Source organism: Leiobunum rupestre, chromosome 2, assembly GCF_980474605.1.
Source record: "Leiobunum rupestre chromosome 2, qqLeiRupe1.1.hap1, whole genome shotgun sequence".
Classification (NCBI taxonomy): Eukaryota; Metazoa; Arthropoda; class Arachnida; order Opiliones; family Sclerosomatidae; genus Leiobunum; species Leiobunum rupestre.
Genome location: NC_143385.1, coordinates 34,699,507 through 34,771,595, shown reverse-complemented (window position 1 = coordinate 34,771,595; position 72,089 = coordinate 34,699,507). Strand labels below are relative to the sequence as shown.

The 72,089-nt window shown below is 37.1% G+C and overlaps 2 protein-coding genes and 1 pseudogene across 3 annotated transcripts; all 3 read right to left on the bottom strand.

The window, feature by feature from the left end:
- Nucleotides 1-10,617: 10,617 nt before the first annotated feature.
- On the bottom strand, nt 10,618-11,921 carry LOC149957425 (uncharacterized protein F54H12.2-like). Its single transcript, XM_090167025.1, has 2 exons — nt 10,964-11,921; nt 10,618-10,856 (listed from the first exon to the last, which is right to left on the bottom strand). Exons 1-2 carry the CDS (start codon nt 11,919-11,921, stop codon nt 10,618-10,620), a joined length of 1,197 nt encoding a protein of 398 aa, XP_090023151.1.
- Nucleotides 11,922-22,719: 10,798 nt separating this feature from the next.
- Nucleotides 22,720-41,636, bottom strand: LOC149957424 (arylsulfatase B-like). Of its 2 annotated transcripts, none has more exons than XM_090164805.1 (11): nt 41,558-41,636; nt 39,672-39,797; nt 33,116-33,224; nt 33,006-33,056; nt 31,994-32,106; nt 28,581-28,744; nt 28,356-28,491; nt 26,633-26,759; nt 25,557-25,850; nt 23,797-24,233; nt 22,720-23,002 (listed from the first exon to the last, which is right to left on the bottom strand). In XM_090164805.1, the coding sequence occupies exons 2-11, from the start codon at nt 39,783-39,785 to the stop codon at nt 22,853-22,855; spliced, it is 1,695 nt and encodes a 564-aa protein (XP_090020931.1). In that variant the 5' UTR covers nt 39,786-39,797; nt 41,558-41,636; the 3' UTR covers nt 22,720-22,852. The 2 variants fall into 2 exon arrangements, with proteins under 2 accessions (XP_090020931.1, XP_090020930.1); XM_090164804.1 differs by lacking the exon at nt 41,558-41,636 and adding an exon at nt 40,962-40,986.
- A 24,079-nt stretch (nt 41,637-65,715) lies between these two features.
- LOC149957423 (uncharacterized) lies at nt 65,716-66,997 on the bottom strand (annotated as a pseudogene).
- Between the last annotated feature and the right edge of the window lie 5,092 nt (nt 66,998-72,089).

Below are 72,089 nucleotides of genomic sequence, written 5' to 3'. Positions count from 1 at the left end.
CAAATAATATTTTATTATATAATTCTGATCAGGAATTTGAGAAAAGTTCGAGTTCGGAAGTTATAGCGTCGTGGCTGTACGGGAACGGTTGGTGGCGGTGGCAACTGTAAGATAATGGCTAACGGCGTCAGAACTCGTTGTAGAAGCGGCTTATTAGACTCGAAGTCGGAGTCATTCTCCCTCATAAATAATATTTTATTATATAAAGCTGATCAGGAATTTGAGTAAAGTTCGAGTTCGAAAGTTGTAGCGTCGTGGCTGGACGGGAACGGTTGGCGGCTGTACGGGATTGGCTTACGGCGTCAGAACTCGTTGTAGAAGCGGCTTATTAGACTCGAAGTCGGAGTCATTCTCCCTCCCAATAAATATTTTATTATTTAAATCTGATCAGGAGTTTGAAAAAAGTTCGAGTTCGAAAGTTATAGCGTCGTGGCTGGACGGGAACGGTTGGCGGCGGTGGCGGCTGTACGGGAATGGCTTACGGCGGCTTATTAGACTCGGACTCGTTCTTCCTCCCAAAAAATATTTTATTATTTAAATCTAATCAGGAGTTTGAAAAAAGTTCGAGTTTGAAAGTTATAGCGTCGTGGCTGGACGGGAACGGTTGGCGGCGGTGGCGGCTGTACGGGAATGGCTTACGGCGTCAGAACTCGTTGTAGAAGCGGCTTATTAGACTCGAAGTCGGAGTCATTCTCCCTCATAAATAATATTTTATTATATAAATCTGATCAGGAATTTGAGAAAAGTTCGAGTACGAAAGTTATAACGTCGTGGCTGGACGGAAACGGTTGGCGGCTGTACGGGAATGGCTTACGGCGTCAGAACTCGTTGTAGAAGCGGCTTATTAGACTCGAAGTCGGACTCGTTCTTCCTCCCAAATAATATTTTATTATATAAATCTGATCAGGAGTTTGAAAGTTATAGCGTCGTGGCTGGACGGGAACGGTGGCGGTTGTACGGCGTCAGAACTCGTTGTAGAAGCGTCTTATTAGACTCTAAGTCGGAAGGTATAGCGTCGTGGCTGGACGGTGGCGGCTGTACGGGAATGGCTTACGGCGTCAGAACTCGTTGTAGAAGCGGCTTATTAGACTCGAAGTCGGACTCGTTCTTCCTCCCAAATAATATTTTATTATATAAATCTGATCAGGAATTTGAGAAAAGTTCGAGTACGAAAGGTATAGCGTCGTATCTAGACGGGAACGGTTGGCGGCCGTGGCGGCTGTACGGGAATGGCTTACGGCGTCAGAACTCGTTGTAGAAGCGGCTTATTAGACTCAAAGTCGGACTCGTTCTTCCTCCCAAAATTATTTTATTATATAAATCTGATCAGGAATTTGAGAAAAGTTCGAGTACGAAAGGTATAGCGTCGTGGCTAGACGGGAACGGGTGGCGGCTGTACGGGAATGGCTTACGGCGTCAGAACTCGTTGTAGAAGCGGCTTATTAGACTCGAAGTCGGACTCATATAAATCTGATCAGGAGTTCGAAAGTTATAGCGTCGTGGCTGGACGGGAACGGTTGGCGGCGGCTGTACGGAAATGGCTTACGGCGTCAGAACTCGTTGTAGAAGCGGCTTATTAGACTCGAAGTCAGACTCGTTCTTCCTCCCAAATAATATTTTATTATATACATCTGATCAGGAATTTGAGAAAAGTTCGAGTACGAAAAATATAGCGTCACGGTTGGCGGCGGTGGCGGCTTTACGGGAATGGCTTACGGCGTCAGAACTCGTTGTAGAAGCGGCTTATTAGACTCGAAGTTGGACTCGTTCTTCCTCCCAAATAATATTTTATTATATACATCTGATCAGGAATTTGAGAAAATTTCGAGTACGAAAGGTATAGCGTCGTGGCTAGACGGGAACGGTTGGCGGCCGTGGCGGCTGTACGGGAATGGCTTACGGCGTCAGAACTCGTTGTAGAAGCGGCTTATTAGACTCGAAGTCGGACTCGTTCTTCCTCCCAAAATTATTTTATTATATAAATCTGATCAGGAATTTGAGAAAAGTTCGAGTACGAAAGGTATAGCGTCGTGGCTAGACGGGAATGGCTTACGGCGTCAGAACTCGTTGTAGAAGCGGCTTATTAGACTCGAAGTCGGACTCATATAAATCTGATCAGGAGTTCGAAAGTTATAGCGTCGTGGCTGGACGGGAACGGTTGGCGGCGGCTGTACGGAAATGGCTTACGGCGTCAGAACTCGTTGTAGAAGCGGCTTATTAGACTCGAAGTCGGACTCGTTCTTCCTCCCAAATAATATTTTATTATATACATCTGATCAGGAATTTGAGAAAAGTTCGAGTACGAAAGTTATAACGTCGTGGCTGGACGGAAACGGTTGGCGGCTGTACGGGAATGGCTTACGGCGTCAGAACTCGTTGTAGAAGCGGCTTATTAGACTCGAAGTCGGAGTCATTCTCCCTCATAAATAATATTTTATTATATAAAGCTGATCAGGAATTTGAGTAAAGTTCGAGTTCGAAAGTTATAGCGTGGCGGCTGTACGGGAACGGCTTACGGCGTCAGAACTTGTTGTAGAAGCGGCTTATTAGACTCGGACTCGTTCTTCCTCCCAAAAAATATTTTATTATTTAAATCTGATCAGGAGTTTGAAAAAAGTTCGAGTTCGAAAGTTATAGCGTCGTGGCTGGACGGGAACGGTTGGCGGCGGTGGCGGCTGGACGGGAATGGCTTACGGCGTCAGAACTCGTTGTAGAAGCGGCTTATTAGACTCGGACTCGTTCTTCCTCCCAATAAATATTTTATTATTTAAATCTGATCAGGAGTTTGAAAAAAGTTCGAGTTCGAAAGTTATAGCGTCGTGGCTGGACGGGAACGGTTGGCGGCGGTGGCGGCTGTACGGGAATGGCTTACGGCGTCAGAATTCGTTGTAGAAGCGGCTTATTAGACTCGGACTCGTTCTTCCTCCCAAAAAATATTTTATTATTTAAATCTAATCAGGAGTTTGAAAAAAGTTCGAGTTTGAAAGTTATAGCGTCGTGGCTGGACGGGAACGGTTGGCGGCGGTGGCGGCTGTACGGGAATGGCTTACGGCGTCAGAACTCGTTGTAGAAGCGGCTTATTAGACTCGAAGTCGGAGTCATTCTCCCTCATAAATAATATTTTATTATATAAAGCTGATCAGGAATTTGAGTAAAGTTCGAGTTCGAAAGTTGTAGCGTCGTGGCTGGACGGGAACGGTTGGCGGCTGTACGGGATTGGCTTACGGCGTCAGAACTCGTTGTAGAAGCGGCTTATTAGACTCGAAGTCGGAGTCATTCTCCCTCATAAATAATATTTTATTATATAAATCTGATCAGGAATTTGAGAAAAGTTCGAGTTGTAAAGTTATAGCGTCGTGGCTGGACGGGAACGGTTGGCGGCGGTGGCGGCTGTACGGGAATGGCTTACGGCGTCAGAACTCGTTCTAGAAGCGGCTTATTAGACTCGAAGTCGGAGTCATTCTCCCTCATAAATAATATTTTATTATATAAAGCTGATCAGGAATTTGAGTTAAGTTCGAGTTCGAAAGTTACAGCGTGGCGGCTGTACGGGAACGGCTTACGGCGTCAGAACTCGTTGTAGAAGCGGCTTATTAGACTCTTAGTCGGAGTCATTCTCCCTCATAAATAATATTTTATTATATAAATCTGATCAGGAATTTGAGAAAAGTTCGAGTTCGAAAGTTGTAGCGTCGCGGCTGTACGGGAATGGCTTACGGCGTCAGAACTCGTTGTAGAAGCGGCTTATTAGACTCGAAGTCGGACTCGTTATTCCTCCCAAATAATATTTTATTATATAAATCTGATCAGGAATTTGAGAAAAAGTTCGAGTACGAAAGTTAAAACGTCGTGGCTGGACGGGAACGGTTGGCGGCGGTGGCGGCTGTACGGGAATGGCTTACGGCGTCAGAACTCGTTGTAGAAGCTGCTTATTAAACTCGAAGTCGGTCTCATTCTCCCTCATAAATAATATTTTATTATATAAAGCTGATCAGGAATTTGAGTAAAGTTCGAGTTCGAAAGTTATAGCGTGGCGGCTGTACGGGAATGGCTTACGGCGTCAGTAGTAGGGGAGTGTATGTTTGAGCATTTGGGGAGCCAGAGGGAGCTGGGGGAGCCCGGGTTAGTCAAGGGGAGCTAGGGGGAGATTTTTTTCAAAGGAGAATCAAAAGTTCGTGTACCTACCCTAGAGTGATTTTTGAAATATCTGTGGGGATTCAAATGTTTGCTTACTTATCCCAGGGTACTTAGAGGACAGAGAACTGAACTGTGGGGTATATCGGTACTTTTGTTTAACGGTACTTAGAGGACAGATAACTAAACAACATAGTCTAGGGTTATTGAAGATAATAAATATGCATTTATAATAATGGTATGCGTTAATTTCGAAATAAGCTTACTAAATAATAAAATCCAGCTTTCGAACTTAAAAATTTATTAAAAATTAAGATATTCCATCATGTTACGGACTACTAAATTAACCCCTCCATCAACCCTGCTTCCCTCTCTGGAACATAACCTTCCACATCTCTCAAGTCCCAACGTTTGCGTACCATCAGGGCCCATAATCGGTCCACGACGCTAAAAATATCATATTGTTATTACACTACATGGAAAGTTGAAATATTATTAAAAAACATACTATGTGCCCCGCACATTAGGGGGTGGATGGAGCGTGTCCTCCGCCTCTCTCTGCGCATCGCTATAGGAATATCAGCTGCGGAAAATACAAAAAGTATATACTTTGCCTATACATTATATATATATATATTTTAGTCCTACCTGCTACTCAAAATGTCTGTGATTTCAGCTATTATAGCCAACATCAATTCATCGCTCCTATCTACGGCTACGGATATCATAGGTCCAATCATTTCTATTATGGAATCTATGATACTATTTGTAAATGATAGGTAAATTGTATAAGAGAAACCCAAATGACAAAAAAACAAAAAAAACATACGTTATTGCGTTGGCATTATTGCTTGGATACGGCATTTGGGGAGGTACGGGCGGTACTACTTCAAGTAAAGAGGGACTCGGCGCGTACGGTAACGTATCCGAATCAGAACTAAACACAAAATTAATAACAAGGTAAAAATGGATTTTAAGGAAAATAAATTTTACACTTACTCGTATTCGGGCTGCTCAATTCTCACTGCGACATCGATGTCTCTGCTATACTCGCCAGAGCTCTCGGAGTCTGTTCTTGGCCGTTTAACCATCTTGACTTGTGAACTTTCATCACAAATGCACCTCATATATATATATACCAATATATATATATTGCACATGATAACACGTCGGCAGTGTTTTGAGTCATGCTAAACTTCCATTCTACGTATTTAGAATTCAGTGTTGGTAGATTTCCATCGACGAGCAACCTCGTGATAACCGGCAGATAACGCGATGAGTCATGTTTGTATTGTAATCTAAAACTTTAGACTTTCGCGATCACCTCCTATGATATTAATGAGTATCCCTATATCATCACTTTTAAGCGACATAATTGGTCGAAACTTTTGCATTTCATATCAATCTATCAATTCTGATTTGATTGGTTGATACTGTCGAAAGGATAAAAACGGGTGGTTTAATGGGAATCTGTCTATTCCGCTGAGATTTTTATATCATCGATTTTCTTAAGTAAGTTTTCCGCGAAAAAGAATCTTCTTCGTCATGTTTTTCGCGAACGTGACGAAGAAGGTACTCGTGTCCTGAATGTGGAGCCGCCTTTACCCGCAGGGTAAAATTAAGATCCCATACCGAGAAACATCACCCTGTATCTTCGCCTGCCCAAGAACTCTTTTACCAAAGTTCCGGACCGTCCGCTGAGGGGTTCGTTCATGAGATCCGACTCAGCAACCTCCCGAAAGTAATTTCCACACAAGCGACTCTCCCCGCCGTACCGACGACTCTCCCCGTTGATCCAAATTATCGTGAAGGTTTTCATTGGAGTCAAGAAGCCGGGCCGTCTCATCGAGTGGACTTTGTTCCAGTACGTAATAGAGTGATACATCGTGTCAAACGTTCACGACCTGAAACTACGGAAACTTCACCAACCAAAAGACAGAGGTCAGACGAATTCGATTTCAGAGACAGCCAGTACGATGATGATCTTTTGAAAAAGGTTAATTACCAGGAGTTGTTAAATGACGAAAATGTGGGCGAATTTATGACGCAGTGGGAAGCGGCAAACCAAGCAATTCAACCTGAAAATCCAGACGGAAGCGCTTCCGAGCAGGATCAATTGGAGGAGATTTTCGCACTGGGCGATAACGTCTTCGCCGCGAGGTTCACCCCAGCACGAGTGGAAACGGACGCGGAACAATTCATCGATCGTAATCGACGTGCGATCGGAAACTACCTGCGAAATAAGTTGAAAATTAAGAAGGGACTAAAATGGTACTTGACAGTACGGTGTAGATTTACTCGTCCCTTGGCCAACGAAGCGGGGTTGGCGGAGGTAATGCCGTATTTCCGAGGGCTGACATACGCGTTATTAGGTGAGGAAGATATAACCGGGAAAATTGACGAAAGTACAAAGAAAATTGTACAGTCAATGTCGGAATTTGAAAACCAGGGATCTGGATGGGTTTTAGACCGTATTCTTTTCCTTCAAATCAACATCATTAGTTACGCGCCTCTAGTCGGTGGATCCTTCATCGAAACGCCCGCAAAACTTGCCAACAAAATGGCTATCATCAACGTGAAAAACAGTGACCAAAAGTGTTTCATTTGGTCGATTTTGGCCAAACTGCATCCGGTAAACCGTAACCCAAATCTCGTTCGTAATTACACGCGACATATAGACGAATTGAATCTCGCAGGTGTTAAATTTCCTTTTGAACTAAACTCGGGGAAAATAAAAAAATTCGAAATAAGTAATAATCTTTCCGTTAACGTATTCGCGTATGAAGGTGTCGTTTTCCCGCGTTACGTGAGTACACAGGTCGTGGAAGAATCTCGCTAAATAGATTTGCTCCTTCTAGCCGAAGGGAGTAAATTTCATTACTGCTTAATAAAGAGTTTAAGCCGCCTCCTTAGTGACCATACCAGGAATTGTAGAAAAACTTACTATTGCCGCTATTGCCTTTACCGTTCTGCGGGTACAAATGCTGAAATCAACCATCAGATTCACGTCAATAACTGCAAAGTCCACGGCCCACAGTTAGTTAACATGCCAAGTGTCAAAAGGTAATATTACTTATTTTTCATATGAAAAAATAAATAGTACGCTAACGCTTAAAATTTAGGTTCCATATACAATTTATGCTGATTTCGAGGCAATTCTTCCGAAGGTGCACACGTGTATTCCAGACGAAACACTTTCTAGCACAACAACCTTGTCCCTTCACATAACGTGTGGGTGGTGCTTTGTCATTGTAGGACCCGACGGTAAATATATATATATATATATTTATTTATTGATTTATCGAAATAATTATTTTTACTAAAATGTTTTTCTACGTAGGTATGCCCAGTAAGCCAGTAACTTTCAGAGGTGATGGTGCGACAATGACATTTTTAGACTCGCTTCAACGGGAGGAGGCAATTATTTCCGAAAAGATCAGAGAGGTCAAACCTATGAATCTTTCGAGCGTTGAAATGACGTCGTTTCAAATGGCAACAAATTGTTACGTTTGTAAGAAATGTTTTACCGTGAAAGATATCAATGTTCGCGACCACGACCATTACAGCGGCAAATATCGGGGAGCTTGTCATCAAAGCTGTAACCTGAAGCTAAAAGCTCCAAACCACATCCCGGTCTTTATCCACAATTTAAGCGCTTACGACGCGCATTTAATTATGCAGTACATTGGAACTATCAAAAATAAAGACATCAACTGTATCCCGACTAATTCTGAAACATACATTTCCTTTTCTCTCGGGAAATTGCGATTTGTTGATTCGGTGCGATTTTTACCCGCCTCTCTAGAAACTCTCGTCTCCAACCTGGCAAAAGGAGGACCCTCAAAATTTCCGATTTTGAATTCAAATTTTGCTCCGGATGAAGTTGCGCTCTTCTTCGAAAGGGTTTGTATCCCTACGATTACGTCGACCACATTGACAAATTTAAAGAGAAAACGCTACCATCAAAGGAGGCTTTCTTTAATGTACTCACTAAGGAACACATAAGCGATAGCGATTACCATCACGCCAGAAATGTGTGGACTACATTTCACACTATGAACCTCGGTAAATAATTTTTAAATTACTATTTTCATTACAACTGATTAATGTTATCTATATTTTTATAGGAGAGTATCACGATCTATACGTGACATCCGATTGCCTACAACTTGCGGATATTTTCGAGGCGTTTCGGACCATTTGCCTTAGTTACTACCATTTGGACCCTGCGCATGCGTTCACAGGACCCGGATTTGCATGGGAAAGCGCACTCTACATGACCGGTGTCGAACTGGATCTCCTTTTAGATCCGGATATGCATTTAATGATCGACCGCGGTATACGTGGTGGGGTATCGATGATATCCCACCGCCATGCCGTGGCTAATAACACATTTGCCTGACACGTATGAAGCCACAAAACCCGACACGTTCATCACGTATCTCGGTAAATATTTTGAAAATAAAATTTGTTAGCATTATAAAAACCATCTATTTTACTTCCAGATTGTAACAATTTGTATGGTACGGTGATGAACGACCCTATGCCGATGAAAAGCTTCGTGTGGAGTACAGAAAGCCTCCAAAATATCCTCGCTCACCCTGACGATGACGTAAAAGGTTTTATTCTGGAAGTCGATTTGGCTTACCCGAGTAAACTGCACGACGAGCACAATGATTACCCTTAGGCTCCGGAAAAGCGTCCGATCTTAACGACTGAACTTTCACCATACTCCAGAGCACAACTTGAACATTTAAACATTCCGGTAAAAGACAGTCTCCCAAAGCTCGTCCCTAACCTAAACACCAAGGAACACTACGTTGTCCACTATCGGAGCTTGAAATATTATGTCGCCAAAGGGATGAAAGTCTTAAAAGTTCATAGAGTGCTTTCGTGTGAGCAAGGGACTTGGCTCAGTGTTTACATAAACTTCAACACGGAGAAGCGTAAAACAGCAACTAACAATTTTGAACGCGAATTCTGGAAGTTACAAAATAACGCCGTCTTTGGTATGTGTATGTTTTTTCCTCTGTTATAAACGGAAAATATAATTAGTTTTCATTTCAGGAAAAACCATGGAGAATTTGCGTAATAGAATCAATTTCTTCCTGGTCCAAACCCCGAGAAGGCCACCAAAAAAGCGAATTCGCCCGCATTCGAACGATTCACGATATTCAACGAGAACCTTGTTGGAATTCACCTAAAAAAGAAGAGTTTGACCTTGGACCGTCCAATCTTTACCGGTTTTACAATCCTAGAATTGTCAAAACGGTTAATGTACAGGTTCCACTACGATGTCGTCAGAGAGCAGTACGGAACTAAGGCAAAACTGTTATTCACGGATACCGGTACGTATCCATCGAATTTGTCGTTTTCGCTTAAAAGGTATTACAATATTTTTTTCCCTCTAATTACAGATAGCCTGACTTATGTCATTCAAACCCGAGATCTGTACGCCGACAAATTTGATTTCTCCTCGTATCCCGAGAACCATCCACTTTTCAGCTCAACGAATTGCAAAGTACTTGGTAAATTCAAGGATGAGCTGTCCGGAATCCCCATCAAGGAGTTTTGCGGACTTCGTCCGAAAATGTATTCGCTACTGTCGGCGAGCGGCGAAAAGAAAACGGCCAAAGGCATTTGTAAACGTGTCGTGAAGAAGTATGTACGACACGAAGAGTATCGTGACTGTTTGCTGAACAGAAAGGTGACCATAGCACAGATGACGCGCATACTAAGCAAAAAACACGAACTTTTTACAGTGCAACAATCAAAATTATGTTTAAACCCATGTGATGACAAGCGCTTCATTTTAGAAGATGGTGTCACTACTCTAGCCCATGGCCATTTCAGAATTCCCGCGGAGAGATAACACCACGTCCTCGCGCGCGCGCGCGTTTACTCGGTCAAATGTTTCCGCGTCCGCGCTGCTGGGGCCGCGCGATTTGTCGAAATATATTTTTTTTGTGATAATATATATATATATATTTTTATTCAAATGATAGCGAAAATAAAATTATTTTAAAAACTTTATTGAAAATCTTTTGTACATGAATTCTTCAATCATACTATCGTTTACATTTTTATTATTTTTAAACCTCGAAACAATATCATACATTTTAATACCCCTACATCTATTCATAGCGTAATAAACACAATGTCCACCGCAAGTTTTGCTTTTATTACTCTGAAGTTGCTTTGAATTAAAAGTAACAGTTTTACTATTTCTCTCGATGAAATCATTAAATCTAAAATAGTCCGGAGGATTCCCGTAGGAGTCGTAGAATTCGGTATTACGATTTGATGAGCAATATATCACAGTCCAGTGTTCACCGTTCGTATTCGATAATCCGGTATTAACAAAATATAGAGACGGAAATATTTTCACATATTTGGGTAATTTATCAGCCGCGAAAACGCCACGAAATAATTTTTTGGTGTACGGATCTTTTTGTAGGATGCTAGTCAATTGTAACGTGTCCATTAGCTGGTGTAATCAAAGACCACAGTCCTATTTTTAGCGATTTCTATGAGGTTTTGATATTCCGCGTAGTACAGTACGGTAACGGTTTTGGGTAAATCTTTCACAAACTTTAATTCTAATCTCACGCTCCCGTTCCTGATCAAGTGAAAGTGCTCCGCCGAGTGGGAGAGATCCGCGGTGAGATCGTATACAAATAGGCAATTTCCTTCGGCGAGTTCTTCTCGATTAATTAGATTTCCTTCGTCAATATTAAATTGTCCAGTTTGGAGAAATAAGTTAATGTATGACCTCATACATAAGTCATTTTGAAGTTTGGAGTTAGGGGTTTATGGGGAATACACGTACCGTCAACGTATAAAGCAATATGGTTTACACCAAAGTTTTGGAAATTAAAAGGGGATTTCGAATAATCGCCCAAATAAGCGCTTTGTTCTATTAATCCAATTACGACTTTCTTAGGAATTTGAGAATTAAATAAATTGTCGCGTGTTGACATTTTTGATCCTATCGGAATAGAGTAGGTGTTGCACTCACTCCTAATAATTGGATACTTCATGGAGCCACGATCCAACGCTTTTGCGTGCGCGAGAATAATTTCCGGAATAATTTTAAATTTTATGATGTACAACGACGCTGTTTCAAATTTAACTTTATATTTAATGTCGCATGACGATTGTATGCAAAACTCGTTGGGATTTTTAATAAACCTGAATCGGAGATTAAGCATATTCGGTAGAAAGCGTGATTGTTGACACATATCGATATGAATGGTTCCAATCATATCAATTGTACCTTTTTTCGAAAACGTCATTCTTTTCTGAAAACCCTCGTTGCTTGCCAGCACGTCAAATTTCCCGGCTGTGTCTTTGTAGAAGAGAGAACTAGTCAAAAAGCTTTCTTTAGCCGGTCCTCCGAACGTCAGTAGAGTTTGAATCATGCTTTTGTATGCGTAATTCTTGGCCGATGTGGTGACCGATCTCTCATTCATAATTAAATGAACTTCGCTGAATAAGCTGTGAAGGAACATATTTACGGGACCAACGGTTTCTTTATCGTAGTCGGGATCTGCACCGTCAGATTTCACTATTCTCACTTGCACGTGGAGGAGTGTTTTGGACAAATCTAAATAAGTCTCGGAGTTTCCGGGGATATCGAAATTAATATTCGAATTTTCGTCCGCGTTAGAAATTGGATTATATTCCACCCATTCTCCACTGACAATTCCCGTTTGCGTGAGAGGAACCTCGAAAAGGTCAAATTCCGAGTTGGTGCATTTACCAGACTGATGATGAATTAAAGCCATTATTTTGAGAATATATCGGAATGTTTAGTTACGCGTCTCGCTCGCTTCTTAGCTGTGACTGAACTGACGAGTTGTATCTTTCTACGCTTTCTTTTTATACCGTTTCCAGACATTTTTTGTTTCACCATATCCTTTAACTCGGAAAACGTTTCCTTCCCGATAGCGGTACCGTGATTTTTCAATGAACTTCTTATCGGAACTCCACTAGCAACATCATCGGCGACTCTAGCGCCGGTTTTCAGAAACTTTTTTCCTAAGAAAATAGCGCCCCTTTTTAAAATTGGGACAGCTTTTCGAAAAGCAGATGCCAATATGTTACCGAGCCCGTAACCGCGTTGGGTCGATGAGCCTTGATAAAATGGGAATGAACCGTTCCCGATTTGCTATTGGTAATAGTTGTCATAGTCGATAGTATTATTTGAACCAAACCGAACTTGATTTAAATAATACTTTTCGTAATCGGAATCGCCTTCTCTGAATACTGTTTTCATGGTGCGCACGGGTCAATTTCTAACTGAGAAATGAAAACACGGTATAAATCTAATCAGGAATTTGAGAAAAGTTCGAGTTCGGAAGTTATAGCGTCGTGACTGGACGGGAACGGTTGGCGGCTTTACGGGAATGGCTTACGGCTTCAGAACTTGTTGTAGAAGCGGCTTATTAGACTCGAAGTCGGACTCGTTCTTCCTCCCAAATAATATTTTATTATATAAATCTGATCAGGAATTTGAAAAAAGTTCGAGTTCGAAAGTTATAGCGTCGTGGCTGGACGGGAACGGTTGGCGGCGGCTGTACGGGAATGGCTTACGGCGTCTGAACTCATTGTAGAAGCGGCTTATTAGACTCGAAGTCAGACTCGTTCTGCCTCCCAAATAATATTTTATTATATAAATCTAATCAGGAATTTGAGAAAAGTTCGAGTTCGGAAGTTATAGCGTCGTGGCTGGACGGGAACGGGTGGCGGCTGTACGGCGTCAGAACTCGTTTTAGAAGCGGCTTATTAGACTCGGACTTGTTCTTCCTCCCAAATAATATTTTATTATATAAATCTGATCAGGAATTTGAAAAAAGTTCGAGTTCGGAAGTTATAGCGTCGTGGCCGGACGGGAACGGTTGGTGGCGGTGGCGGCTGTACGGGAATGGCTTACGGCGTCAGAACACGTTGTAGAAGCGCCTTATTAGCCTCGAAGTCGGACTCGTTCTTCCTCCCAAATAATATTTTATTATATAAAGCTGATCAGGAATTTGAGTAAAGTTCGAGTTCGAAAGTTATAGCGTGGCGGCTGTACGGGAACGGCTTACGGCGTCAGAACTCGTTGTAGAAGCGGCTTATTAGACTCGAAGTCAAACTCGTTCTTCCTCCCAAATATTATTTTATTATATAAATCTGATCAGGAATTTGAAAAAAAATCGAGTTCGGAAGTTATAGCGTCGTGGCTGGACGGGAACGGTTGGCGGCGGTGGCGGCTGTACGGCGTCAGAACTCGTTATAAATCTGATCAGGAATTTGAGAAAAGTTCGAGTTCGAAAGTTATAGCGTCGTGGCTGGACGGGAACGGGTGGCGGCTGTACGGCGTCAGAACTCGTTTTAGAAGCGGCTTATTAGACTCGGACTTGTTCTTCCTCCCAAATAATATTTTATTATATAAATCTGATCAGGAATTTGAAAAAAGTTCGAGTTCGGAAGTTATAGCGTCGTGGCCGGACGGGAACGGTTGGTGGCGGTGGCGGCTGTACGGGAATGGCTTACGGCGTCAGAACACGTTGTAGAAGCGCCTTATTAGCCTCGAAGTCGGACTCGTTCTTCCTCCCAAATAATATTTTATTATATAAAGCTGATCAGGAATTTGAGTAAAGTTCGAGTTCGAAAGTTATAGCGTGGCGGCTGTACGGGAACGGCTTACGGCGTCAGAACTCGTTGTAGAAGCGGTTTATTAGACTCGAAGTCAAACTCGTTCTTCCTCCCAAATATTATTTTATTATATAAATCTGATCAGGAATTTGAAAAAAAATCGAGTTCGGAAGTTATAGCGTCGTGGCTGGACGGGAACGGTTGGCGGCGGTGGCGGCTGTACGGGAACGGCTTACGGCGTCAGAACTCGTTGTAGAAGCGGCTTATTAGACTCGAAGTCGGACTCGTTCTTCCTCCCAAATAATATTTTATTATATAAATCTGATCAGGAATTTGAAAAAAGTTCGAGTTTGGAAGTAATAGCGTCGTAGCTGGGCGGGAACGGTTGGCGGCGGTGGCAACTGTAAGAGAATGGCTTACGGCGTCAGAACTCGTTGTAGAAGCGACTTATTAGACTCGAAGTCGGACTCGTTCTTCCTCCCAAATAATATTTTATTATATAAATCTGATCAGGAATTTGAAAAAAGTTCGAGTTTGGAAGTTATAGCGTCGTGGCTGGACGGGAACGGTTGGCGGCGGTTGCGGCTGTACGGGAATGGCTTACGGCGTCAGAACTCGTTGTAGAAGTGGCTTATTAGACTCGAAGTCGGACTCGTTCTTCCTCATAAATAATATTTTATTATATAAATCTAATCAGGAATTTGAGAAAAGTTCGAGTTCGAAAGTTATAGCGTCGTGGCTGGACGGGAACGGTTGGCGGTGGTGGCGGCTGTACGGCGTCAGAACTCGTTGTAGAAGCGGCTTATTAGATTTGAAGTAGGACTCGTTCTTCCTCATAAATAATATTTTATTATATAAATCTGATCAGGAATTTGAAAAAAGTTCGAGTTCGGAATCTATAGCGTCGTGGCTGGACGGGAACGGTTGGCCGCTGTACGGGAATGGCTAGCGGCGTCAGAACTCGTTGTAGAAGCGGCTTATTAGACTCGAAGTCGGACTCATTCTTCCTCCCAAATAATATTTTATTATATAAATCTGATCAGGAATTTGAGAAAAGTTGGAGGTCGGAAGATATAGCGTCGTGGCTGGCGGCGGCTGGACGGGAACGGCTGACGGTGTCAGAACTCGTTGTAGAAGCGGTTTATTAGACTCGAAGCCGGACTCATTCTCCCTCCCAAATAATATTTTATTTTATAAATCTGATCAGGAATTTGATCGAGGTCGGAAGTTATAGCATCGTGGTTGTACGGGAACGGCTTAAGGCGATGGCGGCAGGACGCGAACGGCTGGCTACGGCTGCGGCTGGACGTTTGGAACGGCTGGCGCTGTCAAGACAGGAACGTCCTAATTTTGTTTTCTTGTATTCTTTTGCCATTAGTGTTAATTTCATATACTCTTGACCTACGATTATAATATATAAATTCCCCAGACTTATAGAAAATACTGCTCTTGACCATCTTGTTGTCGCTTATAAGGAGTAATGTTTAGCACATTAGTAATAATTAATTACATGTAATTCGAATGTTCCTTACGTCAGACTTGTAATTTCAACCCCTAATAAATAAAAACTAGCCCTTGTGGTTTAAGAGTAATTATAATAAAAATTAACCTTTAACCCCATATAAATTTCGAGCGATACATAATAAATTTAATTTATAAAGATCATAGAATCAATGAAAAACAATCTAAATATTTAGATATGAAAAAATTTAATAAGTGTTTATAGTGTTATTTTATAAAATAGAAATATTTATTCTTCTGGTAAACAGTATTTTCAGAAATACTTCGGCACTTCATTAGGTAATTATTCACAGTTTCCTTCACATGGTTTCTAACAAGTGAAACAAATCCAGTCTTAACAATTATTGCACTATAATCCTTCATCGTTCTTTTTCCTCGTACTCTGAAGTTAATCACATGTAGCGCATCTTTTTCCACGCTTAGACGAGGGGCAGGTCACTTCAATTTTGGGTGCGTCTTAATCCTAGTGAAATGATTAAATCAGGGTAATCAAGATTAGAAAATCTAATCACGATTTAATCATTCTAATCAGGATTAAATCATTTAACCAGGTCGAATCGAGATTTTATAATTAAAATCAGCACTAAAGTACGATAATTTAATATTAATTATTAATATTGATGGTTCTATCGTAAATGTATTTGATTGAAATGATAAAAAATAACTTATCGCATTTTATTTAAAACATCCGAAAACATTACAGCTTTGTAACAAGTTGTCACAGCTTAGTAACACGAGTTATCACCGCTTAGTAATTAAGGAAACATTGTAAAAGGAACGACTTTTTTTCATGTAACATTATTCTAATCCGCTCGTTCTAATCATTCCATTCACCAATATGACCATTCTGATTCTCCTTCAAATTTCTAATCGCGATTTAATCATACTAATCTTTATTAAATCGTTTCAATCGGGATTTAATTATTTTAATCAGATTTTTCATTTAATCATGATTAAACGTGATTTAATCAACAGAATCGTGATTAAATTGAATTTAATCAAAATAATCACGATTAAATCGGATTTAATCTTTCGAGGGGTGCGTCGTTAATCAAGGAAGTGACCTGCCCCTCAGATTTAACAGTTTTCTTAAAAAATTTCTCTCTCGGTTTCTCCGGTCTTAATTTTTTTACACTTCCTTTTCTCGGGCAAACGTTTCTATTTGAAGTTTTGCTTCTTCAAAATAATTCATACATTCAGCACTTGTTAGATGTTGTAGAGTTTCTTGACTTTACGTGCCGAAGTTTTATTAAATTCAATTCGTTTTGGATATGTTATAAAAGGGAATATAAATTACCAATTCATATTCTAAAAGAATTAATGAATACTAAGATAATTATATAACTGACTTCATCTAAATCTTAATTTTTCAACAGCCTTTTTCCGGGCCGCTACCCAGGCTGAAACGAAGAAGAGATTCAAATACTTGGTGCTTGAGTAACACTATGTGTTTAAAGCAGTGGCCATCGAAACTCTTGGCTCCTTCGGTTTGGAACTGACCAACGCTAGAGGTCGTAGGATTCGATCCGTCACTAATAGCGTTTTCCATTGGGAACCTCCGAGCACTCCCGGAGTGCTCCAAAATCAAAATCGTATTCCATTGGGAAAAAAGGGGCAACTCCGAGAGGGAGGATCGTCTTCCATTGACCAAGTTACTCCCTCCCGGAGTGCTCCCAGCTTCCCCAACTAAAGAGTCGGTGGGAAACAAAAGAGTGTTCCGAAAACGTTTCGTATTTCATTGGGAGCTACTAGGGCGCCTCCTACAGAGAGCAGTGACGTCATTCAACAAATCCGGATCACACTCTGAGGTTCCCAATGGAAAACGCTATCAGTTTCCTACTTAATCCAGCGCTTCGCCGTCGTAGTTCAACGAGGTAATGCCACCTTCCCACCGGGAACTTCCTTGGATGACTATTAGTTCATTATAAATAAATTACACCAAGTGACAATTAAAACTCTCAAAATAAATACTTATTGGACTTAAAAAGCTAGGGAAGCACTGATTCTATGATCTGTATAAATTATATTTAATTCTTATGTATCGCTCGAAATTTATTTATATAAAAGTTAATTTTAATTTTAAATACTTTTAAACAACGTGGGCTAGTTTTTAGCTATGATATAAACACTATTACCAAAAGTATACAAGAAATCAAAAAATAATTACGACGAGTTCTGTCGCCGTCGTACGTCCCGGTCTTTACGCCGCCAGCCGCCATCTCCGCCAACCGTTCCCGTCCAGCCACGACGCTATAACTTCCGAACTCGAACTTTTCTCAAATTCCTGATCAGATTTATATAATAAAATATTATTTGGGTGGGAGAACGAGTCCGACTCCGTGTCTAATAAGCCGCTTCTACAACGAGTTCTGACGCCGTAAGCCATTCCCGTACAGCCGCCACCGCCGCTATAACTTCCGACCTCGAACTTTTCTCAAATTCCTGGCCAGAGTTATAAAATAAAATATTATCTGGGAGGGAGAACGAGTCCGACTCCAAGTCTAATTAGCCGCTTCTACAACGAGTTCTGACGCCGCCAGCCGTTGCCGTCCAGCCGCCACCACCGTCAACTGTTCCCGTCCAACCGGCACCGCCGCCAGCCATTTCCGTCCACCGAAATCGCCGCCACCCGTTCCCGTCCAGCCACGACGTTATAACTTCCGACCTCGAACTTTTCTCAAATTCCTGATCAGAATTATAAAATAAAATATTATTTTAATGATTGTGAGACTGTTTTTTTATTTCAGTAATTTAGTATCTATTTTTCTAAAATTATATATTGTCGAGAGAAAGACCATAGTTATTTGGTAAAACAGTGAGGTTATCTTGCGATTGAGTTGTGGTAAGATGCAAAATTATTTTCCAAACACATGCAGATCTCTTCGCTCATTCGCTGACCACTCCCGCTCACTTGCAGACAATAACTCAAGTCATGGATTTTCCAAGTCCAACTTTACTATAATTCTTTAAATATCATTAAAAAATCTGCGACTTCATAAATTTTACCTCGTATAGTGAATGTTCAAACCTAATTGGCTATATCGCAATTTCCTTTGGTAAGTATTGTTCCACCAGTTCACTCATAAACTTCATTTTTAGTCTAAAATTTATTTTTCTAAAGATAGTGTCACTCGTTCTTAGATAATTAAAATAATAATTAAATTTTATTTATATTTCTTTGTTAATTAACCTTTTTTTTAGACATTTTCGTTATATAAAATCTTACTATTTTATAAAATTTATTTATTTTGGTTTTAAAACTATAGTCAGGGCCGTCTTATACTTTGGCCACCAAAAAATCTGCCACCCTTTTATTTATACAAAATCGTCTTTTCGGTGCAATGCATAAATAGGCCATATAATTATCAAATAAAAAGAATTTCGAGAAAAGAGAAGAAGCAATAATACACTTTTCAGTAAATAATTCAGCAAGTGAAACAATTTGTATGATTTTGCCCAACTTGTTTAAATGGAAAAAGACGCCTTTAAAATTCAGTCAGTGGCAACTTTTAGCAACGACAAGGGGAAACATTTCCACGCTATTCAGTTTCCACGTTATTCAAGTCGCTGTCATTTTCCACGTAAATCAGGATGCACGTTATTCAGGTCGCTGTCATTTTCCACGTAAATCAGGATGCACGTTATTCAGTTTCCACGTTATTCAAGTCGCTGTCATTTTCCACGTAAATCAGGATGCACGTTATTCAGTTTCCACGTTATTCAGCGTCTCCGTTTTTTTTATTGTCATGCTTCCTGTTAAATTTACTGGACACTCTGCTGTTTAAAAATACAGCAAGATAAAGTTACGGAGTATTGCTGTTTATTTAACCTTCATTCCAGACGTATTTAATACGGTAAATGCATGCAGTTTTTACAGTAAAATCCAATGTTTGTAAAAATCCAGTGTTTGCCATAATTTTAGTTATCAAACGTATTTAGTACAGAACCTATTCACAACCTAAAAATTTTACGGATCAATCCATTATCACATTGGTTTAATTAAAAATTTTCAAATATTTTATTAATCAATTCATGATAGATATATATAAAACTTTTATCAATCATTAAAATTATTATAACAAACTTCGACAAAATATTTTCATAATCCAATTGAAATATTTTATATATAATTATATTTAAAACTAAAATGAAACTTGTGTGATTTAAAAAATGTTTTGACAACTAAATAATAATTAGTTGTTTTATATACTAGTGCTTGCCGTTTATAACTGAAAAAACAGTAACGTGTGGTAAATTTTAAGCATTTTTGAAGTAAAACATCAACCACGGTTTCATATTGTTAATTTTAATAAAACTGTCATTTTAAAAAACAGTACGAATATGAATTTTTACAATCGCTACTGTTTTCTTCAAAATACAGCAGAAAGCTGTAAATTTTACGACAAACTGCTGTTAACCCACTTCAACTGCACCTTGCTGTAAATTATAAACCGTATGTGCTGTTTTTTCAACAGGAAGTTTTGAGTGTGTAGGCCAATGGAATCTTCTTCAGTAACTCATGTCGGGATCGATTACGAAGATGTGCGGCTGTTAATACCAATTCACCCCATAAGTTGGTTGGTAGCTTGGAATCTTCTAATATCGTCCTCACCACGTTCAATAGCGTACGATTCACTCGTTAAGAAACGCCATTCATTTGTGGTGAGTACACATTGGTTCGTTCACATTTAATACCTTCAACTTAACAAAGTGTGATGAATTCCGACGAACAATATTCTAAACTATTGTCCGCTCTTATGGCTTTTATTTTCTTTCCGGTCTGTCTCTCAACATAGGCTTTATATCGTCGGAAACAGTTCAGCGCTTCACTCTTCTTAGCCATCGTATAAATATGTACGAATCTGCTCTGATCGTCCACGAAGGTTATAAAGGATTTTGCTCCCCCTATTGAGGTCACGGGGGATGGTCCCTAGACATTCGTATGAACCAGGTCAAGAATGTTCTTGCTTCTAATGGTATTTATACCCTTATAGGACTGCCTCGGACTTTTTGCATGGGATACACGTATTGAGATTACCGTTGAATGTGTCTAAGCCTTGTAACATATGTCTGGACATATATTTGAGATCGGCTTCATTAATGTGCCCCTTCTTCTGTGCCACATTTCTATGCCGGTTAATTTTTGGACCTTCTCCGGAACTGATGATTCATGTGATTCATACCTTGTATTTGAATAACGATTGTCTATGTCATCTGGCTGTTCTTTTAGTATATCGGCATTCACTGCGTTAAAATTGTCTTTCGACAGTCTTGCTTCAAACGCTAAATCGCCATTTGGAAAATGTTTTGAGAGATGAGTTCTGAAATTTTCCGGTGTAGCCAGCCTGATCCATCAGACGTATTGACATTAAGTTTCTCCCCATTCCAGGGGCATAAACAACATTTCTTAATAGAAAATAATTCCTCGGCTCTTCATTAATCTGTATCCAGATATCGCCATGACCTTCGACTCCAGCTCTTCCATCCCCCACTGTTGCTTCAGCGGATAATGGGGTAAAGGTATGGAACCAGTCCCGACGACTGCTTAAGGGGTGCGTAGCCGCACTGTCAAGAGTCCAGTTATCAGTAACAGTCGTAGTACACATAGCTGATGCGTAATAAGCCCCTTTCTGTGGGTTGTTTTGGCTTCGATTTTCATATGTTCTGCCTTTCTTCCTGCTTCTACAATCCTTGGCTCGATGACCTTTCCGATGGCATATAAAGCATTCGCCTGGAACCTGTGTTGGCTTCTGTTGATTCCGTCCATTTGGCTTCTTTTCGAACTTGACATCTGATTTCGTTGCAAATGCGTCGACTGTATTATCTCCATTTCTATCCTTAGGCAAGTGATTCATACGAGTCTGGTAGAGAGGCGATCAAACGATATGACACTATGACGTCATCGACGAGATGACCTGCATTATCTAGTTGTCTTTTCACATTATATACTCTCCCGATAAACGCTGACATACTTTCTCCTGTTTGATATCGTATGACATGAAATTCTTCCAATAGGGTTCCAATTCTGGCTCTTGATGGTGGCTCATAGGTACTACTTAGACTTTTCCATATATCAACAGCCGTCAATGAGCCTTCGATTATACTACGCAGATCTTCGCTAGTTGCCATAAGCCTTGGATTGCCTAAGTCGAAATTTCTGTGTTATCTCGATATCTGTTTCTGCTGGTGCTGTTTCCGTTTCTATGACGATTTCCCACAGACCTTTATCCCTTAAAGCCATTTGCATAGAATATTTCCAACTGTGAAAATTCAGGTACGTCAATTTTTCGAACTGCCCGGCAATTGCACCGCCTTCCGCCATGTTCCTTTACCCTTTTTCGGGCCTTGGCCAGGTTGTATGATATCGTCGACTTCTTTTTACTTTTCATTCCCCAGCAGATATGCCATTGTTATATATGTAAGGTGATAAAAGTAAAAAGCTTTATCGACAATGTTAAAGTAATTTATTAAGTTAGACTAAATTAACAGGGTTAACGGAGAGAACAAAAATTAGCGTTTATCATAACACGAGTTATCAGAGTGTCTGCCCCTAATTAGTTGATTACAGTTCTGCCAGGCATTGCAGGTCTGCCGGACATTAATACCGAAATAGCAAAGACTAAATTATATAAAAATATTTAACACTGGATCTACAATTATTTACGAAACTCTGCCCTTCGCCTGGAATCTCCTCAACACCGACACGCGGTCAATGACCTCCTCTATTTGGGGAATTGTGGTCGGGTTCCTCGGCCATGAATCCGGACGCCCTCTTTCGATTTGACGCCCTCCGTCGCACTCGTTTTCATAGTGCTAAGATCCTTAAACCACAAGTCCGGACCTCCCTACGGCAATGGCACTTTGCATATCGCACCGTCGACAACTGGAACTCCCTAAATAAAGAAGTACTCACCTGTACGTCACGCCGATCCACCCGTCATCTCATCTGGGAACATCTCCGCCCGAAACTACGATAGTCCTCTGACTGGTTCCCCTTCTCCTCAACGGCTGTACACCCATCACCTTAATATTTGTGTCTTTTTTTTCATTTGTTTCTCTCGACTATTTTTCCCATTATTTTTAATACTCATTACCTACTCCTGTACTTTCTCTTGCTCTGTATGACTGCACAAAAGCTATATCTAGTTTAGCAGTCGATTATCTTATAATAAATAAAAAATAAATCACTTTAGTAAAGTCAAAGCTACAGACTTGGATACCGAATACGAGGATTGAGTAGTCCCTCGGGTAGTGACGACTGTGACGTCACGCTGAGGTTCTCTTCCCGAGACAAGCGAACGCTTCAGCGAGACGTCACGCTCAAAGGTTACTTAACTGAAATACTTAAACTATTGAATATTTATAGTAATACAAAACAACTATTTAAATGAGAAATATCTCGAAAATGAATTTGTTTTGACGAGTTATCGAACTTTATTTTGCGCGCAAGAAATAAAATATATAATTATTAGGTCAAAACGGAACATTTATACAATTACCACCTATTCGTCAAGACTAATGAACTAAAATCCTAGCAATTAAATTAATTTAATTTAATTTAAAATTCGTAAGGGCCTTTTCCATCGGCCCACGATGACCATAAACCATCGTGGAGAAGTGGGTCGGAACTGTAGGCCAGGGGCTTGTTCAGAGGTGGGTACGCCGTCTCGTTAAACCGCACCAGCAGATCCAGCATCTGGTTGAAAATCTGCAACCAAATATACAGATTTAGTAGCGGTAATTAGTTAACAAACTTCATGTTAGAATTATTTTAGTTGGAAAGAAACTATATACGTATAAATTTCGAATAAAGAACTAATCTACGCAAGGAAGAACCTGGGGTTACACTGTTTTACCGATGCCCCACCCAATTTAGGGCTCCATCTTGATTTCAGGTCTAGAGCGCCATCTCTTGAATGGCATAGGAAACATTATTCACGAGTATTATTATACTAATTCATTATTTATATTATTTTTATAAATACGTTATATATTTTGTATTAATATAAATTATAGTAGTTAAATTACATTCTAAATATTTAGCTGTTTTATTTTTAAATATTAGGTAATTTTAATAATTAATAGTATAAAACGTATCTAATTTTTGATTAAAAATATTCGTTGCAGTATTTTGAAAAGTATATTTAGAAGAAATGAAAAAAATTGGTATTTGTAAAAGTGCCCATTATAAATACTGAAATTTTAAACCATAATTTAATAATTTAGTAGAATTACATTGAATGTTCTCCTTTACGTAAAGCGGTTCTTGTTCGAATATCCAAGGAATACTAAGGTGGCCCTGATTATTCTCGTAGAAACGGGCGTTTTTATAGCCGAGATTGGCCAGCCAATGATTTTAAAAATACGCGTAAAGTCTGACGGAATTTATGTCACGCCCCTTTCCACAGGCGCATTCGCAGCACGGTGACTTAAACATTCAAAGTGTATACATATATAGCTTCCTGTTATTAGACTTAAAGTATTTCTAATGAAACTCATTACATCAGGCTCGTCCCTAGCAATGTTCTTGTACTCGCACGGATCCTTTTTGATGTTGAACAAGCAAGGAGACACGTCAGGTTCGCAGTCGTATTTGGACTTTTTCGGCCTTTTCCCGCATCTGACATTGATAATCTCTGGTTCGAAGATGAGGCTGTCGTCATTATAAAGTTCTTTCAAGACGCGTGCTACTTCGGAGTGACTTCTGAAGCCGAACGGAGCGACGGTGGTCCTGGCCGTCGGACCGAACCAGTAGTCCAGATTCTGGGTTGGAACCGACCCGAACAGGATTTTGTAATCACCTACTCTCAGGGCTCCCATCTTAAATATTGGGTCGACGTTGATCAGCGTGACGTTTCGAGGAGATTTGTGATTCTGCGAGAGCGCGTCCCACATATCCACGCCGTCCAAGTCATCTGGAAGGTCGTACGTGTCGCCGCCTAATGGATAATTTAGATAAGAAATTGTATTAACTGGTGGAACACATTATGCATGTAATTATTCTTTGGGAGACGTTCTATGTCGAAACGATTCGCGGACACATATATGTACTGTTCCCCCGACAGTAAGTGGGAAAAGCCGAGTGAATTTCAACGCTTTGAAACACGTAAGATTTGGGGAACCAATGCGACACTAGACGGATATGATTGACTTTTAAAGGGTAAGTTGAAAATTATTCGTTACCACCTTAATTTTGTTATTAAACGAAGCGCTTACGTTTAAAGTACCCAATTATAAAGTTTTGTTGCTTTACTTTTCGTAGTTAATTAGAAATAATTAGGTGAATCACAAAACAATTTGATTTTTAGCGTGGTGATTGACGTTATTGACAACACGTTATTTCTCATTGGCCGCTATCCCCAACGGAGAGTTAAGGCTTGGATACAATATGTATATGCTACTGACACCGTGTCAAATCCGAAAAATCTCCTATAGAATTATAGGATTCTACTACACGCGTTCACTCTTATCCTTTAGAGCTCGCCAAAATTGGCATCGCCATATTATCTAACACGGATATTACAAGAATTATCTTAGTAGGATAGTGGGGACTATTTAGTCTACCAGATGCAGTGAGGAAAATAGAGTGCGAAACATATCGTGCTGGTAACTTTTAATTAATATTTTAAATGAAATTGTTTTACGTATTTAAATTAGTTCGATTTCTTTTTAGTAGAGGCTAAGCAACTGGCTTATACACCGATTACGGGGCGAAATCTGGCTGACCCCGTTAATGGCGGAGGGTTGCTGATTGACCTATTCTTACCGCAAAAATCGGACGCGTGTCTCTTTCCCGTGGGAATCCCTCCGACCTTAGCGGAAATTAATTCGTTCAAAAAAGATTCTGCTAAACAGTGCATTTCGTACAATTGGTGGTAAGCACCTACCACAATATACGGAATACAAATTTGTTCGAATGAAAATGTAATATTGCCCCGTAAATACACATGTATGTGTATGAGGTGAAGCAATGTTAGTTTTTACCGAACGAAGCTAAGTCTATTTTTAAGATATTTTAGAACTACCCATAATGAATCAAATTAACCAAAATTAGAATAAGATTGGTAGTTATCCCAAAGATTTTGTTGTCGAAGCCTAGTTTACCACTGCCCAAAATGACTTCCAGACTAAAAATCTAAAATAGACTCTGTCCTACACATTTTGTTTTTCAAATAACAACCCTAAATTTTCCAAAATCTTTAGAAACACGTAATTTCATTTTTGGTCTAGAGTTTTATATTGGCGTCAGCCGTGCAACTTACCAGCAGCCGAGTAAATAGTTGGAAGCCAATCGCTGATGTGCATCATTTGATTGGATACGCGTTGAGGGTTTTTTAGCAGGGGGCTCCAGACAATTCCGACCCCTCGAACTCCTCCCTCCCAGTTGGTGAATTTTTGACCTCGAAGGGGCCAGTTGGAGCCCGCATTGGAGGTGAACGTGGCTTGATCGGCGCCATTGTCCGTCGAGAAGACGATGATGGTATTGTTCAGCATTCCTTCGTCGTGCAGAACGTTGAACAGTCGGCCCACGGATTCGTCTAGCGCTGTCACAGCTCCTGCAAAACTTTTCAGTCAAACATTCTCCAGCCAAAAATGCATTTTCAGTTGAGTAGGGAATATATGACCCCAGTTATAAGATAGGTTTTGCCTACACGGATAGTCTGCGATTTTACTGGATTGTATTTGCCCCATTACTGCCAGAAATGGTAATAAGATTAGAGAAACAAAAATAGAGGGGCGTCGATTTTCTTCCGAGGCGACCCTGAATAAATTCTTGTACAAACTAATGATTATCTTTGACTTTGAAACAAACTCCAGAAGGGTGCTAGTTCCATTTCAAAAAATAGTTTTAGACAAGAGATTTAAATAAACGATTGTCAATAGTGAACTAACGGTACCTTATTGATTGTGTCAATAATCTAATCATGATGTTGACATATTTTGTCAATTTTCAGAAAGTGTGGTTTCCATTTTCAATTACTAAAGATCTGGTATCTGCTTCTCATACCCTTGCGTTATTAGATGACATAGTGGACAAAACACGTTCACCCAAAAAACCTTTCTGACCAGGTAAAATCTGTAACTTTTGTATTTAAAAATCCTGATTATTTCGTGGTTTTAAAAGTAAATAATTAAAACAATTAGATAAATATTTTTCTAGGTTAGGCTAAAGCTACTTGCTAACCATAAGTGCAAAGTAAATATACTGCCTATTAACGAACAACTATGATAGCAGCGTTGCCGGTCACGTCTACTTCAAAATGGTAACGCCAACTTCTAGTCCCGGATGTATATGAATAACTTAATGGCGTGATCAATTAATAAGATATCTAATTACCGGCGAACTGTTGCCTTGTGTAGTTTTGGATGTAACCGAATCCCTCGGTGTATTCGGCGGGAGCTCGAACGGGCAAGAGCCAGTTTCCTCTGTGCACTCCGTGGTGGGCCAAATACAAAAACAGAGGCTGCAAAAACAGGAAGGTTATCTAATTAATTAACTAAATTAACAGGACGAGTTTAAGGTTTATTTCCATTCCTGGACATTATTCATTTTTCACTCAACTTTAAACGTGGAAGACTAAACTACTGGACCCGAATCATTAACAAAAACCCCCATTCTTCAAAACGCTTCAGCCGCCACTATTCGTAAAGAGAAAATCGCGAATCGTTTCCACAAAAATACAAAACATGTACTTAAGAACTTTATAGGTCAAGCTAAATCTATTCGGCGTACCATTGTTCGCTTATTAAGCTATTAAATTAGGCACGTGATTAATATTTGGGTGTAAATCTTTTTAGTAAAAGACACATGGGCACTACAAGTACCGCTCCTTTAAAAGACCCAAGCGCGCAATCTAAATTCGGGTTAAGCAGTTTTTTGTCCTACCACTCGTTAAAGGGGTTTACCTTGAGCTCTTCATTTTCCACTTTCCGTAAAAACGTATTGAGGTTAACGGTAATAGCTAGTGTAGGGAGCTGTAGGCTCGCGTCGCATGAATGGCTTACCACCACCCCCCTACACAGAAAAAAGTGTGTTTAGGTTTTGGACACATTTAAATGTTCTATACGTAAACACGATTAGAATTTGAACGCTTGAAAATGTTACGAAGACTAAAATGTGTACTATTGTGAACACATTGCCATTCTCTAGTGTTATTCTCTTCGAAATAGATGAAAATTGATATCCATAACACAAAACCTGAACACTTGTTCTGTGAACATGTTAATTCAAGGACATGATCTATGAATTCGTGTTCAATAGCGATAGAATCTACATTCGGCTTTACCACGATTTCTGGCCTCTTATCTCGAAAGTTTCAGAATTCGCGGCAAAAATTCGCATAGTTAAGTTTGGTAAGTTTTTGTTTATTTACTGACTAGTTTGAACTTAAAAATAGTTTTAGAAACTATTGTACTAGTACTTTACAAATGCAGAATAAATGCTAAAATTATTACTATTTCCCGCCAAGTGTTAGTGACCACTTTTTTAAAGTGTAGAAAACCCCTGATCTAATAATTTAAGCTATATTAACTGGAAAGTAAAATAGTTTTTAACAGTTAACTAGGTTTAAGACCATCCAAGAGCTTCGTTTTGTAACTAGTCTTTTAATATTAATAAATATTCAATTTAAAGGGTTTTTACAACATAAGGCTCCGGAGATTACCAAATGTTCACAAGCTGAACATTTCCAGTAACTCATATACAAAACCTGAACACATTAAATTTAGAACACTTTTTAACCCTGAACACATGGCATAATAAACACGTTCAAAATCCGAACATATTTCCACTTGAACACGTTCAAAACCTAACCATATTTCTAATTGAACACGTTCTCGTTTTTGAACATGAGCAGAAAAGTGATGCATGATGGTGTTCATGTATTGTGTTCAATATCTGAACACATTTTTTTCTGTGTAAGCATTGTAACCTGACCACCCAAATTAAGTAACTCGATGACATAGGCCTAAGGTGGTGCCAAGGGTTTTAGTCTAGTTGATTATTAAGCTATAAGATACTATTACCTTGGTTGTTATTCTTAATATCAACTAAACCTCACCTTGGATTTATTGTTTTTGTTGTGAGCTTTGATAACTTCTTCGGCCTTTTCGGTGTAAATATCGGTTAAGTATTCCTGTTGACGATTTCTTACTGGCTCCATGTCATCACGGAAATCTAAACCAGCAAATACGATTCTACATCGAATCAAAAAACCAGAGATATTATAGTCATCAGATCTGACTTAGGGACGTTTTCCTCTAGTCGAGTGTGTTTGGGAACAAACCTTTGGTTTTTCATGTTGGAAGGAACGCCGATGAACTTGGAAGCCATGTTGTTGGTGTGTCCCGTGTGGGTGAACATGTCTTCTGATGATCCCCAGAACCCGTAATGACTCTCAAAGCCCCGAAATGTCGGTGTGTACTCGCTTCTGTAGAATCCCAAATGCCACTACATTAGGATAACATAACATTGGATAAGTATTACATAACATTGCATGAGGATAACATAACATTGCATGAGGATAAATTAACACTATAAGAGAGAACCATAACATGACATGAGAAAAACCACACTGCATGAGGATAACATAATATTGCATGAAAAAAGCATAACACTAAATAAATAAATTTACACGATAGTAAACATAACACTTAATGATAATAACATAATACAGAAGAGGATACCACCATAGTACATGACAATAATATAAAGCTACAATAGCAACACTTCATGAGTGTAGCTTGACATCACATGAGGTTATCATAACACGTAGTCGTATTTTTAATAATAGAGCATAGCTCAAGCGTAAACTTTGAAAATTGACAAAAATGTTATGATTTTGTATACGAAATGTGAAAATATAGTCGCAGTCTCAAAAACCATTAGTTCTTAAACTATTTTTTCTTGATTGGACATTTGATTATCTCAAGGTTAAGGAAATGTTTGCTAAAACGAAAATATTATCTTTGTTTCGAACATGTTTCTATGTTTTAAAATGTTTTAAAACAAAGTAAAAAACAATGACCGTAGTTAGAAAAGTCTTTTAAATTCTTCGTCATAATTTGCGTGAAAAAGATTGGATACTCTTTTAAAAAACATTTAGTAAATTATCTTAAAAGAATACAAATTCAAATCTGTTTAAACGTTTTAGGAAAATTAGTGTATTTTGTCTACAGCCGGAAATTATGGCAAAGGATAGTCAATAAATCTAAAGCTCATTTTTTATAAATATTAATTTTCCTGCACTATTTGTAACTTTGATAATTAATATGGTCCTTTTTTGACCGACAACACTGTTTTGACATGTTTTTAGCATACATGTTTTACAATTTTCTTACTTAGATTTCAACCTTCTCGTCTAGCACTTATCGTCGGAAATGAACAACACTAACGAAAGTAGTCACCTCATTTGCAATTTGAAAGCCTAAATACCCCGTATAAACTGGTGGAAAATAGTGATTTTACGCTCGAAATCATTTTACGTTTGAGCTCCTGAGTGACCTTAAGAGCGTCCTTGTAATATCCACCTGGTTTCAATCCACGAAAAAAGAACAGAGTAATAGAGGTGTTATATTTTGCGTCGCTGTGACCACACTTCAACGGGGCATGAAACAGCGAACGAAATTTGGTAAGCGCTTACCCTTTTAGAAAGGTATCCGAGGTTATTACCTTACGAAGAAGATTTGCGACAGAGAGATGGAAGTGGAGCGAATAAGGCCTTTTCTCCACGATTCCACAAAAAAGATTTTTCGATCATTTTATATTTAAGCTTACATTAAGGTTCTCAAGGTAATTATAGTAAAAAAATTATCCTTCGATTACCTTCGTAACAAAGAGTACCAATCGGAAGGAGTATACTATGACCCCTGTCATTTATGATAGTCATGTTAAACCAGTACCAGAATACGTGTAGAAGGAACTTGTATTAGGTGCAGGCTGTACAACCAAAGGCACCTCTGCACTCCTACTAGTTCCCTTAACACGTTTAACCTCTCTAATAGCACCATTAAAGCAAATTGAAAATTAAGTCTATTTATTTATTGCTTTACATCTAGAAAATTATTTAGCTGATAAAAACCGTAGTTTTTTGTAACTTCAATAATTGATAATTGTCTTTAAATAAAAGATCATTCATAGCCGATTATAGAGTTTGTTCTGCTACGACTTGACATATAACCAGTTTGTCTTTGGAGAATTTTCTATGCATAGATCTGGCAGCTTTTTTCAACAGGGGGGAAAGACAGTCAGAGAGGGGTTTATTTAAGCGCCTATTTATGTTCGGTAAAATACTTTATTATCTGACCTCTTATATATGCCAGTAGCCCCTCCCCTCACCACCCAGTTATATTTGTTAAGCCTTGTACAACTAACCCAACTCCAACTAAAGACCTTTTCACGCGAGGAAACATTTCAAATAAAAATGCTGAGTCAGCAAAAATGGATCAGTGATCCATTTTTTTCTCGCGCACTTTTTTGGTGGATCAACTCATCGAACTTTTATTTACACGAACCAACTAGTTGACTCATCTAGTTGTATCAAAAAGTTTGCTCGTGTGAAAAGGCCTTTAGGGTGTGAAGAAATTTATAATCAGCCGTAAACGGAAATCTTAAGCAGCGTTCAGACTATGTGAAAATATTACGTTAGCATCGGTCGTGTCGTTTCGGTTATGTTGGTCGCGTCGGTTCGTTCATTTCACCGTTCAGAAAGGAACCAACCTTGCACGGAGATTAACATAAAAAGTGATTGTTCATCCAATCAGAGCTCAGTAATAACGGCGGAAAAATTGAAATAATTTTTTATCCACCTCTGGTTGGTTATAGTATTTCGATGGTTCTAAAGGTCGCCACTACCTAGAGTCAGCGCTGATGAGGCATAAGGCTATATGCCTGCTATGAACTTTTTGAGTGGAACGAAATGAAAAAATGTAAACGACACGCGCGAAAATTTAAAGTCTCTGTTGATAAGTCTGAACGGTGTAAGAAATCGAAAGAACCGACACGATCGACGCAAACGTAATATTTTCACATAGTCTGAACGCAGCTTTAAGAAATTCCATACCAAAGAAATGTGGCAAACACATGAAACATTTTCGCTAGTTCTCGGACAGTTAAAACTAGAGCTACTCATTTATATCTGTAAAGCAATATCTATATCTGCTTCTCATACTCTTGTTTCATACAGATAATTTAACGGAAAGAACACGTTCACTCTTCCTTTATCTGATCAGATCAGATCTGTTCACCTTATCTGAATTTCTAGACTGATATACTTTTGATATTAAAAAATCAGTTGTTATCAATTATAGAATTTAGAACAACATAACGTTGTGGTTTTAGTAAATAGATATTTTTTTATGTTAAAACGACTTTTTAAAAACACTCACTTAGAGCTTTTTAAAACTTAATGATCTGATGTCTCGGATTTGGTTTAAAAAACAAAATGATTTTTTTATTTTTTTCATTCAGATATCTTATAGTCAGCTGACTCTGCAGATGGTTTAAATATTTTGTTAATCTGATTTTGAAATAGTTGAAAAAATCTTGGTTTTATCAGACAGAATAACATTTAAATCTATCGCAGTTGGAAACAATAGTTACAAATTCTTTGGCTGAATCTCTGGCACTCATATAAACGTCTTTAACTTTTAATGTTTTTATTTCACTTCATTTAGTTCGTGACACAGAAATAAATCTTACCTTTCCGATCATTCTGGAGGTGTATCCGAGGTCGGCCATGTACTCCGGAAACAAGCGGAACCTCAGAGGGAGACCCCACGGACCCGCGTCGTCGATCACGCTATTCTGAAGACCTTCACAAACAAAATTTACTTTGAATTTAGTAGAATTTTAATCGAACACGCGTTAGGGAAAAAACATGGGTTTTGAAAAAACGGTTATTTTACAAATCTGTAAAAATTAGAGAAAAGTTCGGTAATCTAACAAATTTGTAAAAGATAGATAATTTTACAAATTTGTAAAGAGGCAGGTTATTTTACAAATTTATAAAGAGCCAGGTTATTTTACAAATTTGTAAATAGCCGGGTTATTTTACCAATTTGTAAATAGCCGGGTTATTTTACCAATTTGTAAAGAGCCAGGTAATTTTACAAATTTGTAAAGAGCCGGGTTATTTTACCAATTTGTAAAGAGTCAGGTAATTTTAAAAATTTGTAAAGAGCTAGTCAGGTAATTTTACAAATTTGTAAAGAGCTAGTCAGGTAATTTTACAAATTTGTAAAGAGCCGGGTTATTTTACCAATTTGTAAAGAGTCAGGTAATTTTACAAATTTGTAAAGAGCTAGTCAGGTAATTTTACAAATTTGTAAAGAGCTAGTCAGGTAATTTTACAAATTTGTAAAGAGCTAGTCAGGTAATTTTACAAATTTGTAAAGAGCTAGTCAGGTAATTTTAAAATTTTGGAAAAAGACAGGTAAATTTACAAATTTGTAAAAATTCAGGTAATTATACAAATTTGAAAAAGGTCAAGGAAAAGCGGAAACATTTTACTAATTGCTAAAAATTCCGGAAATAAGTTAAACTTGACAAGCTTTTAGTTCATTAAAACTAAAACGTAATTCAAACGTTATACTAATTCTTATTATTTAATTTTAATTAGTTTTATTTAGGTATATATACTAAAAATTTATCATAAAAATAATTTTTTTAATTTGGTCTTCTTTGCAATATAATTATGTGATGTTTTTCTTACCTGTGTTGGCTGGGTAAAGGCCAGTCATCAGTGACGCTCTGCTTGGGGTGCCTATAAAAGAAAACTAACATGTTATAATTTGTTAAATATTGATATTATTGATGACTTACAAAGAGGCGTGACGTAGTAGTTGTTGAGGATGATTCCGTCCGCTGCCATGGCGTCCAAGTTGGGGGTCGGGATCTCCGTATTGCCGTGAAACGCCACATCGTTCCAGCCCTGGAAGTACATTTTTTCAGTGAAAGGCGTTACCAGGGTCCCCAGAGAGGCGTCCGGGCCCCGGTAAATCTATAACTATTGGTTCCATGAGAACTAAAAATAACTATTCGATATCGGCGGTAAGACCTTATCAACAACTCGCTTGTCCAAACGTAGGCCCCCAGGTTGCACGGGCCCCGGTAATTTGTACCGCTTTTACCCCTTTCGTCGGGCCTGGAAGGCACGTGCCTTAATTTTTATGGGCTTCTTTTTATAGTTGATCCATCAAAAAATACATTTTGAGCTTCAGAATACTAATATATGTTAGCGGCTAATAAGTCTATAATATAAGTTTGTCACTTTGGGGAATATTTTACTGAGATAGTAACGGAGTGACGTCATCACAAGCAAAAAACATCCCCCTAGCGAGGCGCTGTTAATGGCTACGTGTGACGCGGGAGCAAGCGAATGAAAAACGGAGACGAAGCCCGTAATGCTTTCTCTCTTGTGAATATCTCTCAGCAAAACTTTTGCATGTGAAGAATAGGAAGTGTTACACTTATGTAACAATATTATACACTTAAGTTGACTTTGGCGAAACCTTTTTAAATTAGACTGATCTATTGTTTAATTTTTTATGTATTTTTGATATATTTCAATTATCATCGCTTTTATTATAGATATAAAATTAAAATTTGTGAGTACTATTTTTACTCGGTACGTAGCCGACGCCGCCGCCGCTGTTCGGGGCATAACTCTCATCATGTTGGTTTTAAAATGGAAAATATTACGCCAATCGACATTTTTAGTTTGTTGACAAAGTGCTGCTTTGGGTAAAAATTACTTTTAGCTAGTTATAGTGTGCTAATCAAGTTAATGTACAGGTGGATGGAAATATTTTTCCTAGTGTACGGGGTAATTGATAGAGGTTGTTAAGAATTAGTACCCTGATTAAGATATAGGACAGGGTGATTGAGTTATAGTACAGTGCGGTTGATATTTTGGTGAAATTTACACTAAGGTTCTTACAGTGCACTTATTAATTTAATGTACAAGGTGACTGAATTATTGTTCTTAATTAACGAACAGGGTGATGGAAATATTGTTCTTAATTATCGAACTGGGTGATTGAAATATTGTTCTTAATTATCGAACTGGGTGATTGAAATATTGTTCTTAATGAATAAACAGGGTGATTGAAATATTGTTCTTAATGAATAAACAGAGTGATTGAAATATTGTTCTTAATTATCGAACAGGGTGATTGAAATATTGCTCTTAATGAATAAACAGGGTGATTGAAATATTGTTCTTAGTGAATAAACAGGATGATTGAAATATTGTTCTTAGTGAATAAACAGGGTGATTGAAATATTGTTCTTAATGAATAGACAGGGTGATTGAAATATTTTTCTTAGTGAATAAACAGGATGATTGAAATATTGTTCTTAGTGAATAAACAGGGTGATTTAAATATTGTTCTTAGTGAATAAACAGGGTGATTGAAATATTGTTCATAATGAATAAACAGGGTGATTGAAATATTGTTCGTAATTAATGAACAGGGTGATTGAAATATTGTTCGTAATTAATGAACAGGGTGATTAATGAAGCGTGGTCATGTGTATTTATTTCAGCTAAAATTTTAAATTATGTGTATTAAGTTAATGTAGAAGATGTTTGAAAAAAATTTCAAATTGAAATTTAATATTAAAAATATATTTAATACATATGGGCAGGAATCCATACCTCTACTTGGAATGCTTATCGCGGCAGATTTTCGTCTCGATGTGGCTGACAGTATTTTTTGACGTCACTATGTTAACTTAACGAACAACAACGTGAGGGGTGAGTGTGCGCAAAGGGGATTTTCTTTATCTCGTAGGCGGGGCCAAAGCCGTCAGAGTGCTCTTACCGTACGCGATACGGCAGGATAAGCATTCCAAGTAGAGGTATGGATTCCTGATCTGGGAGATTGTGTGTACTTAAATGCCAGTGACATCTTGTTTTTACTAGCTCGACATTTGCTCTTAGGTTAAGAAGTCAACATGTAGAAGTAGTGTCCAGTGCCAGATTGAGGCTTCCTGGGGCCCTATGGAAGTTTTCCCATTTGTGGCTCATAGTACATTCTGTAGAAATCGGAGGAAGGATTGACGACAAAATGTGAGCTCGCCAATGGCCGAATGACAGGCCGAATTTTCCGTGAAAATTAACTATCCATTAGAAAAAGAAGTACCAGTTACATTTTGTGCTACCATAAGTAACATTAAAGTATAAGTATGTCAATTATAAAAAATTCCCACCTAACTAATTTTCCGAGTTAATGCGAAATCACTCACATAGAGTGGAAGGCTATGAGCGTAAATTGTTAACACTTTTCGTACTCAACGTGTTGTATTCGATGCGTGAAATTCTCAAGTTAGCCTAAAATTAATGTACATAATCTGGAAAAAATAGTATGTTTATACTGTAAAAAATGTAAAAACTACACCATCGCTCTTCGGACTATATTTATTCACGCCTCGAAAACAAGTTGGCCCGTTAGTTTTAATAGGAGTAAAAACGCGAACAAGTAAAGAGACCAAGAAGTGGGGGAGAAAGCTAAGCTTTATTGGGGAAAAATATGCGGTACTTCGGCCGATAGGCCTTCAAGGCGAAAAACTTAATGAAATATTAATGTTTCATTCGCTTCCATAAGGCTTTCCACTCTATGTGAGTGGTTTGCTTTCTGTGTGAAATCATCATTTAGTTCATCACAGAGCCTCCTAGTGTCTAAATATGCCCAAGAATAAATACAAAACTAATAAGGGCGATAAAATTGTTGAGAGTGTCATTGTCGATAAAAGGTTCGATTATAAAATTATCAATATAGCAATAGGTATAATAATAATAATAATAATAATAATCAGCTAGGCTAATACCCAAGGCACCACCTTATATATATATATGGTTTTATATTACTTATGGTGTTACTACGAAGTGACCGACGCCGTAATTAAACTCAATAATATTAATAAAATAATACTTTCATTCGGTAAGTATTCGCGACCGAAACGAGTGTAGATGGCGTAACGGCGCTAGCTTCTCCGAGGTAGCACCTTAGATCTAGCGTCTGCTACAGACAAATTAAAAAGGCATAAAAGCGGTTTTTCTTAAATAAACTTATCAAAATATAAGCAAACGATGCAAAAGTTAATTAAAATGCAAGTATCATTATTTATCATGTCAAATTTATGAATAATGATGAGGAAAAACTAATAGAGTCTGCTGTAGTCGCTACCAATCTAGGCTTCAATGGCGAACCAAAGGGGCCGTAGCGATAGGTTTCGCTAGCGAATAAATTATGTCTCCACATAATTAATTAATTACCGTGTCATCGGAAAATGACGCCAAACCAGATTGAAGGTTATAGAGGCGTAGAAATAGGGACAAATTTGACTAGTTTCGGGACGTTAGTAACACCTTTAAAACATAATTTAGGCTCTCGCAGTTTGTCATCCGAAAAGAGTCGAATAATCCACTTAAGCTGAACATAAACTTGAAATTGCAGACCTCCCAAATTAACCGCTTTGTGCTATACTAATGATTTACAAATATTCACGGCTATACGAAATGGAAAGTTTATTTTATTTTATCCTTTGTAAATTTTGCATTTGTTTACAAAATAATAATAATAATAATAATATTAATCAGCTAGGCTAATACCCAAGGCACCACCCTAGGCCCCAGTCATTAAGCGCCGTTTAATGACTTTATCACAGGTGGCCGGGTTAGATTGCGCATTAACATCATGCCACGCGAGCCAACAGCTCCCGACATTCACTACAGACGCTTAAATGAAACTTGTTCAGCGATTTGCTTGGAAGTAGTAATACAGAGAGCCAGGACATATTTGTAAAAGCACTATATTTTAAAGCGTGCGCTGATTAGTATTTCCATATAGAAGGGCTCGTTCAATTTGGCACGCGCCTACTGAATTAAATAATGTCGCAAGTGCTATCAACTTTAGCCTTATGCAGCGTTCAGACTATGTGAAAATATTACGTTAGCATCGGTCGTGTCGTTTCGGTTATGTTGGTCACGTCGGTTCGTTCATTTCACTGTTCAGAAAGGAACCAACCTTGCACGGAGATTAACATAAAAGGTGATTGTTCATCCAATCAGAGCTCAGTAATAACGGCGGAAATAATTTTTTATCCACCTCTGATTGGTTATATTATTTCGATGGTTCTAAAGGTCGCCACTACCTAGAGTCAGCACTGATGAGGTATAAGGCTAATTGTCTGCTATGAACTTTTTGAGCTTTAAACCGAGACGCCATCTAGGCAGTCCGCAACGAAAATGAAAACATTTAAACAACACGCGCGAAAATTTAAAGTCTTTGTTGAGAAGCCTGAACGGTGTAAGAAATCGAAAGAACCGACACGATCGACGCAAACGTCACATTTACACATAGTCTGAACGCTGCTTTACAAATAAAACTAACAAAAAAAGTTTTTTGTATTCAGTGATTCGCGCATGCGCGTAGGGGGGGGGGGAGGGGAAGAGAGTGGCATTTATGGAAACGCTTATTAACTTTAATCTTTTCAGTTATGGTTTAACCTTACGTACAATGCGAGTAGCTCACCTTTTGCCACTGGACCTAGCTGACGCTTTGAGTTTTTAAATGGCCAATCAGCCATAAAAATAGGAATTTCAAGCACTATCAATTTTTCAAAACATTTAGCATTAACCATAGGCCACTTAAAAAGGTGACTTTTACTTAGGAGTTAGTGTCGTTAATTTTTCGGAAAAATAAAATGCGGAAAATTTTCCGCAAATCGGAAAAATTAAAAATTGAAACATAAATTACTTTTTAAGGGATTTTTAATGTTTTTAACTTTTTATCGATATAAAAGGTCTAATATCAGTAAACATACTACAAAACATGAATAGTGTTAGATTGTTAATCAGTTTAAACTAGTCTAGAGGTTTAGTTTTACTTTTAGATTCGAAAATGGCGCTTCATTTAAATTTGCCAGAAATATATTAGACTAATCATGGAATGAATTTTTTTATATTTTTTTGGCGGAAAAATACGAAACATTTTCCGGAAAAAAGGCCTCGATCATTTTCCGACTTGCAACACTAATTTTACTTAACTCTTTCTTGCGTTACACGTCTACAAGCTCGTGCTACAGTCGCCAGAGGAGTCGAAGATTTTCTGACGTACGTGCGAAATTGAACGTGCGAAGAATATATTATCCCTTCTGAGATGAGAAAATTTTGGATTCCTAGCTAATTGAATATATTTATTTCTTTGAAATCAATGAACTTTGATAATAATAAAAATTTGACTTTTAAATGTTTTTTTTTACCGTGGATTTTTTCTCGTGGCTAATTTTCATCTTGGATTATTTTTCAGGGGTTTTCTTTACCGACAACCGTTTCTAATATATCTCTTACGAGAAGTGTCCATGTCGAGCATTTAAGGGAAACATGCACCTTCGCAAGCTCGACCCATATTCCGTGAGGCGCGATGTTTACACCGCATCATCGCTCAAAATTTACTATTACTTCGCTGAAAGACATAGAATGTAAATATTACAATTTACACTGCGTATGGATCTTCAAAAACCATATTTTATAGAAGAAAATCAATATTTTTTACCGTACAATTATTTTTTAAAAATCAACCGAATAACATTAGCAAATAGGTACTTCTTTCGTAATAGGGAAATTATTTACTTCTGATATTATGTTACATTAGTTTAAAAGGAGTCGTAACTTAAGCTTTTTTCAAAGGGGTAGTCACTCGTAAAATCTTTGTACACCTGATTACCGATTTCTGAAACTCATTCGTTGATTTCCACTGATTTATCGGTGATTTACAGTGATTTTTAACAACTTTCCGTAAATTCAGTGATTTTCTTAAGTGATTTCCCGTGATTACCTACTATTTGTATACCGGATTACTAAAGAAACTACCCCCTCGAGACTTTGGCAAAAAAGAAAACGACTATTAAAGCTGCTTTTTGTGAAGTTAATATTAGCTGAAAACTATTCGTGAGTTCTGAACCGTTAAGAGAACGGCCTAGGACTGAGCTGTAACGTCACGCAAAAGTTCTGGATAGTTCAGAACTTTTGTACGAATAGTTGTGATTCGTACGATTTGACGTACGCAGCCCGATGTGCAGACGAATTTTAGAGATTTCAACCTTGAGTTCCGACCAGTACTTGCTCTTGAGCAGGTACCATTTAGAACGGTTCCGAACGGTTCAACAAGAGGTTCTTGTCTGCGAATAGTTTGCATTTGGGTAGTTCTAGAATTTTTTTGCCGAATAGTGCGCATGGGGACTGGTTGAACGGTTCAGAACTCACGAATAGTTTTCAGCTATTATATTAATTTTATTACAATAACAACTAGTAATCTCTCTAGAGTAAGTTACTTTTTTCAATAAGAGGTTATTAAAAATTAGCCAAACTTACCAGGTCATCCACTAAGATCAATATAACGTGAGGCTTTTTTCTGGCTGCAATGGATGAAGACACGAGGAACAATGCGAAGAGAGCCAGCCGGTTCACCGCGAACACATTACGCATATTGACCAATCACTGCTTCATAAAACATAAATAATTCCCTGTACTCACACAATTATGAATTTAACACTGGTATCTGACGTGATTCCGTGGATTTAACTTTAACTCTAGTAACAGACGTGATTCACTAAAACTATTTTCAATTATAGTAGCTGACGTGATTCCGTGTAAATTTCAATTCTAGTCAGCGGCGGCGATCGGAAAACATTTATGTGGGGGCACGGGCCATTATTTTTTTTATCCAAAAATGCATATACTTAAAACTTAAGCAAGAATTATTATATATGTATTTTTTAAAGCGTTCTTTCTTATATCTCATAATAATAAAAGTTAAGTCGATATCTTTAAAAAATATCCGTGTGCATGGCTAAATATTTAAGCCTTTCTTGGCCACATACTTTACGAAGGTATTTTAGGTAAAATAGGGTACATGACGCGGCGATCTGTTTAATTTTACGGTAATATCATCTTAATGGTACTCGCATCTGCAATCTCAAATTAACTTCTGTAAGAAGACTGAATTCGGTCCTAAATAAAGGCAGTGAGATTATAAATTTTTCCCTGATTCCCTGATTCCCCGATTTTATTTCTGTGGGGGCTCTGCCCTCGTTTGTTTTTCCCTGTGGGGGCTCGAGCCCCAGAGCCCCCACGGAATCGCCCTCACTGATTCTAGTAACTGACGTGATTCACTAAAACTAATTTCAAATCTAGTAACTGACGTGATTCCATAAAACTAATTTAATTTCTAGTAACAGATGTGATTACCTAAAACTATACTTTAATTTCTAGTAACTGACGTGATTACCTAAAACTATACTTTAATTTCTAGTAACTGACGTGATTCCCTAAAACTAATTTAATTTCTAGTAACTGACGTGATTTCATAAAACTAATTTAATTTCTAGTAACAGACGTTATTACCTAAAACTATACTTTAATTTCTAGTAACTGACGTGATTCCGTGAACGTAATTTTAACACTAGTAACTGAATTTCAAACTCATAAAACGATAAAATCAGGACATAATTATAAAATGACACTTCTTCAGGGACATTAAAAAATACTTTTAGAGCTTATCGTTACAGAATTACTTGCCAATAGATATCACTCAGCAACAGATTCGCGAAAGGTAATCTCTCTAAATCCGATCAAAATCCAAAAAGTAACAAAATTCCTTACCACAAATATAAAAAATATGGAAAAACTATCGTTTAATGCTGGTTCAATGCGAAGCTAAAGGGACAGTGCGTAGTTCACTCGATCTCCCGATGACTTTGTCTGTTACTTGAAAAGCGATAACAGCTTTTTAATGAAACACGCGGATTGAGTGCCCGGAAATATACGTCTCAATTAAAATGAATAAACCGCAACAATTTGGCTTTTTTATGATCCGCTTAAACGTGGCGTAACTCTATAGCGTTACGGTACTTATTTGCCAGAAAACCAAATTAAACTAACGCGATCGAGTTTATTTAGTAATATATTTATATTTGGCTTCACTCTCCTAAGTGTTCCGAAACGTCTACGAAGCGATGGGGATGCCTAGACGTTCCCGTTCGTAACGTGGGGGTCGCTTAACTTTGATAGTTACACGGTTGATGGACTCGGTAAAGTCTCCCATTAGGAGCAAAATAACCGTAGTGTCGCGCTCCGCTGCACGCGCAAATAATACGCTTTTTTTTGGGGGGTGTCGGGGTTGGGCTATATAAAACGACAGATTTCCTCGACCTTTAAAATTAATTACGATATTTTTACGTGACAGCGTTTTTCATTACCTCAAAACCGGTATTTATAAACGTGACAACATAATGGATATACAAGGTACGCGTCAATTGTTATACGTAATTGCGTGTAGACAGGTTGTGTTCAAAGCAACCGTACAAGTCTGTAAGGAGAACGTCAAAAATGGTTCGACAGCGCTGATAAAACTACCAAAAAAGAAACGCCGGCTGAGCACTGGGGAAGCCTAAACGCTAGCGTTCAGAACGTCGGCTGTTTAATCTCTCGATTGACATTGCGAAGCGGATAAATTCTACGTTTGTAAAAGGAATTTTCAATTTACGCTGCTGTTTTTTTAATGGTTTCGCCACAAAATGATGGAAAAAAAGTAGCTATGTTGATTATTGATTTCGGAAGAGGTATTTCGTAGTTTAAAATAGGGTTTGATTATAATGTCAATTGGTCATTAGCGAAATTATTGCGGGTTGGGAAAACTAGCGCGAGGAACGTTTAAGGTAAATTGAGCAAGAGATGCATTATTTATTTGAAATTTTTCAACACCAGCGAAATTGACTTGAGAAACATTTTGTGAAAAAGATACTAACGTAAAATCTGTTCACTCCACTTTTCAAATTTCGGACCCACATTATTTTACAAAAATTATTTAAAATAAGCGTTTTGAGTCACCTTTTAGTGAACATCATCGATAAAAGCTTTACCAAAGCAATTTAAAGGTGGGTTTATTCCCGATCTGCTTCAAACTCACGGAGATGAATACCTTCTTGTAACTTGAAAGGGAAAAATTACAATGAGCTTTCGTTTTGCCATGGCAACCGAAAATATTTTTGACAACTAGGAATAATAATTTTCCCATTTAAAATAGCATGGGGATTTTCGAAAATTGATTAAAAACCAAAATCTTAGCTTCATATTTATAAATACTTGGGTAAATATGAGTATATTTAAGTGAAATTGGATAAATCTTAGTAAAATTGGGTAAATATGAGTAATTTAATTAAAATTATTTAATGTCTGATAAATAAAAAATACAGCTTAATGGAGAATATGGAATCTATTGGATACATTGGACAGAATTAGGATGAAATTCGGTCAATTGGGGATATTTTGGGTTTAATTATTTAAATTTAGATACATTTGGAAGAATTCCAGCATATTGCTTAAATTAGGTCAATTTGGCTGAAGCCGAATAATATAGTAAAAGTGGATGAAATTGGATAAACTTTTGAAATTTGGGTTTATACAAAGAAAATTAAACAAATTCAACAAATGGCGAATATTTCAAGTAATTTGGATAAAACTAAAGAAAGTTGCTAAAGATCCATTATAGTTAGGCAAACTTGGGTATACTCATATAATTTGGGTTTATTTACTTTTAATTATTTATATTTAAAATAAAGTTGGGAAATTTCAAACATTATATGTAAAGTTTAGTTATGTTAAGTAAAATTCGACGAAATTGGGTAATCTTTTAAAAATATCTGGCAGTTTATGTAAATTTAGGAATCGTTTGGTAAAATCGCCTAGAGATCGGGGAAAATTTTATTTACATAAAACTTAAATACAATTACAAAAATTTAAAAAATTTTAAAAATTTAAAAACAAATCCAAAATACCAATTTTTTAAAATGTAACCAAAATTCCTTAACCCCGCCCAAAATTCTTCATATTTATTTCAACTTGATTATTTTGGTAATGATATACCCAAATTTCGTTACAAAAATTGTATAAATTTATCAATTCAAAATTGAAGAAATCTACATTTTCCAATTGTTATTCATTTCGTTCAATTAGCTAATGTTAAGTGGTTTGGTTTGAAATAAAAGTAAATTTACTAAATTTAACTTTAATTTACCATATAAGTAAATAAAATTTCGATGTAAGTTGCAAAAATTTATATCATAATTTTACTCGAAATTTTCCTCATTTATCAAGTTTATCCATTTTATCCAATTTCCGCAATATAATCTAAATAACTCAAATTATGGCAATTTTAATATTTGCGCTTTTTTATTTTACTCGGTGAAGCCTGGAAATTGTTGGCTTCTATTTAAACCATAAACGAGAGTCAAACTGTAAAATAAACATTTATTTACGATAAGTTACAAGGCATGGTAACTAATAGAAGAGAGGTGAGAATAGAATAGTACTTATATTTACACAAATTTACTCTCATAAATCCAAGTTTGTTATAATTTACCGAAAGTTAATTTGTTAGGATTTTAACCAGAAATTAAACTCAAAGGTATATATTTTTATAATTTTTGCAACAATTTCAGAACTGCTTATAATTTACGAAATTGTATTTAAAATTGACTTTGTAAACGTAATAAACCTAAACTATATGAGTTTTACCAATTTCATGAAATTGTTTATGTTTTGTATAAATCCCCAGCTTATTTTGAATAGAGAAAATAACAATATAGTCGTGGTATTAGTTATATACGGGATTATATAAATCTTTAAAGTGTATGTAGATAAATAATTTTTTTACGTTATTTTAGAGTCGGCGGCCATCTTGGAATATGGGGGTGGTAGCTGCGCGCGTTATATTTTCTAAATAAAGGACCTTATAAGAATGTATTTGCCGTAAGAATTTTTATTATATCGATTTCTGTAATGTTATGATATGGTATGGTTGAGGGCAGTAACGAATCGAGGTACGTATATTAAAACTGGTTTATTTACATAACAGGAACTGCTGGAGAACGAGACTGCCTTTTCACAGCTCGGCTTCAGCTTTATATATTGAACAATATTTACATAACACCGTTATCATTAGATATATTAGTTTTATAGATTATAATCACCCGTGTGATAACACAATTTCCGTTGCAAAGATATAAATTTTAACAATTTATAATAAACGGTGGCCATCTTTGAAAATGGCGGTGACGCAAGCGTCCTAGACTTGAGGACTTTTAGTATATTTTTTTGTACATAAAAAACTACTTATTGGCAAATTTTCAGCATGTCTCTCAAATTGCCGAGGTTTACTATAGATTTTAATTTATCTGTCCTGAGCTACGAGTTCAAAGCCTTCCATGTCACAAATGTTACACTATGACAATGTACTTGGTGTTAATTACGTCAAAAAGTTACTTGTTTTTTGAAAAACGATAGTTGCTAGAATATTGAAAATATTATGGTTCGTTATTCATGCCGGGGAAAACTCATTGATTTCTGAAAATATTTTCAAATCTTTCAAAATATTATTTTCTCAACACTAGGTACTAGATGACGCTCTACAAATTTATCATTGGCAAATTTGATCTAGCACTTAGTGGGGAAAAAAATATAATGAAAATTGTGAAAAATCGATGAGTTTTCAGAAACAGTATCCTCAGGCATGAAATTTCAATATTCTAGCACTTATAGGTTCCGAAAAAAATCTCATAGTTGCACGTTTTCCACGTAATACTGTTTTGCAAACTACTTTATTATCGTAATTAATTGGTCCAGTGGCTTTCAAGCTCCCTTTATTCACGAAATGTATCTTGAGGTCTATATCGATAAAAAATGTAGCGAGATAATATTTCACGATTTAATTAAGGTAAGACATTGGGCGATATACTGATTTTCAGCACCAAAATCAAAGCAGTAGAGTTCACGGTTTGCAATTTTCGAGCACAAGAAAGAAAAGGAAGTTCCAAGTGAGACTTTTCTTCTACCGACTAGTAGGTAGACACTTACTTCCCAAGACAAACTTTAAATCTATGGATTATTGAAAGAAATACAAGATTTTTCTTTAATCAAAGTCGTGGTACTAAGAACAGAAAGACCTTCAGGGCCGTACAATATTTTACAAGCATTGAAATGGAGTGGTTTTAAATTCTTGTACCACACTGAAGTAACGCTATTTTAGTTATATTACAATTAAAGTCTTCTTTACTTTTCAATTTGATCTGCCGTTGCAGGAGCAAAATGATCAAACGACCTGAGCTAATAATAATAATAATAATAATAATAATAATAATAATAATAATAATAATAATAATAATAATAATAATAATTTATTTGCTCGATTAATTATTTACATGGCACAAGAGAAATATTCAGCTAAGTCAATATTGACTTTTGAGCTGCAAGGATGTGAATTCTAAAGGTAAGTAAAAATCTATGGATTTTGAAATTCTGTACTTCGCACTGACAATTTTGAGTTCTGGTATATCTGTATGTCAAGAAATATCTTGTACATTTGTAATAATAATAATCAGTAATAATCAGCTAAGCTAATACCCAAGGCGTTACCTTAGGCGATAAATGTTCTATTGGGAGGGGGGGGGGATAATTACTTCTCATCAACAGGAGTAATACCAGGCAGGCGCTTTGGGCTTTCCACGGCAACTTAAACAATTAATTACAATATATATATAGCCAAACAAAATGTGCAGGTTTCCGCTAACTTAAAACCTAACTTAATCTACATATTGTAAGTTAATACAACACCGTATGTAGCAAAGAGTTCAAAGGCTCGAATGATGGCATGATGTAGTCGCAACGGATGTTAGATTGACTTGATGCCCGACGGCATCCGGTAAATCCTGACCTTTTTTGGTGAGAAGGTCACTTGGCATACGGCTCTGGACCTCTTTTGGTTTTTGGTCGGCCTATCCTCGCTTCTCGCGATCTGTCCTACCCATTTTTTCCTCAGGCCTCAATCATCACCAAGCTGCTCAACGTGGTCAAAACTTTCCATTTTCCAAAAATACAACGAACGCGCACACCACATGCTTTTTAATCTCTTTAGGAATGTATCTCGAGGAAACAAGCACATCACAGGTGTTCACTTATTGAGATGGTTTTTTGTTACGGAAAACCAGCGTTCCGGGACAGCCAGCCATAGTGTAAGCGTACACTAATTTCCATTATATTCGCGCTAAAACTTAATATACACTTTTAAAAACCATTGAACATTAATAAATGACGAAAAAACGTTATATTCTACGTCAACTGTTAAATGTCTCTTGAGACCGCAGAGTGAAACGGCAAGGGTTGACGTTTAGCACAGTTACTGGCGGCGTGAATGATCTGCCGTGGCGTAAATAGCGCCCCCGCAGGCGTGGGGGGGGGCGAGAACTAGGGGCCCCCAAACGTGTATAATTAAAATCGGTGCTTTTTAAAAGGGCCCCGAGTTATTTTTCGCAGGGGGGCCCCGGAGTTCCTAGTTACGCCACTGATGATCTGGTTACAATTCAGGAGTACGCTTTTCGTCAGATCGGCGTCGAGGTCGCTTTATTGGACGCGGTTGTTGGCGTAGCTTTGGCAGCGGTCAAATCAAGATGTGGCGGAAGGTGCAGGCCTCGGGTTGTATAACAGCGGAAGAGCGGGCCCGGCGTGCTCGAACTGGATCATCCTAGGTGGCCCGCCGATGATTAACCTTGTTTCACGGCACATTGACGGCGGGCTGGGGCGTCTCAAGCGGTGACGAGCGTTAGAGACTGCATTTCTATCAAACTTCCCTTAAAGTTCAGGCTTTGTCTGTCACTTGTGGCGTATTTACAGAAACTACTTTTTCTTCTACGGTTGGTTTTACGACTGAATATTTATTTTAAAGGAACTGTTTGGTCTATCATTGCCACCTATATTATAAAAGGGCATTGTTTTTAGAGATGGCAATTAATCTATCCTATTCTTTGAGAAAACGACTTAACTGGAGAGTGTTGTGCCATCTTTTAATGGCAAAGAAATTTAAATTCAAAATACCGAAACAATAACGTCGTCAGAGAACCAGTGTTGACTATTATAATTAGACAACTTATATTCTCCTTAGTGGACTAACTTAAATTATATATATATTGTTAAAAATTACTATAATTAAAGGTATTGTCAAATTTCCAACGATCCAATCAACGCCTTTTTGGGCAAAATGTAGCTTAAGTATCTTATTTTGATTTCGACTCTTTCGACATTTGTTGAAAAAGACCTACTTCACGTCAATCGGACGAAGTCTGCTTTAATACTCAATTTGAATATTTCGGTAGTGCATATTTTGAGTTTGCCTAAAATAAAGTAAATATCAAAATTACTTAAACTGGTCTTTATTTTAATCTATTGCATCGTTACTATTCGGTTAAGCCGAATAACCGATTTGGGAGTGTGAAACAAATCGTTCTACTTTTTCACTGACACACCGCTTCTGTAGTAAATTTGATTTTCCTTTAAGTTGAACGTTTTTCAGTCTTTATGGTAGATATGAGAATTTTTGAGCTTTTGAGTGGTTAAGACGATTTTAAATTTTTTTAAGCGACTTTAACGTTTTTTTAAAATGATTTTGCCCTTTAAACTTTGCCACGTGTTTTGTTTCGCGTTTTGACATTATTCGAAAGTGATCATCCATAACGCATTTCGCGAACTCCTGTGGTGGAGCTGCTAGCGTGCTTTGCGATTTTTACAGTAAAAGGAATACATCGAAAAACTCTATATCATTAAAATTTTAAATATGACGATTATCGATTTTGCAACCCTTATTGCATACAAACGCACTTACACAGACAGTCAGACAGACAAAGAATTTTTTTATTCATGTAAGCCTCGTTTGCTCGGCCAAATGCACTATTATTGAAAGATCTATTTGTTTAATCTCTAACAGTAAACCTTTACCGTTTATTTAGAAATTAAAGTAATTTATCAGTAATTGAACAAGTATTTATTAAGTTAATGTAGATCCCCTCTCAAACGAAATATTTATTAATGTCACACTCTCCAGTAAAGTCGTTTTTTTCAAAGAATTGTCAGCTCTAAAAACAACTGCCTTATCATAACACAGTTGTCAATGATAGAGCCGACAGTTGCTTTAACGTTCCAAAGCCATGGCCTAACTAAAAATATTTTAAACAAATTATAAAAGAAATACATGACTAAAATGTTATAAAACGCTTAATTAAGAAAAATATTCATATATTATAGTATCTCATTTATTACTTAAATGAACATAACCTGCCAATTAAATTTTAATATTGAAATTAACATTAACAATAACTTCTTTCATACTTAGGTTAAGGTAAACACAACAGATATTTTTTAAGATAATATGCTGTTATTGTACCCAAATTGGTAAATATCTTATATATAAGTGGCATGTAATTGGAATAATTACAAGCAAATCTTAAAATTTTCGTTTTGTTTTTACTAAAATTTTTAAATGAACACGAAACCTCAAGTATATTATGTAATTGAAGCAAACATTTGATTAATACTCTGTTCAGACGATGCGAATAAAAAAGATTAAGATTTCGTTTATAAACTTAAATTTATTTTTAATACTGAAATATGTCGTGGCAAAATTATCTTCGCTTTACTAAAGGTCATTAAATGTAAAGTGCATACATAAAAGAAGATATATAAAAGGTTAAGGCAGTTCAAATTAAAATATTTTGTGGTACTTTCTCAACTCAAGGATTATACGACACCATATACAACAAAAGCATATGAACACCAAGCAAAATAATAACCGTTACAGGAAATAGAATCATATCAGGAAATACAATGAATTACACGTGCGACCGATGGGCCACGTTCACCATAATCAACTACAAGGTACGAATTAAAATGTTCATACAATTTATCCCAATTCAAGTTCGTTGTGTATTTTTATATTTAAATAAACGTAACAATACTTATTCGCCACAGTTTTGTTCTTCAATTTTAGATCGTTCTACTTCTCATTATTTTCAACTTATTCCTTTCAATGTTATCGCACATCTCGAAATCAAAAAAATTAAAGTTGCACCGCGAACTACCAAGAGTCATTTATGTCAACGAGGACGACGACAAAGCAACCTGGTTCCAAAAACTACAAACAAAGCGTGCTTATTTTATTGGTAGCCTTGACGACACGTGTTTTAAAATGAATAACCCTTACCACGGTCACGCCATTCGCGGCTAAAAGTTGTTCTTAGATCTCCATTGAATAACTCTAGCTCAAAATTAGGGTTGCAAGAATCAATCCTGACACAGAGCACCTATGTTCTTGGACCAAGTTTTTAATGATGACGGATTTTTTTTGCTTAAATAAAAAGTTTTGTTTTTAAGTTTTTACGCCCAATTAACTTTACAGCTATAGCTGCCATCTTCTATATTATAGAAATTTATCGCTATTTTAGTAACAAATCTTTAGGCTTTTTTAGTTTGTATGTAGTTCTAAAAGCTAGAACTGCATACTTACAACTGGGCTGTACTATAGGCTTCGTTCGTGGTTTAAACTTTGGTTATAAGTATCGCTGCCTACCGAACATTCAAATTCAAAAGTCATCCGCTATAGTTTCTACATACAAATAGTTGACCAGTAATAAAGTAGATCTTTTCTAAGCCCGAAGCCTTTATAGAATCTATAAGTGCACTGTCATTTGGGGTAGTTCTAATTTTAGTTTGCCAATTTAAGATTGTTCCCAAAAACTATTTAATATATGCTCTGCTACAGCTGACGCAAAATTAAGTTATTTACTCCTAAAATGCATTTTGAACAAGACTGAAAGTTTCTACATCGAGCTTGAACAGCCACGGCCAACTTCGATCTCACGTACCGTGCTTTAGCGGCCCTTTCAATCGCCCGAATTTAACGGGTAAACATTTTTCCGCCAGGGGTCCCATACGACCAAAATTTAACGATAGCACAAAGAAAAAAAAACAAGTTTCTTAAATAAATTTAAAAAAAACATTTAATTACACCGAATGTAAGTAAATATTTAAATGATAGTATACAATTTTTAACGGTGTTTATAAATTATAAAATAGTTAAACAGAAACCAAGAACTTCCTCTAGATGCTGCCAGCACATATAGTATTATTGCATATACATGTAAATATTTAAAACAAAAAATGAAAAGACGATTAACTGTAACTTCAGGGTAAATATATTATTTTAACATTTTAAATTAAATAATATTAAATCAAATTATATTATAAGCGCAATAAATTCTAATTTTAGGTTTAAACAAGTTGGAGGAACATTTCACTGAAGTTTGTATACCTTCCTAGATGTAGCCTTGTATATACGTACGTATACCCTCACTTCACATATTTTTCAGAAATCGCACGGCTTATGTTGACAATAATTGGAGGAATTAATTTGGAACAGACTATTTTGGTGACCAATCTAGCATGGTTTGGGTTATAACATTCAAGTACACAAGTACCGGGCACACTTCAAGTTTCGGTAAAACATGCAACTCAATTGTAGAGTATATGGTTTTGGAAAGAGCTTTGAACGAAGGAGACAATTGTGGAAACAACTAAAACCCATTTTTTCCTTTCACCAAGAGGGACGTCAAGATTTTATTTGTAATTGTTATCCAAATCTAACAAGGAAAAAGCTTCTTTACCATCATGTTCGGAAAAATCCTTAATAATTAGTCCAAGTTTCAGGTATGGTTTTTGTTTAAAATCCAATACAGATTCTCTTTATGTGTTTACTTGTTCTTGATGGCTATGTAATGCTTTGTCTGGACGTTAATGTTTTGATTGCAGATTAGGGGTGATGATTTTGAGTCTCCTAAATTCCAAGTGTTCATCGCGAACTTGTGGAACATGCTCGGAAGAACTTTCGGCTTCATTTTCAATATTCTTCGATATACTCGCAGTAGCATCCCTGTAGTGGATTTTCTACTAAACCCAAGTCGCTATTCCTAGCCTAAAGGAAACCCGGCGACCAAACCTACATTCATTTCACCTACGTGGTCCTCCCTATCGCGTAACTTTACTGGTGGCGTTAGCGAGGTAGAATAGGGTGTCTAGGGGTAATGCTTGAAATGAATTGATTGAGAGTTGCCATAGATATCATAAACCAAAGAAAGTTTAATGATTACGAATAAAAAGAATTAGGTTAATTGATTTAAGACATTAAAATTTGACGCTTATGTTACAAAACAGATGATTACAAATAAAGTTAAAGCGTTACTTGCACGATATTTGAACACATCAATCTAATACTTTCTAAATTATTATCAGACTATAAGAAATGTATATATTGAATATTTTGTGAAATAAAATTCATTTTAATATATTAAAACTAATATAATTAAAAATGTGAATTTTGGAAGTTGGCGGGAAGGCGTAGCTAAAAGTGACGTAGAGTGGTTTTACTCACGTGATCAGTGATCACGCTCACGACGTCACGAGGCGTTTTGCCGCTCAACTGCTAGGCCTAGGCTGCCTGTTGAACGTTTGATTAATAAGGATTAATTATTATAATTAATAGGCTATTAATTATAGCTATGAGCGATTCGAGTGAAGAATCTATTTATTACTCGGATTTGGATTCTGATAGCGCAGTATCGGATTCCATGCAATCTGATGAAACCGGTTCAGAAAATTCCTTAGATCTTTTCGCTGAAATAGGCATAGCTGATGAAAATATTGGCGAAATTCACGGTATATTACCCTATCAATTTTAACCCTTGGCCCTTACTGAAGATGAAGATAATGAAATAATTCAAGAGGAAAACGAAGCCAATAATGAACGATTGCAAAATAATGATTGGTGGGTAGCAATCTTTAATTAATATTAATTGCATATAATTTATTTTTATTATTCCTCATTATAGGTGTTGTTGTGGCAATTGCACTATTATGCCACTTGTTGCAGAATGTCAGTGTTGTCAAGAACAGGAAAGGGTAAATGCATTAATTGAAGATATTTGCATAACACCTGTACTAACATTCCGATGTTGAATTTGGCATATCGAGAGTTCCATAACCCTCAACCTGGGGTTATGCTTAGACAACCCGCTGAGGGATTAATTCACAAGTGAGATTTATCATTGTGGCTATAATATAGTTAGTATAATCGGTTATTTTATTAGGACTTATAGGTATTTGGCATATCGAAGATTTATTAGATTGTGTTATTGGATTATTCCAAATCGTCGATTTCCCATACCAAGTTGTGTAGTAAATGCAATTAGGAATGCATTTCCATCAGATGATTTTTGTGGATTCCGGCCTTACGTAGCAAGGCAGGGGCGTAGAAGAAATGCTCATAGAAATTGATTTTTAAATTGTTAAGGCTACTTTATTTTAATTTTTTAATAAAATGAAAATTTGAATTTTTCATTGAACTATTTGTCATTTTTTTTAGTATACAATATTATTAGTCAGAGAACCGACGATGTTTTGTATAAGATTCAACAGCTTCGTCTTTAGTAGGGTGTTTAAATTCAGAGCACAAAGCTTTGGGTGTAGCGCCCAAAACAGATTCAGTCTTCTCATATCCTTTCTCATACGAGTCTTCACTGTATTCAATTACGTTTAACATTAGTTTATTAACGTAAGCTGAAATGGTATGTACCCTTATGAATCAATCTTTGTTTGTTTTTAGATTATTGTGCTTACTGTAAGAAGAAGCTTCCATGATTGGGCGTAACGAATTTTCCCCCTTTTTGAATTTTGGGAATAATATATTCCAACGTCTTGTGCCGTTAACAGTAACAGCTTGCATTTTTGTAGAATTTTCGTTGAAATGCATTGCAGCAAGTAGTAATCTATAAAAAGAAAATTATAAGTAAAGTTAACACTATTTTAAGCACAGAAAGGTACCTAGTCATCATTCCAAAATACGAGTAGTGTGTATGTTTAGGTGCAAATTGAATGACAACTGCGTGATAAGCCTCTACAGAGGAGGTATGACAAGACGATGAAAGTTGGGATACATCTTTAGAAAATTTTAAAACTATTTTTTCTAACGCAGTATATGCTTGAGATACTAATGAGAATAATATTAAAATTAATTCTTCAAAATAAACCAAAATATGAGAAAGAAACAAACTTGGATTAAGCCATCTTTTGGGACGCTCGTTATCTAAGGGACCATGTTCGCAACCTTCGTATGGCCCAATGTGGCCCTCATGTTTATTTATGACGTGGTTTAGCAGAGATTCCCATTTGGCAGCCATTAACGCAGAATTACCATCACAAGAGGAAGCGAGCCAGTATAAATGATTTTGTATACTTCTGTTCCAGGCAAGTAACACTTCCATATATTTTTTCTTCCCACAAACTGATGAAATTTTGGATTTGATAGCTGTAAATTATAATTTTTTTTTATTTATTATAAAATGTCATAAAATAGTTTACCTACATTTTACTAGGTGCCAACCGTCAAAAAGGTGCTTAATTTTTGGATAAGTTTTCCGAAGAAAAGCTCTGATTGAAATGTGCCTATCTGTTACTATAGAACCAATTTGAAAGGCTTTATCTAAAAGAATGACTATTCCACGCTTAAGACCATCCAATTCCATGGCAACACTACTTTTCGCTTGGTTACTCTGAAATGTTAAAAAAAATTTAACTACTAAAACTACTATTACTCAATAAAAGTATGCGTTTACCTGGATTAAAACAAGGTGAATAATTTTCTTTATAGTACTTTCTAAGAAGCAATAACTAAGGTATTTTGCACAGTGGCCAGGACTTAGGAAATAATATTATATTGTGCATTTTCAGTTTTAAAAAAGAAAGCCTAAAAGTAACCCATTTTAATTACCTATCGAAACGTCCATCACCTCCGAGTGATAATACTTTTCCTTGAAGTTCATCCAACAAAGCATTTTGTTCGTTGTCCCAAGCCTTTAATAAACAACTATATATATAATTTGTTTTGTTATTTTATAATAGTTTGAAAAATTATTACACTTTTGACAGCACGCCACAGGTAAGCTTTTTGCAATCTGTAGTAAGTAGCAAGGTCGAACATCTGAATCCCAGCAAATTAAAGCATTCGTAATGATTTAGCAGGGTTTAGACCAGAAAACAATATCCCTGCTGCCACTAGAACAATTAAAGCGGGCTTTCTTCCAATTTCAGGCTGACTCTGCCATGTCAAATTATGATGGTTCGGACAATCAGTGTGGACAGTGACCATTGATCCTTTAATTGAAGTCTTTATATTTGTGCATTTTAACATATATTGTATGCAAAATATAAGTAGCTGAAGTAAGGCAGTCTCAAAAACAATGTATTTCTTCTCATTTATGACATCTAAATCTGGTGAAAACAGCCTGGAACTATTTTTTTTTAATTAATAATAATAATAACCAAAAGGAAAATGATATAGTACCTCTCTATATCTTCAGATGGAACCTCAGATGGAGTATAGCTTGTATCAAGTGGATCTAATGGCCTATCTTTATTTCCGGTGTCTTTCAATTCATAATCATATTGATCATCGTCACTTCGACTCTTCATAAATTCACGAATTTTATCTCCAATACCTTCAGTCTGAGTTGTTTTATCAACCATTTTGGGCAAAATAGTTTGAGAATCTAACGGAAATACAGTATTAGTTTTATATACCGATAACATGCTTTACGTAAAAATTCGCTCACAATTATGACTACGTTTTAGCAGACGACTACGTTCAGTCTGAGTACTTTTAGTTTTGCTTGGCAATGGAATGTAAGCTTGATGTCCAACTGATTTATTTCGTTTAGGAAAATCCAAATCCAAACCTAGGCTATCCTGTAATAATTCAGTTTGAAATTTACACTTGTGTACTAGTAGTTTATTTACTTGAATTATGGTATATTTACCATTGATTTGCCCCTTTTTGATAAAATGCTTGCAGTTGCTAAATTACCCACCTAAAAGCTCTGAAGGAGTGCTAATATCTTCCATTTCAACATCTTGCTGTGGTATAATTTTAATAGCATGTTGTCCTAAAAGGGTTGGAATTGAATCACGCTTTAGCCGTCCTGGCATAGGTACATCGTAACATCTGATTTGTTTAATCCAACCAAAGCAAGAGGGTTTCTTTCATAGCTATCCAGCGTGAAGTGACAAGAGCAAACGCGGCTTGTTGTCAAAACCTTAAAATTGGGATTCCCCAAAATTCCCAACCATTTATTGCGTAGTGTCTCATTTTTTGGGAATATGTGAAAAATAAGTCCATATTTCCTGGATTGGTACTATGGTAATTGCAATCAGGCGCGACACATGGACGAACAATATTAGCCATATCACGAAAAACAATAACGAAACTACCGCAGTTCTTGGAAGTTATAAACTGACACAAATAGTTGAACTTGAAAAGTTGAAATCAAGATTATTACAGCCTAGGCCTACCTTCGAAGTCTGACAATATTATTATTTTACAATTTAAGCGAATAAGAGTTATGAATCGAAGATCAAAAGAAAAACCAAAAATAAATTCGTAATTTAAAACTTATGGTTAAAAACAATAAGGAATGAAATGACACTAGTAATCACCAACGAAAACAACTAGAGCAGACGACTGAAGAAAGTGAAAATCACATGACTGCGAGGTGACGTAAAATGTGACGTAGAGTGGCTTTTCGCGAAGTACCGCCAACTGCCGTTAGACATCCCCTTGGCGCAAAAATTCAAATGTTTATCGATTAATTTTAAATTAATACGAAGTTTTTTATTAATTTAAACAGTATTTTTAGAATCTATAGGTCTCTTTTATAAGATAAAAATTAATGTCTTTATGAATTCAATAGATGAAATATCGTGCAAGTAACGCTTTAAGTAAATTTGGATACTTATTTGAAGGGTCCGGTTCAAGGTCCATACTATCGGCGTTTAAGCCCGCACTCGTCCGCGGACCATACGGTCGCGTTTCAATCCGCACACCACACACACTTGGCGACTTTTCTCTCTCCGTAGACTCGCCTGTTAGGCACTCGGAGGTCATTTAGGCGCGAGTTAACTTAATTCACGTCGGCGACTCCTGGAATAGACAAGTTTTTCGCTCCGGTCACCCACGTGGTCTCGGTGTCTCCGTGAGACCCGGTCAAGTCTTCCCAAAAGTGCGCCAACACCCCGGTTTTGTTCATGGCCTCGTCACGGTTTTTTTTTTCGGTGGCGCGAACTTCCACTACAATCAACAGGCTCGAGACCAGTCAACCTGGCCGGACCCAACCAATCATCACGATGGCGACATGATGTTCGTTTCCATCTTTCAGTTCCCCCAAGCGGGATTCCTCAAAGGGTCAGCCATAGCGTCTTCAATTAATCACTGCTTAAAAGTAATGTCAAAGAATAACCTATCGAAATTTCTTAAAATATACAACAACGGAGAATTTCTCCGAACCAGATAATTGGCAACCCTCAATTCGGACTGGCGATAAGCGCATAGGGAAGATAAAGGGTAAAAGGGGACTCGCGACGGCATAATACAAAGAATTTGGAGACTCGCTAATCCCAACAGTGAGAGAACGGAGGGAGAATAATTTAAGGGGCAGGGAAAACCCAGGATACCTTTGGCCACTAGGTCACCTATGACGACCCCTTCCCAATGACCGTCTGTTGCGCGGTCACTTCAATTAGAACGATTAGAGTAGCCCAAAGCTATACTAACTAATAAATTTCTTAGAAAGATTCAAGGTCGAATTTTGAAAATGTGGGAAAGAAATATATATTTAAGAATAAGACAAGGTGCTTAAAGGAACTGTAAATAACGAAACTATGGAATTTTAAATTGGTCGCTACAGACATTAACTTAAATTTTATATCCCATATAATATATGTTGTTGAAAATTACTACTAGTGAAGTTATTTTCAAATTTAAGAACGAGAAAAATCAAATTTCATGTCACGATTTTTTGGTCAAAATGTAGCTTAAGTATCTGGTTTTGATTTCGACGCTAGCGACATCTGTTGGGAAAAGAACTACTTCACGTCGAGCCAACACTTTAATTGCTTTAACATAAAGCGCTTCCATTTGTTTTCACACTGGTTTGGGCAAAATGCCTGTTATTGCAAATGACAGGAACAAGGAACGCCTACATAGAGCGCCATCTCTTCAAAGGAATAATTAAACATTATTCATAAGCATTATTATATTATACTAATAAATTATCATAAAAATAATATTTTATAAATACGTTCTATTTGGTAATATTATTTTATATAGCGTCCCAGCAAACACATATAGCTCCATTGGATATCCATGGCACGTTAACTTTGGATATTATGATGTCTGTGAGATATCCATATATCCAGGTTTTACGTCACATGGATATTCCATAGATATCCAGATGTCATGGTTTTGGAGATCCAGGGTATATCAAAACTCTGGATATTCAATATCCAGGCGATGTTGTAGGGATATCTCAGGGATTAAAAAAATAACCTATTTAGGATATGACCAGGATATAATATATCCTAGGGATATCCAATATATATATATTATGTCCATATTATGTACGTTAGAGGTCTTGGGGATTTTTAGATTTTCCTAAAATATCCATATAAATATATTTTTATTTTATAAAGGATAAAAATTTATTTAAATTGATTTTTTTTGGTTTATTAATGACTATAATTTTAAATAAAGAAATAAATTTAAATAAAATGACGATTCTTGCATTAAAAACAATTATTACCTATATATAGCTAAATAATTGGTGCAAGAATCATCACATTAACATAACTAATATAATTAATAAGATTTAGAATTAAGTGAAATTAACCTTTTTTAATAATATGATTGGAACTAGGCATGATGACGAAAGATATCAAAAGATTTATTAAATACACCACTAAAAAGATTTAAAATTTCCTTTGATCAAGGTTTTATTTAAAAAGTTCTTTGCTTCCAAAATCATTGTGAAAGTTATTTCAATATTATAATTATTTAGGTTTTTCTTTTTTACTTCCTGCTGGGCAATGGTGTGACCAGTCTTTAATTATTAGTTCAATTTCAGCAATCGTAGAATTGGCAGCGCATTTTGATCGTTTAACGGCCGCTATAAATAAATTATTACTCGTGAATAATAGATGTAGAATGAGAAGAAATCTAGACCAATATACTAAGGATAATTTTCATTGTGATTAGATCTTGAAGTTTTTTTGCCTTTTCTTCCTTCCCAACTGTAATGTGAACCGAGGGTTTTACTCAATCAGAGTGAATTGAAAAAATTTGCTCGTGTAAATCCATTTCATCGCTAGCAGCAAGCTTAAAAATCAAATTATAAGCAAAGTGCAAGCTACGCTAATTTAAATAAGTGAAAAAATAACATCGAGAAGCCTCATTCTGAGTGAATTGAAAAATTTCCATACATTTGTTTCGTATAAATCCATTTTATCGCTAGCAGCAAGCTTCAAAATCAAGTTATAAGCAAAGTGCAAGCTACGCTAATTTAAATAAGTGAAAAAATAACATTGAGAAGCCTCATTCTGAGTGAATTGAAAAATTTCCATACATTTGTTTCGTGTAAATCCATTTTATCGCTAGCAGCAAGCTTCAAAATCAAGTTATAAGCAAAGTGCAAGCTACGCTAATTTAAATAAGTGAAAAAATAACATCAAGAAGCCCCATTCGAGTTAATTGAAAAATTTCCATACATTTGTCTCGTGTAAATCAATTTTATCACTAGCAGCGAGCCCCAAAATGAAAAAGCCAGCTACACTAAATAAAATTTTAAGTCTAGTTGGGGTTATTTTTTCACAATTAAGAGTAATAGAAAAATTGGCATACATTTTACTTGTTTAAACCATTTTTCCTCCAGCAGCACCGCCAAACTCAAATTTAATGCAAAGTGCTATCGTATTATCACTAACATCTTGCGACGCGATTGTAGCCGAGGTCAGTTAGACCACGATTCCCACCTAAACATATAGTCTTTCTCACAAACAAGTAAGTATAAATATATTCTTGATTGCACTCTAAGATTTGAGGAATCGATTAAGATTCGTACATTTCACATTCGATCTGCCTGAGACCAAGCAATGCAAATCTTTAAAATCTGTTAAAAATTTACCTCGGGTATTTAGTGTAGAACACCAACTTTTGCAGCTTTGGTCGCTCTTGTGCCACTGTACAGGGAAATTTGTAAAATTGAAGGGTTGTTCCACCATGGATTAAATAACCTTACATGGATAGTTCTCTCTAATACATTTTACTATACTACGAGTTGAAGATGTTTGTTTCAAACGAGGCTTACAGATATTTTTGCCGTCCCCTCAATTTTACCCCCTTTACCGATACAAATCCGGAACAAGATTTTTTGATACGTCGCCATCTCGCGGCAGCTTTTGGCGAATTTAATGTTTTTCCAACGGTTTGTTTATTTCATTTGAAATTGAAATATTCAATCGTGGTCAGTACCTCGGTGGCTTTGGAGCTTCCTGGTTAAGTGTGAGAAATAATAAGTACTGTAAGCGACCTTTTTCATATTGTTTTTTTTTTCATTTATGTATATCACCTAATTTTTCGTTAAATTGTTTATAGGCTTTCAAAATGTAAACAAGTTTTCAATAGATAGGCCTTGGACTACAAAAATAATAATTTCATCAATCGCGATTGCACCCCCTTTACAATTTTCCCCCCGTGTATCGGTAAAATCGAGACTTATTTAATCCATGGTTCCACGAAGATTGCTTTGCAGGTTATGTAACCTTTAATATTGTTAGGTTTTGTCTACTAACAATTAAGTATCAATCTTTTAAACAAAATATTACTTTATTACAGATTTTAAGTCATAACAATTATACATTTAAAATTGAGATAATTGATCACGTCGCGCCCCGGGGAGGAAGTGTCCTCTTGGACTTACTTCCGTAGCCGTTTTGGTTTTAGATCACGTGACTAACGTGATCATGTGATTCAGTTCAAATTACAAATATGGAGACAGTGGTGCCATCTAAACTTTAAAATGGCACCCACGCTTTTAAAATAATATAAATCCCAACATCACTTTTCCCTTAAAAAAAATTTGAACGCGTACATAAAGGAGGGGAGTCATATGTAGATGAATGCATGGAGTTGACGGTGGTTGGTGAGTTGTTGCAGGAAAGCTCGAACTAGATGATCCAGCAGGTGTGTGTGTCGTATAGGAACTTGGAGTCGCTGGTCTGGAATGTGAACTAGGTGTAGCAGTGTTATTGTCGCCGCTCAGAGTTGCATTGGTACTGCGTAGGAGTGCAGACTGTGATATTACCAGAGGGTGACTATGCAATCCTGGCGAATATCAGGTTCCAGGGTATTAGGTATTTGTGGCGTTTCGCTATGAACGGTAGCGGATTGATAATGAGAATCCTGAAAGCGAATATGATTTCGGTGTCGGCGAATAATGCCTAAAGCGGTTTCGATTTCAAACATTACGCGCCCCAACGGTTTAACTATGTGTCCAGGTATCCATTTTTCCTTTCTATTGAACAGACGAGCGTATACAAAGGATCGTGGTGGCTTTCGTTTATACGATGTTATTTCGTTGGAAGCGGAATTACGAGGATGAAAAACGTCCAATTTAGTAGCGATTGCACGACCAATCATTCTTTCAGCTGGAGATGGCCCTCCGTTTAGCGGCGTTCGTCGATAATTGACCAGAATCCTAGCAATTCGTTGGTGCAAAGAACCTGCGTGGTATTTCTCTAAACCAGCGTCTATTTGTTGTAAAATAGGTGATGTCCCACCAGTAATTTTCTTCAAAGTCGATTTTACCGTGCGAACCGAACGTTTGGCTTGACCATTAGACGCGGGATGGTATGGCGCTATGGTCGTATGTTCGATACCATTGTTACGTGTGAATTCTTGAAATTCCGTGCTAGTAAAGCAGGTAGCATTATCGCTAACTAATTTTGGAATAACTCCAAATCTTGACATGTGCTGTCTCAAATGGTGAATAACAGTGCGGGATGACGTGTTTTGAGTAATATAAATTTCAAGCCATTTAGAGTATGAATCGACTGTCACAAGAAGGTAATGGTTTTCAATAGGGCCTGCAAAATCAATGTGAACACGTTTCCATGGTTGTGTTTCCGGTGGCCATTCGGAATAAGTTCTTGGAGGATTTGGTGCGTGCATCCTACACGTGTGGCACGACTTTGACAACTCATCAATGTCTTTGTTGATGGTAGGTCACCAAACCTTTGATCTTGCGAGTTCTTTCATCGAGCGTACACCCTGGTGAGTGCTATGCAATTCGGCCAAAATAGACTGACGTAGTCTAGAAGGAACGACTACTTTGTTACCAAACAATAATACATTATCAGCTAGAGATAACTCGAGAGAGTGCCTTTCATAAATCTGCAACTCGTTATCCAATAGTTCGGTTTTCTTGGGCCATCCGTGAATAGTAAATTCTACTACTTGTGAAAGAATCGGATCTTCTAGAGTGGCGAAGGCCATGGTTTTGACATCAATTGGGCCATTTGTTCCAGATTGCAATAGTAAAACCAGTTCGGTTGGTAATGGTGTGCTCTTGTCAGGTGTGTCAATCGGTAAGCGACTAAGTGCGTCGGCGTTAGAGTGCTGTGATCCTTTCTTGTATATAATTTTGTAGTTATATGCCGACAAAGTGAGCGCCCATCTCTGCAAGCGAGCTGCGGCCATCTGGGGAACAGGCTTATTTTCCGAAAATATTGTCGTCAACGGTTTATGATCCGTGAGCAAAATAAACGTTTTTCCAAGTAAATAATCCCTGAATCAGGTTACGCCAAAAACGATTGATAGCGCTTCGCGCTCAATTTGTGGGTACTTCCGTTCTGATGGTGTTAACGTGCGAGACGCAAAGGCTATTGGTCGCTCCTCTCCATCGATGACGTGTGAGATGACCGCTCCTATACCAACAGGTGACGCATCGCATGCCAGTATTACGTCACGGTTCGGATCAAAATGGACAAGGACGCCCGATGATTTTATAGCGTCCTTGGCTGATTCGAATGCATCTTGGTGTATTCTGGACCATTCCCATTTGTTTGACTTGCTCAAAAGATTATTTAATGGTGCCAGCAGCGTCGATGAATTTGGAATGAAACGTCCGTAGTAATTTATGAACCCAAGGAACGAACGCAGTTCTTCAACTGAGGTCGGTGCTGGTGCATTCTTGATAGCATCTAGCTTATCATCTAAAGGGTGTAATCCTTCAGCATCGAGTCGATAGCCTAAAAATTCAAGCGATTCCTGGAGAAATGCACATTTTTCCTCATTAAGTTTGAGACCTTTTTCCACGAATGTGTTAAATAACTTATCCAGGTTCTCCTGATGATCGGTTACGTTAACTCCTCCAATAAGTATATCGTCTTGATAAGGAGCGCATCGCGGGTGATCTTGTAAAATGGTTTCAATGTATCTTTGAAATATTGCGGAGGCCGAAGCGATTCCGAACGGCAAACGATTGTACTGAAAAAGACCTTTGCTAGTGTTTATGACCACATATTTTCTGGAATCGTCATCGAGTTGAAGCTGGTTGTATGCATTTCGCATATCAAGTCGAGAAAAGACCTTGCAATTTGCCAATTTAGCGAAAATATCTTCGACTTTAGGTAGAGGAAACGTTTCGACGTCAAGAATTTTGTTAGTTGTTACACTGAAATCTCCGCATATTCGAACTTGTCCGTTACCTTTCAAAATCGGTACAATTGGCGTGGCAAATTCAGCGTGTGGAATAGCGGTGATAATACCTTCGGATTCTAGACGAAGGAGTTCGTCTTCGACCTTATCTTTCAAATGGTACGGTACAGTTCTGGCTTTGAAAAATCGTGGCGGAGTCGCGTCTTTACGAATGTGAAGTTTAACTTTAACGTCTTTTAAACATCCCATGCCTGGCGTGAATAACTGTCGATGGTTTTCTATGATATTCTTGATACGTGACCTTGGTTCATTGATATGGCTAACTTGAAGATTTAATTCCTGTAGAATTTTGAATTCTGAAAATATCCATGATCTTCCCATGAGATTGGGACCCGATCCCTTATAAATGACGATCGGCAAATCCAAGATAGTATTCTGGTATTGAACTTGGACAGTAGTTTCACCAATTATTTTTACTGTGTGTCCTGTAAATGATGTGAGATATGTCATAGTGTCGCGAATATTAATTACTGCGTAGATTTATTTGCGACAGTAACTCTTCTGAAACGAGGGTGAACGCGGACCCAGTATCTAATTCAAAATTAACTGGAGTTCCATTAATTTGACAAATAATTTTTATCGGAGGCAGAGGAAATGACGTTTGCGTTTGATTTGACATGTTGCGTTGTTTTTCGTAGTTGGCTTTTCTTGATTCTCGTACATGAAATATGTCGTATTCGCCGTGTTTTTCTTTGATATGATTATCATCTTCGATATAATTCGTCTGTGGTCTTGACCTGTAGCCTTGATTACCACGACTTGATTTATCTCGTTCTTGATTACCTTGATGTGCATTGTCGCGTTCGTAGTATGTTCTACCTCGTCCTTGATTATTTTTCTGCGAACGGTTACTATTACGCGAGAACGTACGTTGTTGGTCATAGGTTTGTCGATTTTTATTTTGACGACACACTTTACTTAGATGCCCTATCTTCTTACAATTATAACATTCAGCGTTCTGGTATAGACATTCCTATTCTGGATGATTTGTACCATTACAGCGTATACATTTTCTATTATTGTTGTGGAATTGAAATGTTCTCTGATCACTTGCTTTATTTCGCTGTTGATTATTTGAATTCTTCGGGTTAGAATTCCTCTGTAGCTTACGCTTGTAGTTCGATATTTTGTTGACTTGGTTTCCATTACTCGTTCCAGCCTTGATATCTGAAGCCTCTCGATCAGCTGTCTCTAATGATTGGACAATGGTAATAGCTTTCTGTAATGTGAGGTTCTTCTCCTTTAATAATATCTTCAAGGTGATATCGTTGTTTATGCCACAAACTATACGATCTCTAAGTACTGTGTCCAAAGTGTTTCCAAAATTACAATGCTCCGACATTTTACGCAATTCAGATATGTAGACTGATATGGACTCTCCTTCACGCCTATCTCGCTTATAAAATTTGCATCGTTCCACTATGTCGGTTGGTATTGGTTCAAAATGATCACATAAGGCTAGGACCAAATCCGCATATGACTTCTCCTTTGGTTTTTCCGGGGCGACGAGATTGCGTAATAGTGCATATGTTTGCGCCCTTTTCTTTATTAGCACTGCCGTATTATTAGCACCTGGAGCCGTAGATTCTTGTATATCATTTGCCAAAAAGAATTGTTCTAACCTTTCGGAATAAATCGTCCAAGGTTCGTCACTTTCACAAACGGTGGAAATTGTTCATTATTAGTAGCCATGGCTCTTGTAAAAACCAAAAATTCCCAAAACAAAGTTCAAAATGGCGGCTCTTTTGTTTATGTAGCGGCGGTACTTCTCGGCGTTACTCGTGCTGTTGCCGGAGATCTCTTGACAAATATGGCGGGTAGATTTTCTAATGGATTCCTTTGGGCCTCACCAAAAAATGAAATGTGACTGTCTGGCTTTAGCAGTGATTTCGGTTTCCAAATTCCGTCGCCATTTGTTAGGTTTTGTCTACTAACAATTAAGTATCAATCTTTTAAAGGGAATATAACCTGCAAAAAAATCTTTATGGAAGACCCCTTCAATTTTTCAAATTTCCCGTACAGTGGCGCTAAACATTTCTAAAGCCAAAGGCAAGAGCGGCCAGAGCTGCAACCGTTGGTGTTCCACACCAAATACCTGAGGTTATATTCCCTTTAAACAAAATATTACTTTATTACAGGTTTTAAGTCATAACAATTATACATTTAAAATTGAGATAATTGATCACGTCGCGCCCCGGGGAGGAAGTGTCCTCTTGGACTTACTTCCGTAGCCGTTTTGGTTTTAGATCACGTGACTAACGTGATCATGTGATTCAGTTCAAATTACAAATATGGAGACAGTGGTGCCATCTAAACTTTAAAATGGCACCCACGCTTTTAAAATAATATAAATCCCAACAAATATTTAATACATAGTTTACACTAAAAGGGGTAACGTCCTTTCGACCTCGAATTCATCCCCTGTGCTTCTCCCCGTACAGTACTGCCAGTAATTTGTGAGCGCGCTTTAGCAGTCGGCGGTCTGACTCGCCATTGAAATTTCAATACAAGTCCTAGGCTTAGCTTCATAGATAGTTTAAAAATGAGTTCTATTAAATCAAAAGAATTTTATAAGGGTTATTTTGAGTGTTTAGGGAAAGAAGATAGAATATTATATAAAAAAAGTTAAGAACCTGAAAAGTTTTGCTACTGCGGCCAAGGAGAAAGTGATAAAATGGTAGCATGTGATAATGAAAACTGTAAACATAAATGGTTCCACTTTAAATGTTTAGGCATACGAAAAGCCCCTTCTACCAAATTTTGGTACTGCCGTGATTGTAAAGACATACGTGCACGTCCACTGGGTAGGCCCAAAAATGGAAATGTGAAAAAATAAAGTTTTTTTATTATATGCATATGAACAAACTAATATATTTACATTTTTTAATCAAATCTAACCACAGACTCGCAGACGTTTATAAAAGCACAACAAGCTTTTACTATTTTATCTAATTTTGTTTGATTACAACTACTATTTCTTTTTAAATAATCAATAGGAATGGTAGATTGTAAAATACGGAATTTGTTTGGAGCATGGCCAATCACTCTTTCGACATGTATTCTTACATTTTCTATCTTTCTTGTTTCTCCTATTTCCTTTGCACTTAGTTGTTTTTTCCCTCTTCTAAAAGCTGGAACAGCAACTTCCGCACACAAAAACCCAACAGACTCTGCTATATTGAATCCACGATCTGCTAAAATTAAATCCCCTGGCAACAAATTATTTAAAATTTTACATTCTTCTGTAATGTGTTTGTCTGATGTACGCCCACCCCATGCTTCTGAAATGAATGAAACTGATCCCTGTGGTGTAATTCCAATTAAAAATTTCATGGTATTGTGGAGTTTGTAATTAGACCATGTCTCAGCTCTAGCGTCCAATGAAGAGGGCCTTTCAATGAAGATTTCAAAACAGTCGATAATAACTGCCACTTTGTTTCCAAAAGCGCTCTTGAAACAGTTCGGCATTGTCAAATGCAACTCCTCTCTAGAAGGCCATTTAATTAACTTATCAAGCCTCACGTTTATTATATCCAGCCATTTATCAGTTACTCCGGAAATAGTAGCAATTGAGACGTTCAATCTAAAAGCAAGGTCTTGCACATCTAAATCAAGCCGTTACCTTAAAAGTGTAACCAAAAATTCTTGAAACAAAGACAACTTCGCATTTAAGTTGGGTTGCACACGAGCAACAAGTAAATTGAAAGTTGCTACTATTATTCCTACGTTTGGAAGGCCAGTGTAGTAAACTGCCCGAGATTCGTTTGATTCGATATATGATTTATCAAATATGCGATTTTGAACAATCCTTTCAAGTTCAGAAATATCATCTATGGATAAATTGGTTTGAGTTGATTCATCTTGGGTTTTCGTCTGCAGTATTTCAGTAGTTTGAATGCCAAAGTGAGAAACATCAGGTGTACACAGAGTGCCTACATCAACGTTGGAATATTGATCTTCCGTCACAATCCTATTCGAAACTTTTCTAACTACTTCCGAATTTTCCTGTATATTTTCTTTCGATAATAACTTCATCTTGTTCCATTATTTCATCTTGTAATGTAGATGATAAAGGTGAAATTTCATCTCCAAGATATATGCTATCATCATCCGTGAAATAAACGCTTTCCTCAGTTAGCGAAGTTGAAGCTGCTCCATCACTCATGATTTTCTTTTTGGCCCGCTCTATAGAGCGGTTATGCGAATCTAGTTTTAATTTAGGTGTTCCAAGACTTGATAAAGTATTAAACCCCAAATAAAGTGTAGGAACCTAGTCTGGATGAGTTTCATCTTCCAAAAAAGCTGGTTTGCCTAGCAATTAAGGTAAATCATGTTATATTAGTTATAGTAATAAGGTTAGATAACTAGGAAATACTTAAAACAACTAAAACTTACCAGTAATAAAGTGGCGATTACAAACTCTATGCCATCCCCTGTAGCATTTTAGAGTCGGGCCGACGTCGGCTAGTGTCTTAAAACAGAAAGGTCGGCCTACTGTCGGGCAACCCCACTCTGAAAGGTCGAAATGTCCTAGTAGAAAAGTAGTCGGCCGACCGTCGATCGACATAAAAAATTCGACTCACTTCCGATGTATGTCCTACTCAGAAAGGACTATGGGCCGACTCAGAAATGACTATGGGCCGACTCAGAAATGACTATGGGCCGACTCAGAAATGACTATGGGCCGACTCAGAAATGACTATGGGCCGACTCAGAAATGACTATGGGCCGACTCAGAAATGACTATGGGCCGACTCAGAAATGACTATGGGCCGACTCAGAAATGACTATGGGCCGACTCAGAAATGACTATGGGCCGACTCAGAAATGAATATGGCCGACTCAGAAATGACTATGGGCCGACTCAGAAATGACTATGGGCCGACTCAGAAATGACTATGGGCCGACTCAGAAATGACTATGGGCCGACTCAGAAATGACTATGGGCCGACTCAGAAATGACTATGGGCCGACTCAGAAATGACTATGGGCCGCCTCAGAAATGACTATGGGCCGCCTCAGAAAGGACTATGGGCCGACTCAGAAAGGACTATGAGCCGACTTCACAAAGGCATATTTCCGACTCGGAAACGACGTTGGGCTAACGTCATATACATACAATTCCAACTGTGAAACGAACGTTGTGCCGACGTCAAATTAAATCGCACTTCGGCACTCCAACTTAATACCAATTTGATGCCTTAACAGTAATTTTGCTGAGATTGAATCGATAACAATTTTCAATAAAAATTAGCTATTTATATTAATAGAACTAATACAAACAATATACAAGACTGAAAACAGTAATTTTGCTGAGATTGAATCGATAATAATTTTCAATAAAAATGAGCTATTTATATTAATAGAACTAATACAAACAATATACAAGACTGAAAATCTTTTGGCGAAGTACATAGAATTTATATAGTAGTGATATGAAAATAAACTTTTTAATTAAGCTTCTAGATTTTAATACGTAAAAACAATTACAATTCAAATACTTTTAACAAATATCATTATCTTTTAATGTTGAAGTCCATTTTACATGTTATTCATAAAACACATGGCCTTGTAATTGCCAAGGCTTAACAGCTCATGCAAAACATTGTTCACAAAGCTATAATTAATTGATATAGATATTATTTATATTGATATATTATTGAAAAACTTACTTTGTTAGTTTAGATTTAATGTATTTCTCAAGATTTCAATGATTTTTCCATTAATTTTTAATAGAAAATTAAGCGCACAAGTCAACAATTACACCTCTCATCTCAAGCTAGTTCGCCAATAAACTTCTAACATGCTGCTAATCCGGAAATGGCGCTGCGAAAGTATTACCTGGCGTAGGCTTTTGAATTTTTTAACTATGAAGCGTTTGAAAAACGTTTGTGCTCGTATCAATAAGCCTATTTATTAATATATTTTAAATTTTTTAATCTATTTAGAGTTTAATTAATCAATATCAATAAAAATCAGGAATTAATATTTTGAAATAATATCGTAAATCGCAAACCCCTGTAACACATGAAGTCGGTTTAGAGCAAAGACTATATACGCTTCGCTTACTAGACAGGCGTCTCCATACAAAAAACCTGTTTACACTTTCGAAACACGGGAGAAGCCTTTGACCAGCCGTTAGAGGCGCCACTAGTAGCACTCTGAAGCGCGGGGAAAATTTTGACCAGCGTCTGCTATCGTATGCAAGTTGAGCCATTGAATACGCCATTCTATTTATATATAGTCTTTGGTTTAGAGTCGGGGTACGGTCGAAAAGTCGGTTTATAGCATTGAGTTAGGAATAAATAGAGGTACAACAAAACCTGGCTGGCGCGGGACCAATTTCGTTCCATAAGGAGACTTTATCAACTTTATCGTTCTACCGTGGGGGCATCTGTCTCTAGTGGTGGCAACTATTGCAATTGAATTTTCGCGAATCTGATGCGAAATTGAAATGTATGATTTCTCGTAACAAACCAACCTTTGAAGTTGTTTAAAAATAATTTTATTCTGTCAACACGATTCCTTTTTAACTCAAGTTACGGTGAATTAGCTAATAATTATTTATTTTTAGCCATATAACTTTACAAAATATAGATGGCGCTACCGCCTAATTATAAAGATGAATTTCGTACAGTCTTATCAGATTAGGTCCCGCGTAACCATGGCAACTGAAATCGTAATTTTAATTCTAGCAGTATTATTCCCAATTCAATGGTTTATAGTCGACGACCAAATGCCGAAACGTTTTTCGACACTAACACCGTAAATCCGTTTTTGGGACTATTTATGGTCGGTATGACGACCATTATCCAACTTAAAATAGACCTTAACTTTATGAAACCAACCATATTTATTTAGGAAAATTGGATATTTTAATTATTTTCTGACTATTTGGTGATGATTAATTTTTTATTCACTTTTATTTTTTCTTCAAACTTATTTGTATTCGAAAATCTAACAATGAGATCAGTTTTGGGTCGGAAATAAGCATTAATATAAAGTCGGCCCAACGTCGTTTTGGAGTCGGTTCTTAGGTCTATTAATTGGCGGTAAAGAGTCGACGTTTTGTAGTCGGCCGACCATTTTACCCCTACGACATTTTGACCCTCAATCCAAAGGTCGGCTTTACTGTTTAGTACCTTTTGCCGACGTCGGCCCGACTCTAATTTGCTACAGGGGAAGTAACTTCTTATGCAAATTAATTTCTAAAAATTAATTAATCATAATTAGTAAAAATTAACTTCAAGTATAATTATACAATAAAATACAGTTATTTTAAAAATATGAAAAAAATACATGGGTGGCCCTTATCAAATCGGCATATCGACTGTACATTAAAGTCGACTTGCCGACTTTATAAAGTCTCAAAATGGAAATTTATAATTTTACTGGTTTAAAAAAATTGAACAATTTGAGTCGGCATACGGTCGTCGACCTGAAAAAACGACTTTTAGACCCACACCCGACTCTTGAACGACACCCTAATGCTACAGGGGATCTCTTTGGTTCTGAAATCTCCAACCTAAGAGCCTTAATCCATGCATTTCTTCTTCTCAGAGATAATTCGCGAATATAAACACTTTGGTTAGTAATAACACCGGGTATTGAATAGATGGATAAATTATCAACTCTTCTCGTTTGACTTTTACAACTTAAAACATAACAATATACCATTTTAATTAAATTTTAAACAAATATTAATGATTATGAAGCTAAGCCTAGGACTTGTATTGAAATTTCAATGGCGAGTCAGACCGCTGACTGCTAAAGCGCGCTCACAAATTACTGGCAGTACTGTACGGGGAGAAGCACATGGGATGAATTCGAGGGGGAAAGGACGTTACCCCTTTTAGTGTAAACTATGTATTAAAATGTCATTTGAGTAGGGCTATGTTGACGTCGATAAGAAATACAACGATTCAAATCGTGAGATGGACTATGCCAAAGGTAAGTGTGGCATTTACCAGAATTTATCCACGATTATTCAACTATAAGGGTGAATAACGACGCTATACCTGCCATAGAAGCGCCTGTCCTACGAAAATTCCGATTGTTTTCCACCCCATGAGCAAAATAGGGTTAAATTTATATGTATTTCCTAATAGCGCCATCTATTGTAAAAAAGTAGAAAATCGTGAAAAATTATAAAAAAATGTGGTCAGGACCAGAAACATTTTAAGATCGCTTTCTCAACTATAGAGTTGAAAAGTCAGAAAGGGTAACTCATATCACGGCTCCTGGTGGGCTCTATCAATCCCGAAAGTAATTTATCAAATTAATTTATTTTTATGACACAAAATAAAAATTAAATTAATTCTATTTAATATTTATTTTAAATAAATTGCATAACTATATTTTGTTAATTTAATTATCTTATATTTTTAATCGTCTAGATGGCGCTCACGTGCAAGAATGATAGAAGCGGATGGAAGGGAAGGAGGGGGGCAGATCAAAATTTTCTACCAAAATCTCCTTTTATCCAACCTTGTAGTTGAATAATTTTGATTTACCTTGGTAACTAATTAACTATGGCTATCATACGAATCCTTATGCAATTTTGATCAGATCGATCCAATTTGATCCCAATTAAGGATGACATATCTTTGAATCGGTTATTCAAAATATGCAGAAATACTGGAATACTGTAACAAATATATAGTCAGCACCGTAACCAGGATTTGATTTCAGGGTGGGCACGCAATGGAAACAAATAAAAAAAAATAAAAAATTGTACATACAACCATACGGTCCAGGGTGGGCACGGCCCGACCGCCCCCCCCCTGGTTACGGCCCTGTATATAGTAGTGGTTTATAAGTATGGCGCACTATCTTTTAAATAGATTTTTCGTTAAATGGGCGACTTTCAATGCCTGGTAAAGCATAATTAATTTGATGATGGGAAACAGGTGTTAGGTATAATAAAATTAAATAACACGACTGATACTTCATGGTTTTAAACATTTTAATTGTCATAATTAAAATTTTTAAAACCATGAAGTATCAGTCGTGTTATTTAATTTTATTATAAAGTTTTAACCATGGACACAAAATTCAATTTATATGAGGTGTTAGGTAAATGTCAGATCATAACCGTCAAGTGATTGGTCGGATTATTTTTCTGCTGGTGTTTTTGATAAGGGAAGTTCAAGGTCGTTTAACTGGAAAGGACGCGTAACAACCCGTTCGCGGTGGAGAAGGGGGGGGGGGAGGGTTAAACGGATGTTATACAGTGAGTCGTCGCGCCATCTAATGAT

Excerpts from the sequence above, each read along its gene's own strand:
- LOC149957425 (XM_090167025.1), bottom strand. The coding sequence starts at position 11,921 with ATGGCTTTAATTCATCATCAGTCTGGTAAATGCACCAACTCGGAATTT. Across the intron at positions 10,857-10,963 it reads TATTGCTTTATACGTTGACG|GAAATCTAATTAATCGAGAA; the intron begins GTACGTGTATTC and ends ATATTGACGAAG.
- LOC149957424 (XM_090164805.1), bottom strand. The coding sequence starts at position 39,785 with ATGCGTAATGTGTTCGCGGTGAACCGGCTGGCTCTCTTCGCATTGTTC. Across the intron at positions 25,851-26,632 it reads CACAAGGCAACAGTTCGCCG|GAGCTGTGACAGCGCTAGAC; the intron begins GTAATTAGATAT and ends AAAGTTTTGCAG. Across the intron at positions 23,003-23,796 it reads TTGCTAGGGACGAGCCTGAT|ATTTTCAACCAGATGCTGGA; the intron begins GTAATGAGTTTC and ends ATTTGGTTGCAG.